This window comes from Ailuropoda melanoleuca, chromosome 2 (genome assembly GCF_002007445.2).
Source record: "Ailuropoda melanoleuca isolate Jingjing chromosome 2, ASM200744v2, whole genome shotgun sequence".
NCBI lineage: Eukaryota > Metazoa > Chordata > Mammalia > Carnivora > Ursidae > Ailuropoda > Ailuropoda melanoleuca.
This window is the reverse complement of record NC_048219.1, coordinates 185,248,293-185,312,074: the sequence shown is the minus strand read 5'-3', so window position 1 is coordinate 185,312,074 and position 63,782 is coordinate 185,248,293. Positions and strand designations below refer to the sequence as shown.

The 63,782-nt window shown below is 45.6% G+C and overlaps 1 protein-coding gene across 1 annotated transcript; it reads left to right on the top strand.

The window, feature by feature from the left end:
- The first annotated feature begins 35,455 nt into the window (after positions 1 to 35,455).
- On the top strand, positions 35,456 to 61,760 carry SERPINE2 (serpin family E member 2). The gene is made up of 8 exons (XM_011224090.3): positions 35,456 to 35,736; positions 38,219 to 38,446; positions 44,438 to 44,635; positions 52,168 to 52,366; positions 54,050 to 54,150; positions 56,262 to 56,348; positions 59,698 to 59,781; positions 60,996 to 61,760. The coding sequence occupies exons 1-8, from the start codon at positions 35,478 to 35,480 to the stop codon at positions 61,031 to 61,033; spliced, it is 1,194 nt and encodes a 397-aa protein (XP_011222392.1). The 5' UTR covers positions 35,456 to 35,477; the 3' UTR covers positions 61,034 to 61,760.
- Positions 61,761 to 63,782: the final 2,022 nt, after the last annotated feature.

Sequence of the window (63,782 nt, the reverse complement as noted above, 5' to 3'; positions counted from 1 at the left end):
GGCCGATCGCGGGCGCGGGGTCGGGAGGGGCGCGGCCGGCGTGCTCCCCTGCGCCGGCCACGGTCCCGGGGCTCCGCGAGCCGCCCGCTCCGCGACCTTGCGCCCGGCCCGGAGACTGCGATGCGTGCCGGGCTAACGGGGCCCCGGGGCGGCGACGTCGAGGCGGAGGAACTTTCTCAGCCTCCCTCGGGCTGCCTTGGCCGAGACTGCGTGCGCGCCCCGGCCCGGCGAGGAGCCCGAGAAGGACCCGGGCCGGGCGAGGAGGGGCCGCGACGGCTGCGGCGTCCAGGTGTGTCCGCAGCTGGGAGTCCCGGGGCCGGCGTGCTTTCTGGCGGCGCATCCTCGCTGGCGCCGGTGACCCTGAACCTCAGGTACCAGGTACTAGGCAGGCGTCCTCTACCCTGTACTTGGCGCGTGTGCTGCCCGATGGGGAAAGACAAGCCGACTCTTGTGGTTACCGCTGCCCCAGCAGGGTGGGGGTGACCAGTGGTTTGGGGGAGAGCCTTTAAATTGGCCTCTGACAATCAGTTCAACCCTATGGGGCCGATTTTTTCTATTTTCGTCATCTGTAGAAATGGGAATCGAGGCACTGATTAGTGGCTACAGGTAAGGTGAAAGTACTCAGAAATTCTGGGCGGAATTAGGTATTTAATTTGCCTACGAACTGAGCGGGCATAGAAGGCTTCTATTACATAAGACGGCCCTCCACCTTCAGGTATTATGGGAGATGCTATTGAAGGTTTTAGTGTTTTAATGAACGAAAAATAATCTTCATGTGTGTCTCTCTTGAGACACCTCAAATGCTGCTGTGTCTTGCTTTGACCACTTTGCAGAGAACGTTCTTATATTTAGCATCAACATAAAAAGGTGTTTGAAGGTTTGACTGCCTCTTTCAAGCCAGGAAGCAGTTTACTTCTCTGAACTGTTCAGGAACAATTTACGTGATAATTTTATACTTTGGAGATTTTATATCCAAAGTTGAACAGACATAACTGGAAGAAATGTAAGCATTGCTAATTTGTATATCTAAAGCACACTTCAAAAATTGAAGATACTTTCAATGCTGTCTGCGTATCTAAATCAGTGATTATTTCTGTTTGCAGTATTTCAACAAAAAATTCTCTTCAGCTGTGCAGACGAAGGTGTTAGCCTAAATAATCTAAGGATCCTTTCAACCCCCAAATTTTGATTCTAGATTAAAATGATGTTTGAAAATATTGTACGGTGTAGGGCAGTTACTGAAGGTCATAAAGATATCATCCATCCTTTATTCTAAACAAAAATGAATCTATGCAGAAAATCTCTGCTTCCTATGAACTTCACATATTAGTGTAATTTTAAAAGAACAAAAATGACTCAGTCTCCAAAGGACATTAGTTTTTAAGTTCCACACATGGGTGAATAAATACCATACCAGTGAGAGATTGAGGTATTAGAGTTGGAAATGAGCCATGGCCCACCTACCCCTCTGTGTGGCTGTCCTCTGTCAGCCAGTCATTCTCTTTCAGGGACTTTGACTCCTGGGTTTTTGCTCCCCCTCTGGTCCCAAAGTCCACATAAGGGATGCTCTCTCTTCCCACTTCCTTGACCATCTCACATCCAGTGACCTCCACCCACTCTAGCAACTGAGTCCTCTGACTACATCCAAGTCTTGCCCTTGCTCAGAGACACTCATCTTCTGAAATCAGAAACAACAGCATCCCAATATCTCGATCACAAGCTCCTGCCTTCCAGACTGCACACTGGTGCTCCCGCTGCAACTCTTCCTCAATACAAGAGACCTCTTCCCCTCCCTCTTTCCAGTTTCACAGGTGCTTCATGGCCCACTGTACCTGGAAAGTAGGGGCCACTGAATTGAATTCTCTCCATGTCCTACCCCGTTTCCCTCCTACAAACTTTTCCAAATTTACCCCCTCATCCAAGACATCTTCTTAAACACCTACTGTGTGCAGGCGTTTTGCTTGGCCCTGAAGTGTGATAAATACAGCAGATCCTTGCTGTCTTGGAACTGTCATTCTTGTGGGAGGAAACAGACGAAAAGCAAACATAATTATGCTGTGATAAAATGAATAGGGTAGAATAATAGAAGAAAAATCAAGTTGGGGCAGGGAATGCAGGGAAGATTAGAGAGAAGGTCTCCCTTTGGCACTGCCTAGTGTCTCCCCATGAACTCTTTTCTAATTTAACAGTATTTTCAGAATGCCATCCTCTCCCTTGTCCCTGCAACACCAACACCCCCACCCCCTCCCCAGCGACCACTGTTTCTCTCGGCTTCTCAAATGAGTTCACATTTCCTCCATTCTCTGCTTTCTTCTCAGCTCCCTGCGAGCTGGCCAGAGGCTCCCCCAAAGTAGGAGAAGACCCCACAATTCCTGAACAGTGATCCTACAAATTCTCTCTAGACTTCCCTGCAGCATTGGATATGGACCTTTCCTTCCTTTTTGATACTTTTTCTTTTTTCCCTAGTTGCCATGTCCCCCTGGTTTTCCCTCTGCCTATTGCCTCTCCAGTACCTCCTGGGGTTACCCAGGGCCCTGTCCTGATCTCTGGTTCTTCTCTACATAGAGTCATTGGGTGAAGCACATTCCCCAAGCTTCAACTGACGCCAATACAAAGTGAGTCCAGATTGGTGTCTCCAGCTAGTGACCTACAGTCCAGTGGGCTTATCCACCCATGCCTTGTAGGCAAAAAACCCACAATGAGTCCAAGACTGACTGATTTGAGTTCTCACCCTACACCCATTCCACCATTGATCAAAATTTGCCACTCTTTTTTTTTTTTTTTTTTGGTGGCGGTTCTGCCAGTCACCAGGATATTAAAGCAGAAACCTTCCGGTAAGGCTAGACTTCTCCAGCATTCCCCGCCTGCAGTCACCAAGTCCTCCTGCTTCTCCAGGCTATGAAATCCCCTAGCCGTCTGCTCTAGTCATGGTGGCCCAGCGCCGCGTCAGAGTCCAGAACCAGCAAAATGGTGGCCAGTGTGCCATTTCCATTTGGCAGATGTGTGGTTGGCCTGAACAAAGTACACATAAATTGAGTTAATATTAGAAATATTAAAATGCCACTTGGATATATAGCTTCTCTTAAAACTCAGAAGACCTGGAACTCAAGGCCTCCATTCCCATGTGGCAACACCTGGTTCGTGGGGAGTTTCCAGCGCCCAACTACACTGGTGGCTCCCTGGACCCGGGGTCCTCATTTCCGGTAGCTTCCTGGCTCCCACGGCTTCTGAGTTAGCACCCATAGGCCGGGAGGCCAGCGGCAGCCTGTGACTCCCTGGTGCCTAACTGTACAGCCTCCTGCCAGGTTTCTCACATCCTAGCGTTGCACCCCTTCGAACTGTCTCCCACATCAGTGCTGGGGTGACTTTCCTTGGTTGCTCCAAATCCAAATCTGCTGGTGTCCCTCCTGATAAAGACTCTGCTTCCCTCTTGCCTTTGGGGCAAACCCTGACTCTGAAGGAGCGGCCCCATTATATGACGGGTTAGGGAGCTCCAGCTGAAAGGGAAGCTATTGTCTTTATGAGGTATTGTTCCTCAGTTTCTCCACACAGCCTTGAACTTCTGTAAGGAGATTGGGGCCTACATAGTTCCAGTGTTACCTCACCTGTGTCGAGATGCGGTCTCTGCTGTTTGTAAACCCTTTCCATAGACCTCCCCAGCCTCCTGCTTCCTCACAACCGCCTTGGGAGCAGATGGGACAGGGGGGATTCCACAGTAGGGAGACAGTGAATACGGAGGCAGGAGCTGCCCCAGGAGCCCTCAGCCCTTGGAACATGGCAGGCTCTGTTTAACCCCTGGTGCCCACAGTCCTACTGTGTGCTCTCGAGGTCACTCTTTGGACCCTCATAACACGAACTCATTTGCATTCGGCCAGGGAACCTACCATGGCATTGCAGGGACTGCTGGCCCTTTGCAATGACCTGACAAAGTCTACGTTTTCTTCCACTCCTTCCCACCTCCCTGCCTCATGCCCTTCCCCAAACTTTATTTTCTTGCAAAACTGAACTTCCTGCAGACTCATACCTTGGGGCTGCCATGTCCCTTTGCCTGTGCTCCTACTGGACCTCGGCCTAGAATTCTCTTTCTCCATCTTCTGCGTTCATTGTCTGGCTAACTTCCCCCTTTTCAAGACTCCCCCCTTTTCAAGGTGCAGTGTCATCTGTTCCAAAAAGTCTTTCCTGAAAATCACTACCCCCAGCCCTCTGTGGCCTGTGTGGTCTGTGTGCCGTGTGCAAACACGTGTGCGCCCTACCCCGTGGAGGCCTCTCTGATGGCTATTACTATGTTATAGCTACATGCTTTCCCCACCAGACTCTAAGTGCAGTGAAGACAGGCCCATGTTTTAGCTTCATTTGCACTCGCAGTGGTGCCTGATCCAAAGGCATTTCATGGATATCTGAACTGAACCATGTCTTTTTCATAAGTTTACTACATACTTTCTTCAAGAGTTCTTGTCTTTTGAGCTTGGAAGGGACCTTTCCCACCCCCATCCACTGCAGGACCTCCATTCCTGTTCTGGTACTTCTGCATTAAATACATATATTTTCACAGTAAAAAAAATAAAAATAAATAAATATAATCTTTTTGATCAATCATGTCTTTTGAGGTAGAACATTACTTAGAAAAAGGCAGAAGTCTAACCCAGAAGTACTTCTGTCCCTATGTTCACTTCAGTTATCCTCATCTGAACCTCTTTTGGCTTGGTTCTGTCTTCTTTGAGATCCACTGGCTGTGCTGTAGTCCCTGTTTTGTGGTTTTTACAAGGTAGGAGAATTCTTTCTGGCTTACTTCCGTCAACCTTTTCAATGATGGTGATACATGCCCTCTTGCTGACTTTTTTTTTTTTTTGCCTTGGGAGTTTTTTTGGCTAGTATCTTCAGTCAAGTTCAATGGAAAGAGCCTAAGCCCTAGGTTTGGAGCGAGTCTTTGCTGTGCTGCGAATGGTTTGTATAGTTAATCATCTAGAACTAATTTTTTTTTGTCTATACAATGGGTGTGATGAATCAAAGATGTCCTTAAAAAAAAAACCCAAACAAACAAAACCCAGGACGCCTGGGTGACTCAGTCAATTAGGCGTCTGACTCTTGATTTCAGCTCAGGTCATGATCTCAGGGTCATGAGATCGAGCCCTGTGTCAAGCTCTGTGCTCACTGAAGAGTCTGCTTGTCCCTCTCCCTTTGCTCCCCCCACCCCGCTCACACTCACTCTCTCTCTCAAAAAAATAAATTAAAAAAAAAAAAACAAAAAACTCAGGGCACCTGGGTGGCTCAGTCAGTTAAGCGACGGCCTTTGGCTCAGGTCATGATCCCAGGGTCCCAGGATTGAGCCCCATGTCAGGCTCCCTACTCAGCGGGGAGCCTACTTCTCCCTCTGCCTGCAGCTCCCCCCTGTTTGTGTTCTCTCTGTCAGATACATAAATAAAATCTTAAAAAAAAAACAACAACCTATAACTTCTTGATTTATTTTCCCTTTTGGTCCAGCTTTCTCATATAGATCAGATCTAGGTGAAATTTTTTCTTAAATGTATTATTTTATGTTTATCTACATGAAATTCTTATCCCTCCCTTTCTCTCTCTTTAAAATCTATGAAATCATTCAGCTTGGCTCTTTAGTACTCAGAAATAGCGTTGAGGGCCAACATGAAGATTTAGTTTGTACCCCCACTTAAAGGCATTTATAAAAATGTTAAATAAATTGGGTTCCCTGTACTTGATCTTCTTTGTAAACCACTCTTTCTACCCATGAATGTGTCTTTCTTCTCTTTCCCAAACCATCATTCCTCATGAGTAGATAGCATGTCTGATCTGAAAATCCATGTTGGGTTAAAAAAAAAAAAAAATTACCCTTAGGTGTGGAGTAGAGTCAAACACAATAAACTACATCTTTAGGTTCTTTCTTATCTGTAAGTTCACAATTCGTCTAAGAGCACCGAAAGAGTGGGCGCCTGGGTAGCACAGTAGTTAAGCTTCTGCCTTCGGCTCAGGGCGTGATCCCGGCGTTCCAGGATCGAGTCCCACATCAGGCTCCTCCGCTATGAGCCTGCTTCTTCCTCTCCCACTTCCCCTGCTGTGTTCCCTCTCTCACTGGCTGTCGCTCTGTCACATAAATAAATAAAATCTTTAAGAAAAAAAAAAAGCGCACCGAAAGAGTAGTAGGATTTTATTTCTCTTTTGAGAAATGCTGCCTTTCACCCAACAGGGCAAGTCTATTGACACAGTCAATGATTCTCCCCTTATTCTGCTGTTGGGCTTCTAGGTCTGGATGTAAGCCCAGTCCAGAGAAGTTGGCGTTCCTTCTGGGGCTCTTTTTTTGTGCATGGGGACGTACACCGAGGCTAAGCAATCCTCTGTTTGCAGATCCATTCCTGCATTTGGACAAACATGTCCCGTGTTTCATCCTTGAATTCCTTCAAAGGTTGGGGTGGATGCCCCAGTTCAAGGTCAGCCTGGGAATGCCTCATGCTCTTGCTTCAGGTTGACCTCAGATGTAGCCCTTTGCTTCAGAAGGATAATTGCAGAATCAGAACTCACTGTGCCTTTCTATTTTTATTAGTTAATTATTGGGAGAAAGATAATGTGGAGGAGATTTTAATATAAAAGGGGAAAAATCCTATGAAAAGGCAGAAAGGATTTCTTGTAGCAACTGCAAATCTTGGTAAATGTACTTTGTTGTGTTGTTGTAATGTCCTCCCCCACTTGCTGCAGCGAGAACTCTGGTAACCTGGGGAATTTCTCTTAAGAGCATACCAAAAATAGCATCAGCGCTTTCTCCCCCTACTTTTCCTTTCTATTTAGTGCCAACAAATATAGCTACAGACAAAATAACCACTTGTTTTTGACTAAGTTTTTATGGACCAAATCTCGAAAGTGGGTGTGGGTATGTGAGAGAGCTGAACGCCAAATATGAAGCCCACTTGAAAATGACTAAGGTGACTGCACATGAAAACAGATTTTTCTTCCTTTCTTTTGAGAAAATGCTACATAAGTAATGGCACTGCTTGCTGCTTCTACTAAATTTATTTTTCATTCTTGCAATAAGGAACCCACTTAGGAAGAAACGATCTTGAGGGTTTGGGTCACTGTTGGGTTTATATGAGCTATTAACTACTGCAGTATCTTTCGGTTACAAGTGCAGAAACCCAAATCAGTGTAAGTGATGCAAAAAGATGGGGTGCAAGGTGGGGGGACCTAATGGCTTACATTGCAGACCCTGAGATGGTGGGGGTGCCTCTGGCCCTGGAGGTGACTGAAACCAAAGACTCGGGGCTTTAGGGCTGTCTTCTCTCCCTCTGTGTCTCTTTGCAGGTGGTCTTTATCCTCTCAGGGACCAGCCTAATGACCCAAGAGGAAAGAGGGGCTTCCTGCCAGTTCCAGTTGGAAAAATCCTTGGAGGCACTCTGATTGGCTCAGTTTGGGTCATGTGCCTTTCCCTGGACCAATGGCTATGGTGAGGGAAATGGGATACTGTGATTGGCCAGAGTCCAAGTCACATGTTCAAGCCTGTGGTCGGGAGGGGAAAGAGTATTGAGAGGGGTGTGCTGGACAGGCAAGTTACCTCCAACTGCCATTAGTATTTGTTTTCAGTTGACAGAGGCTCTCTGTGGTCTCCTGGAGCCTCATCCCTGTCTGTAAGACAGATAGTAGTATCCTCCACTCTCTGGGTTGGGAAAGAGGAGCGTGCAGCTGCTGAGGTATGCATGGTCCTACATACAGCCCGGATGTGTCAATGCCAGAGCCTGAACCCAGGTGTGTAAACGTGTGAACTGTGAGCTGATACCATGAATTTTCAAAGATAGATTCTATCTCACCAATATTTATAACTTTTCAAAAATAAGTTCTTGTCAAACAACATGCCTGCCTCCTTTCAAAAGACCCATCTTCTCACTTGGCTGCTTGATATCCTTCAGGAACACAACCAAAACTCATGGAAAGAGGCTAATATTTTTGCCTTCTATTGGAAGTAATATTTTTAGACCTGTTGCTGCCCCGCATCCTCACCCAGTTTATTCCTTAGACACTTGTTTTTTTTTTTTTTTTCCCTAGGACTCAAACTCTAAAATTAGTACTGACCTTTGGACTGAAAAGGTAGAGTGCATTTACCCAGAGTCAAGGGAATAACTTAGGCTGAGCTGGATAAAAGTCAACATAACCAAACAAGGACTGTGACATGACTTTTAAAAGGTGTCTAATTGAGGGTCCCCTGGGTGGCTCAGGTGGTTGAGTGGCCAACTCTTGATTTTGGCTCAGGTCATGGTCTTGGTCCTGGGATCAAGCCCCACGTGGAACTCCTTGCTCAGCATGGAGTCCGCTTGGGCGTCCTGTCCCTCTGCCCCTCTCCCCACTCGTGCTCTCTCAAATAAATAAATCTTTAAAGGAAATACCTAATTGAACTTCACAAATGTGTGGAGACTCAGAACACTGTTTGAGATATAACTTTTGTTTTTATAGAGACAGCAACAGAGAGAGAGAGAAAGCACATGTGCACGTGCTCAGGAGTGGGGATGAGGGGCAGAGGGAGAGAATCTTAAGCAGGCTCCATGCCCAGCGTATTAGGCTCCATCTTATGAACCTGAGATCATGACCTGACCCGAAATTAACGGGTGCTTAACCAGCTGAGCTACCCAGGCACCCCTTATAGTTTCTTTTTTAAATAGTTACTTTTTCCCCCCCCCAAATCTGTCCTATCTACATGGTGTCCTTTCCCCTCCCCTGGCCCCCCATCTCCTTTCTTAGTGTAATGTAGTACCTAAGTGTATGGAGGGTTTGGAGGCCAATAGACTGGTCCGAATCCAGATTCTGGCAGTTACTAGCTCAAGGTCATGAGGTCATAGATGATTTACTAAACTTCTTCCAGCCTCAGTTTGTTCATTCGGGAGTGGGACATGAAGGTAACTGTGTCTTAAGTTTGGGAGGATGAAGTGGAGTGCATGCTTTAGGTGCTGAGCACAGGGGCTGGAACGGAGCTGCCTTCCAGGGCATGGAGTGGCGGTGGGGCTCCGTTTGTCACAGTAATCCAGGTGAGCATTTCTCTCCTCGGGACTCATGTTTTCATTGTGTCCGTGATGCGGTGAATCAGGGACTTGCTCTGTGTGTTCGCATGCTTGGTTTCCAGACCTGTGACACTGTCAATAGGCAGTACTCCCAGTGGTCAGCTGGTCATCTGTCCTTTCCCCAGGCTTCCAGCTCTTCCGGTACTGGCTGTGGAGCAAAGGATGGCCAGCGCATGAAATAAACTTCTTCTTACACCTGTGTGAAGAAATGTAAACAGCTGTGTTACCAGGAGGTCTTTCTAGGGGCACATTGAAGGCTAGCCCTGTCAGGTTGGGTGCTTTTATGTGTGTGTGTGTATGTGTGTGTATATCTGCATAGATAGATATATCTTATGAAGAATTAATGTCTCTGCAGCAGAAAACTAATCTCTTTGGTTTAATATTTGGGTCTTTGCAAATGTGGTACCCAGAGTCTTCTCTTTTTGTTCTTGTTTTTCAAGCTGTGAAAAAGTCCTATATCCAGTGATATCCATTAATATCCAAATACCCAGACATAATCATTTTAAACACATACTGAATATATTTTAAACACATGGTCATTTAATTATGATTTGATTCCCTCAGTATACAGAAGAGTTCTATGAACGTTGGACTAGCCTCAGCAAACTTTCCCGGATAGGAAATGTATTTTCTGCCGCCATTCATAGAAGATTTTAGGATTTTACTGGCAAATAGCCCTTTGGGGATTTTATACAGCATTCAGTGTATGCCCACACCTGAACTGTTGCTCGGACAATGGGATTATGAGGTGCCAGGGAGATTGATTTAGTGTGATGACTTAATTATAAGGAGAGCTTCCTTTCCCTAAAGGTGTGGATTTTCTCTTTGAAATTAATTTACTGATAGACTCATATCATCTTATGCCAAACCTGTGTTCATTTCTTAATGACACTTAATTAAAATAGCAATTTAGAGGATTGGCCAGAGAGGCTGAAGTGTGCGTAGTCAACCTGTCCTTGTGCAGCGTGGTAGTAAATCATGAATATCTAAGTGCTGATCATAGTCACGGTGAATTGACTCTGCAAGTACTGAACACATAGTCGTTTCCATGCATGTATGTTACTCATTAGCCTACAGTTTTGGGGGGTAGGATAAGGACGTAGTTTTTACAGGTGCAATGGCAAAAATCATACTTTTCGTCTTCCTCTCTACCTTGGGATGTGGTTCTGTGTGTCTTATCCGCCCTGTTAGGAACCCTCGAGGAGTTTTTGGTCCATCTTATCCTCCCGGGTTCTTTCCATAGTACCTGACGCCGAGGAGCCCGAAAGGGAAGAAGGAAATGAAAGAGCGTGGATCATCAGTGGGTCAAGTACTGTTAGGCACATTTTAGACATGATCTTATTGAATCTCAACCACCCTTGGAAGGTCGAAATCAGTCCTAGCTGGCAGGCGAGAAAACGGAGATTGGGGTGTGTGGTGCACCCTGCTGAGCCTCTCACCAGTGGGATATTCACTCCAAGCCTGCGTGTCTCCGCAGTGGAGGTCTTTCATCCTGAAACATTGTGTTCAGGGAGTGACTGAGACTAGACAGTGGTGTCTGAGCACCAGCGCGGGGCCCCATACGTGAGAGGTCAGAGCATGCTGGACAGGGTGAACTTGGAAATTGGATGAACCTGGGTTTAAATCCCAGCTCTACAGTGAGTCGTTTGATGTCCACAAAATACTTTCTTCTCTGGGATTCATTTCCAGAGCTGGCAAATGGAGCTGGTGAGGATACTCCCTTCTTCGTAGAGAAAGCTAGCATTGTCCCTGCTTCACAGACAGAGAGATAGCAAACAGTGACTTAAATCACTTGGCAAGGTTGGGGCCGAGGCAGGTTGAGAACCCGGATCTCTGCTCCTGTCACTTGTCACCTCTCCAATCACCACGTCTGGATACAGCAGCCAAAACTGCCATCACCTGTCACCCGCCTTTGATTAGCCCCTAGAGTACTGCACTGACTTGGGGACACTCACCACCCATCCCTTAGAGCCACTTGGCTGATTCATGTCTCCTCTTCTCTATGTTGTTCACCCCCAGCTTCTTGAAGAAGATTATTCCCAGTAAGTAAAGAGATTCCCCTGAGACATTCCTGGTGCATCTGCCCCACACGAGACTTCAAAGTGGCAGCCCTGTTGTGTTTGGGTGCATTTGGTGTAAGAACTGGGTTTTCAGCCAGGTACTCTGGGGGTCCCAGAAGTCTCCAGGAAACAGGTGGACCTTTGAGGATCTTATTTATTTCCCTGGAAAGAGCATAGCTGTGGTACGTTAACAGTTCAAGATGAACAATTTCACAAATTGGTGACCCTTTACCAGTTCCAGAACCATGGTACACTGTTGTGGGCGGACACAGAAAGGGGGAACATTGTGTGTAGAGGGTTTCAGTGCAGTAGTAAAAATACCTCAAAATTGGTTATCTTTTTATTATCATCAAGTACCATGGTGATCAACTCTTCTTCCCCTGGAGCAGACCCATCAGGGTACTGACCCTCAGTACCGCACAAGGTCAGTAGTAATTCACTACCAAAATGAATGCTTTGCACGAGATGTCTGGGAGGCCAGACCAGAGGGGTTAGTGTGGACTCAGTCTCTGGGAAGGCTGCGCAGAAGCCCTCTCCCCTCCATCTTGGTGCGGAAGGACTCCAGGAGAGCAGTGTGTGACCCCAATGACTAGAGCAGTCGTGGTGCCAGCCGAGGTCATGGGCTGTGGAAGCTCTTTACGTGTGTGGCTCCCCCATGTTCTCTTGACAGGCTTGAAAGGCTGGTGGCCCAAGGTTGTTCTGTGGATGAGGAACCCGGAGGTTCCATGAGATTCGGGAATGGGGGTAAGAGATGGATAGTCTCTGGGTCTCCATTTCCTTATTCATGAAATAAAGGTAGGAATGCCCAGCTTTTTGGGAGTCTAGGAGGCTAGCAGTGCTAATGCTAAAGCCCTTTACTCCTAGAAGGTTCTTAAATTTGAGTTACTACCAATGGTCATGCATGGGAGAGCTAAGTCTATGCACAAAGTGAAACGTTACCAAGTAGCTAAAGAGCACAAACGTCTAGATAGCCCTCATGGGTAATGCAGTCCTATTTGTTTTTCTTTTGCATTACTCTCCACAAAACCCTTTTTGCTTTAAATTTTGTCAATTGCTACTTACTGATTTGTAATAATAATAAGAGTTGGCCATTTCGTCTTTTAAGTGTTCTCCACGAGTAAATACAAGGAGGTAACTCCTTCATGGAGGAGAGATCAGTTCTCTTTAGGAAAGATAAAAGAATTTTAGTGGGCAACTTTGAAAAGGTGTGAAACATTACAACTTTTCCTTTTATTGAATGCTCACGAGTACAAGACACTGGAGAATATAAAAGTGCATTAAGGGCTTGGTCGCTTCCAGGTCAGGCATGCAAGGCAAAAAGGGTGCCAAAGTGATGCCTTCATAAGTCATTAAAAGGCACTAAGATGTATAATTTTTCTCTGTGAACAAAGTGTTCTCTAATTTGAAAACTGTGTGAATACGAAAGGAAAAATTTCCCTAGAATTATTCCTCGGGGAAATTGGGGGTTGCTATATATTGGGGTCCTTTCAAAATCTCCCATTTGCAAAGATCATGATAAGTTCATTAGTCAGAGTTCACCAAAAGCCCTAGATGGATGAGACCTAGGAGTGAGTCTTGGGAACAAAGAGAGAAGGGCTCATAAGCCTGCCATCCCCTTAATCAGTATTTATTCTGAGTGTTCATAGAGGTTGCACCATACAAGAGAGTTTAAAAAAAAAAAAAGGCACAGAATTAGAATACAGATTTAGTAATTATTCCTGAGGTCATGACTTCACAATTGCCAAATTTTGAATACTGTGTTCATTAAGATAATGCTGATTGCTGTAATAAATAAACCAAATTATGTACCATGGCACAAACTTCCACTTGCATAATGCCCAAAATGGGCACGTCTGTTCCAAAACTGGTGATTCAGGGAATGAGCCTCTTTCCATCTTCTGGCTCCACTCGATTTAGCAGGCAGTTTCCAAGGTCGTGATGCTTCTCAGCATCAAGCTGGTGGAAGCAGAAAGATCATGGAGGATTGCATATGGCGGCTCTTGATGGGCCGGGGCTGAGAGTGGCATACATCACTCCTGTTCTCATTTCATTGAATATATTTCAGTCTCATGGACACTCCCGTGTACAACAGAGGCTGGGAAGTGCAGCCCTAGCTCTGTGTTTGGGAAGGAGAAGAAATGGGTTTGCTGAGGGGATAGCTACTCTCTGTTAAATGAAGTTTCATGAAGACTATAAGGCGCTTTAAAAAGTCATACAGTACCATGCTGCGGCAATCATGTATATATTTTCTTCTATGAAGGCAACTGTCCCAAAGGCCTATGAAGGGCTTCTTATGGGTTAGGAGAGATTTTTCAGTGACAGCGTGGCACGTAGATTTGAAAAGTGCTGTATCATAGGCAACTTGGACGAAAAGGAGATATGTGCTCAGGAAAGTTGTTAGACAAGTTGGAGTGATGACAGGCTTGGAGAAGATGTCTGGGAAAACTCCGAGTTAAATTGCTTCATGGAAGGGGAGACTGGAAAGAAAAGTACCATTTCTAAATCATAATATATGTGATTTCACATGTTCATCATGAAGTTTATTTAGTCAGGTTGACCAAAACTTGGGTGGGCGGGAGCGGGAGATGTTGGGGATCTTCTCATTGGGAAAAAGAGGAGGTCTGTCTTACGTGGGCGATAACCCTCTACTCAAGCACATATGGTAATTAGAACTTAATCAAAGAAATAAACACTTTCACCCTACAAGACGGGGTGTTTTTCCAGTGTGGAAGAGGGTCGCCAGATAACACTGGGAGTGCCATGTGGGAGCCAAAGGAAAGACAAAAGCTGGGGAATGGGATCAATGCCAATGCCGAGCTCTGACTGAGGAAACGAAAGGACCAGGGATTGGACAGGGAAGAGCAGGTGACAGGAGAAGCTCCGCCCTCCCTGGGAGAAGCCTCTGGCAGCATCTGACTTGTCGGCATATCCGTGTGGTTTCTTGCTGTGTGATGTGGGCAGATTAGTCAGCCTCCCTGCATCTCTCTTACCTCAGCTGTATCCGGAGGGGCTCATGTGAGAGTCAGTGAGATGACATGTTCACAGGGCTGTGGACGCAGTAGGCGCTCTATGAATGCCCTTCCCTCCACCCATCTCCTGTGCAGCTACTCCCCAGCTACATTGTTAGTGAACATCGTCTCTGTAGCTGGCTCTGAGAAATCGGGGAGACGGTTCTCCCCTGTAAAATGTGACTTCATGACAAAAAAGCAGCTCAGCCCCCCCATCCCTAGAGATTTCTCCATGCAATCAATATCTTAGAGCAGAAGTTAGAGATAAGGAGAACTTTCATTAAGTCATCGATTTTTAATTCCAGAATTCCTTGTTCTTCTGCCCTAGTGCTGGATGTGGGGAAGTGAAAAGCTGGTCTTGTGAGGGAAGGTTGTGTGGTGCCAAAGAGTTGTCATGTCATTGTGCAGGATGGTGGCTTATGTGATCCTCATAGCAACCTCCTGAGGTATGGGGGGGGGTGGTGACCATTGATTTAATAGATGAAGAAACCGAGTGACAGTTTGTGCAATTTGTCCGATGGAGGCAGGCCTGGGACTAGACTCTAGGCCTATCCCACAGTTGTGTTCATGTGGACACAGGTTCCTTCCATGAAATAGCTGAACACACCCCCCCGCCAAATCCCTTCAGAAGGCATTAGCAGGAAGCTCAGCAAGAGAAATAGGCTAAAGGAAGAACCTTGGTACTAGGATACCTAAAGCCAAGTTTGGAATCATGCTTCCCATCACTTCAGATGGCTTCTGAGCTTTGCAGAGCTTTGCTGGTTTGATAGTTGCTTGCCAGAAATAAACACGTAAATATAGAGGGGTTATCTTTTAAAATATTACTTCAGGATTTTGTTTACAAACCAATTGTGAGCAGAAGATCAGAGATCATAACAGAGGAGCCCTTCTTATAGTTATTATTTTGTCTTCCCCATCCCTCATTCCCTCTTCCTACTTCAGATGTATTTCTAAATCCTTTGCCTATAGGTACGTGTGTATTTATTTCAGATGTCTGCCTCATAGAATTTCCCCCCAGAAGTTAAAATGAGGGGACAAGGGAACCACTCCCTCTTATACCCGTTCCCAACCTCTTCTGCATGACTATTTCACTTGTAATAAATACCGAAAACTCACGCTGAGCGAGTCAGATGGGGTTAGCCTGTGTGGGTCTCTTGAGCCAAGCCTGGGTAAAAAGGGGCCTTAATCACCAGAACTGGATGGGAAACTGAGGAAGAAGAGAGGAAAGTGTGCCCAGGTGTCACAGGATCACTTCTGGGGCTGCCTCTAAGCAGCCCTGCAGCCATCTAATGAAAAATGGAACGTAATGGCTCTGTGTCCACAACAGGATCCAGTTTTAATACAACATCATTAGTCTATTTAGAGAGAGGGTAGGAAAGATGCTGTCTGCCCATTTGCTCTGAGCCTTTCGTTCCTGAACTGTGTCCGTGAACCTGCCAGGGGATGAAGGCGTCTTAGGAGGCTGATGGAGCCATGCTGCTCTCTTCCTTCCCCTTCTTCTTTCTCAGGCTCCCCAACACAAGTTCAGCCCTTCCCTACCTTCTTGTTTGCCTGGGGGAAAAAAAATTGTAAATAAGTACCCAGTGGTGCCAAAGGGAGAAGCAAAACACGGGATAGGTCACTGAATGTTGTTGTATTTTATTTCCCTGATGTCAGAGAAGCTGACCTCTCAGGTCAGCTTAGGGGGAGCCACAGCATGCAGCCCCGAAGAAGAACTCAGATTCCATCAGGAGCCCCAGGACTGTTGCAGATCAGAGAGGCTCACAGTTACCAGACTCGTAAAAGTTGGAAGAATGAGAAGAGGGTCCGTTGGCCAGTTAGCCTATTCCCCACTCTAACAAAGTCTTTTGGGCAGCCCACTTGCTGTGGGAAGGTTCATGGATAAGTACCTCATGAAAGCACATGGGGCGGTGGATGGCCCAAGTCCTAGAACTCAATCTGGGTCCGTTCCAAATGGCCTGTGGGGAAGTTCCTAGTCCATGGGTGCTGGAGGCTAAGTATTGTCAACACGGTTCCATATGGTAGATGCCTTCATTCTCAAGTGGCAGGGTTGCCTGTGTCTTCATTACAGGTAATATGAGACATTAGCCCTTGGTGACAGGTCATTAAAAGAGATCGTTTCTGAGTCCTTTCATTCTTTCTAAATTCTGTTTCTTAATTTGTAGAACAAAAGCTAGGGGTTAAAGGTTTGCACACCTGAGCAACAATACTGATTTGTAGGTGGAACTGTCATTTATTGAATAAATATATATTGAGTGTCCATTGTTGCTTTAAATTCCGGTGCTTTTAATTCTTTGCTAGTTTGGTTACCACTTGTCGGTTGCCACCATTGTTGGTCCCTCTCGGTTTGAGAGGGAACATTATGGCTGCCTTTCTGGTTTTCATCTCTTCTGACTAATTTTCTGTATAGAGAGACACTAATGGTCAAACGTGATGCAATTGCATGTAAAGTAGAGGCTAATGGACACTTTTCTCATTTGCTTGGAACTCCTAACACTATATATCAGGTCCACTTGCCTTCTTAGTCCCTTAAGTATTTCTGTCACCGATTCACCCATAGCTCTTAAGGTCGGGCTGTGCTTTCCCTTCATTTGGTCATTTCTACCATCATGCATTACTTAGGGCGCAGGACCAATGGAACTGTTCTGTTGACTGAGAAAGCACAGGAGTATTTGTGCAACCTCCAAAACTCTGTTAGAAATGGAAAAGGATCGTGAATTTTGTAGCTCCCTTTCCCCAGACCCCAACGGTCTGGGCACTCCTCCTTTGGCACCTGTTACTTTGACAGCCCCTTTCTTTTTGGCCACGTACTCGGCCCACCACCATTTGATCAACCATCCAGAATATTGACGCATCCTTTCTCCCTCCAGGGCAGTGCGGTGGGCGCTGAAGAGATCACAGCTCGAATTCCTTAGTGAAGGATATTACACACAGTCCCTTGCTCCTGGCAGGTGTCTCACTGCCGTTTTGGGAATTTTGTCTGGGCCGCAGAGATTTGAACCAGTCAAGTCTTAAGAGTATTCGTTTTCTCGGGAAACGCAGCCCTATTAAAGGCATTGTTTTAAAAGTCGCTGGGAGCATTAAAATCCTCAGTCATCCATTAGTAGTGTGAAAATTTAGAAGTGGCTGGGGCTCCAGGCAAGCAATATTGACTTAAATGTGTAGGGCACTTTAAGACAGCTCTTGATTGTACATTTTAAAATAGGGAATGCAAATTGAAATTCCTCCTGGGTGCTTTAAATCATGCATTATATGTGCAGTATTTTCAATTAGCTGCAGAAAAAATATGTTCCGTGTGGCTCTATTTTTACAGCTGGGAATTGCTGTGAGAACACAATTGACTATTTCATACATGTGAGATTTATTTAAATGACTCATGGGGCACTTGCAGTTTAACCAATAATTGACAATATTGTTGCAGTGTGGCAGGTAAACCTAGGATGTCATTTTGCATTCCTGAAGAGGTGCTCCAAGCTGAGTAGCGTTAATGTTAGTCAGAGGGGCAGGTGGTGGACAGGGAGTTCATGCGGTGTTGAGATTCAGTCCTTCACGTTTCATTCCTGGGCCGTGCCGCACCACGAAAAGACCAAGGGTGCTTGCCTGTCTCAGGGTTCTGTGGGTTGTGCTCTCATGAAAGACCCCAAGCATGAGGGCATTGCCTTCTCTTATTTCTCTCTCCTGTTTTCATGTACCAGACACAGACAAAAGATCAGGTCAGATATGGGGAACCCCATCCCTCCCCCAACTCTTCTCTTACCTCCCATTCCTTCCCCACCATGCTTTGCCAGCCATTTCACATCAGACATCACCTCTAGTACTGATGTAGAAAGCTAAGTGGACGCCCAAGTTGGACCAACCAGCCTCTCCATGGTCGTTCATAAATGTTACTGGAGATTTGGAATGCACGTGCTCACCGAAATGATGTTGTAAATGGTGGTTAGGTAATTATGAAAATGCATTGTTGCTCAATGTGATTCAAAGTATGGGTTAATTAGGTATTTTGTGGTCAGCATTGAAGTCCTAACCACCGATTTTTAATTTTTCTCTGGATCAGTGGTTCTCAACCAGGGTGATCCTCCCTTTCACCCCAGGGACATTTGTCAATGTCTCTGGACATTTGGTTGTTGCAGTTGGGCTGGGGGTGCTACTAATATATAGTATGGTAGGGATGCCGCCAAACGTCCTGCAATACCCAGGACAGTCCCTCCCAACAAGGAATTATCCAGCTGAAAATGTCAATAGTGCCCGAGTTGTGAAGCCTTGCTCTAGAATTTCTTTAGAAAAACAAAAACAAAAATGACTTCCCCAAATACTTTAGAATAAACTGGCTTAAAAGATGGTGTGGTTTCTGTAATTGACATTAGTACATGAAGGAGGTTAAGGTCATAGTTAAAAGCCTGGCTTTTTCATCAATGCCTTGATATATTGAGCACCTCAGTGTCCCCATGTGCTATGTTGGATGCTGGGGAAGAGTGGTGAACAGGACAGATATTGGTCCCCCCTCACAGGCACAAAGGAAAGGGGAGATGGCAAGTGTTCCGGTCACGGCAAGCATGAGCATGGAGGCCTGAGGCTGGAAAGAGCCTGGCAGCTCCTTGACTGCCAAGAGGAAAGGGTATCTCTAGAAGGAAGCCAAATCCTGACAAGGCAGGTCTGCTCATAGGCTGTGGGAGGGAGTTGTATTTCACCGGGAGAGTTAGAGGGTTTAACACTGGTCTTGGTGCCGAGGGTTGTGGTCAGCCTTCCTGGTCAACAAGGTCACTGGGGTAGTACAGGCAGTGAGCTGAGTATAAGAGACTGATGTTCTATTCCAGGAATGCTGGTGGCTTGACCCTGGGGACAAAGGAGGTGGAGAGAGTAGACCGTTCAGGAACTGTGTCAGAGGTAGAGTGGTAAAGTTTGTTGATGGGTCCGATGGGGAGGGGAAGGATGAAGGGTGACTCCCACACTTTCAGCTTAGATTCTTGGATGGCTGGGGTACCACACCAGTTGGGTTGTAGAACAGCAAGTGTAGGGATGAGTATGTACTTTTTCCTCCCATCTTAGAATTTCTATGAAAATGGGTAAGGAGGCTTCTATATGTCTTTCTACTTTTTTTTTTTTTTTAAGGCAACAGTTCGAGTTGGTTCTGCCTGCTAAAATGTAAGGTATTTCTCCTGTAGTACTTCTGTTCTCTGCTTACCATCATATCTGGCTTTCCACTGTAGCTCAGAATTATTTCTAAATGGCTTCTTTGGGAAATCGTCTGGCATTTTCTGTATTAGATATTTTTTCTATCTAAGCAAGTAGAACAGAAATGAGAGTCAGCTTATAGTCAGACTTGTACCATTGAGGCTTTCGACCACTAAGGCAGGTCTCATCTGGCTTCACCACACTAAAAAATTCTTAAATTGTTTTAATCTAATCACGCCCTATTTCAGTTTTAGCTGGGAGGAAAACATTTTATCTTATTCTTGAGCCTGGTAGGCTTGGAAAGAACACAAGGAAAGTCCCCAGAGCCTGAGCCCGTTTCCAAAGTCACCCAGTGAACATCAGTCATTTCCTGACCCCATCACCAGGGCCATTTTTGGAGGCTGCGTGGACCCTGGCTGCTGCCCCCTGGTGCACAAGGCCACTTTCCCTGAGGACTTGTGACCAGCTGTCAAGCTCTGATAAAGTCACATACTAGACCTTTGAATTCCTCCTACAGCAAAGAAATGAAGGAAATGGCCCACAACTGAAAAAAGACCACAAGTAAATAGAAAAGTCAGCTTTTAAAATTCATCCTGATTTTTAGGAATTGGAATTTGGGGATATTTTGCAGTTGAGAGAACTGTGAAGACAGGTTGGTGTGCGGGCCATACGAGGCTGAGGGAGACACCCAAGGACACTTGAGCCACCACAATGATGGTAGTAAGTGGCAGTAATGGCAAGGCTGGCGTTGGTTGAGCTCTTAGCATCTTCAAGAGCTGTCTAAAGAACCTGAGATGTGCTACCCTTTTTTATTCTCCACAACAGGTCATAAAGCAAGACTGCTATTATACATACCCATTTTACAGATGAAGAAACTGAGGCATGGTGATGTGAAGTACTTGTCAAAAGTCATATAGTTAACTGGTAATGACGCTGGAATTTGAACTTGGGTATTTTGTCTCAGGAGCCTGAAGAGGCCAAGAAGACTAATCGAAGAATTATGAAAAGGCATCATTATACAAAAACATATTTTTGACATCTTTTTTTTTTTTTTTAGAATATTGAGTTTTTTTACATGCTTGCAGTACTGGGAAAAGAATTAAAGTAAATTTTTAAAAGATCTGTCTTCAGGTGCATTTGTTTGCTGACAAAAATTTTTAGGGAAGATTTTTTGTTTTTTACTTTTTTTTTTTTTTTGGCTTTTTATTTTGATATAGTTGTAGATTCCTATGCAGTTGTAAAAAAAACGATGCAGCAAGATCCCTTGTACCCTTTCGCGAGTTCCCCTAGTGGTAACACGTTGCATAACTATGCACAACAGTAAATACCACGGCTGGGAAATTGACTTTGGCGCAGGTCATCCAGCTTACTCAGGGTTCTGCAGGCACTCACGTGTGCGTGTGTGCACTTACTTGTCTGCAGTCCTATCACATGTAGATGTGTGTGCCCACCACCCCAGGGAAGATAGCCAAGACCTCCATCGTAAGGATGTCACATCTGCCCCCTACTCCCAGCCTCCCTATCTCCTGGTAACCACTAATATGTTCTCCATCTCTGTAATTTTGTCCTTTTACGAATATTTTACAAATGGAATCATATGGTATATAACCTTTCAGGAATTGACTTTTTTCACTCAGCGTAATTCCCTGGAGATCCATCCAAATTGCAGAGTGTACTTTTAAGCTGAGTGGTGCCCCACGGTGTGGATGTGCCACCGTTTCTTTAAGCATCCACCCATTAAAGAACATGTGGGCTGTTTCCAGTTGGCAGCTGTTACAAATAAAGCTGCTGTCCACACTGGCGTACAGGATTTGGTGTGCATGTGGGTTTTCATGAATGTGCAAGATTGCTGGATTATATGATTAAATGCATGTTTAGTTTTGTAAGAAACTGCCAAACCATTTTCCAAAGTTGGCCATACCATTTTACATACCCACCAGCAGCGTGTGAGTTACCCAGTTTCTCTGCCTCTCCTCCAGTCCTTGGCGTTATCACTAGCTTTTATTTTGGCTCTTCTGACAGGTGTGTGGTGATGGCCCATGAAGGTTTTAATTTGCATTTCCCTAATGGCAAATGGTGTTGAACACTTTTCATGAGCTTATGGGCCATCTATATTCTCTTCATTGAAGTGTTTGTCCATGTCTTTGTCCATTTTCTTTTTTTTTTTTTTAAAGATTTTATTTATTTATTTGACAGAGATAGAGACAGCTAGCGAGAGAGGGAACACAAGCAGGGGGAGTGGGAGAGGAAGAAGCAGGCTCATAGCAGAGGAGCCTGATGTGGGGCTCAATCCCAGAACGCTGGGATCACGCCCTGAGCCAAAGGCAGACGCTTAACCGCTGTGCCACCCAGGCACCCCTGTCCATTTTCTGATTGGAGTGTTTGATTTTTCTTTTACTATGGCATATGAGAGTTCTTCATTTATTGTAGATACTAGTCCTTGGTCAGATACGCAGTTTGCAAATATTTTCTCCCAGTGTGTAGCTTTTCTTTTCATCATCTTTGCAGAGTCTAAGAGCAGATGTTTTTGATTTTGATGAGGTCTAGTTTATCAGTTTTTCATTTTTTGAGTCATCCTTTTAGTATCAAGTCTAAGAACAAATAAGATTTTGATTCCTGCCTCTGCTAATGCAGTGGTCTGATTGTTGAGAGAGAAAGCAGTGGGACAGGATGGACATCGGAGTGCGTATGGTTCTTCCAGCTCCTGTCTAGTTTGGCCTCTGGTGTGTGTCATGATGAGCTGGTTGTCACAGTTATGGCCCCAGAGTAGACCTCGTCTTAGACACACTGTAAGATGATGATGTTGTGAAAAGAATGATTATTTCCAGAGTCTCAGTTTCCAGAAGCATTTATGATGCCTCCTAACACAAGACCTTTTTGCACTTGAAATCTTCTGTCTGGAATACTCCTTCTTGCCCTCCTCTGTGTCCCGCTTTGTCCCATCATATCCAGCTCACCCTCCGATGTCCCCCCTATGCAGCCCTTCCTCAGAGCTCCCCCTTAGCCCTGTTGACATTTGGGGCAAACAACTCCTTGTTGTGCCAGGCTCTCCTGAGCCTTGTAGGATGTTGGGCGGGATCTCTGGCCTCTGCCTTCTAGAGGCCAGTAACACCCTCCCCCACACCCAGTTGTGACAACCAAAAATGTCTACAGACGTTCCCTGAGGGACACACCTGCCCAGGCTGAGAACCTTGGCTGCAGGCCCTCAGCTCTGGGAGAGTAGGTGCTGAGTCTCTCTTGCCCACGTTCTCACCTCGGCACCGTGCCTCTCACACTGGGGTCCATGAATGTTTGTGAAAAGTAAGTGGACGAAGCCACCATCGAACAGTTCTTTATATGGCAGCCTTGGAAATCCCACCCTGACTGCAAAAGAACCCAGTTGTGAATTTGAGCCCTAGAAATCTAGAGTCTTCTCTACACAGATGAATACGGGCTCCCCTTGTCCTTCTCCCCACTGGCTGAAATGAGGATGCATGAGTCTTCCAGTTCCTGCCTGATTAAAGCCCACATCCTCTCTTCACACTGCCAGGGCAGGGGCCCTCACAGCCACTCACTCTGGACCTCCTTCCGAGAAAAAGAGGGCATCCCTGCAGGCAAGATTGGCACTCCTGCAGGGGGCATTTTTGGGTAATGTGGCACAGGGCGCTATTGGAGACCCAATTCAGCGTTCACCTGCTGGGTCTCCTTTTGCTCTAGCTGGGCCCTGCTCCCTTTTCATGGGGGAAGGGAGGAAAAGAGGAGTTTGGGCTCCGTTTGGCTTAGCAAAGCTTGTAACCAGACATAATTAGTGCAGAAAGTTCCCAGGGAGTAAGCGCAGCGGCCATAAGAGTAATTTAGGGTATGTGTGAGTGAGTCAGGTTTTTCTCTGTCTGCCTGGTAGTTCTGTGCCCCGAGCCTGAATGATAGAGCTGGCTTTGGCTCAGCAAAAAAGACTGCTGTGAGGGTGGGTGGGGGGAAAGCAGGCAGCAGTTCGGGAGGACAAAGCCGGGTTATGTCAGCCCCGGCTCCCTGCTGCTGCTTCATGAGGGGGGCTGTCAGGGAGGCTGGGGACTCATCCTCTTCCTGCGGAGGAGAAAGGGCCTGGTGCCTGGGCCTGGTGCAAACGCCTTCCCCGACGCCCCTGGCCGGAAGCTCAGCGTAACACGGACGTCCCCACACCTCCAGCCGCAGAAATTCTTACAACGGGCTGGAGGCGAACATGACTTGATGAGGTGGACCCGCCACCCAGCGCTGTAGTTGCTGGTAAGGCAGACCGTCCCCCCTGGGATTCACAGAAGGGAAGCCGCTCGATTCCCTCCTCTCCCACATGGACGAGACACGGAGGGAGAATCCTAGGGAGAGCCACCATGACACTGGTGTCCACGCACTTGTTGCTGTGACAGGAAACGGTCTTTGACTTCAGGCTGAAGCCTGGATTCTAAGTTCAGGAAAGTCATCGGTGTCATGGTGTGACAGCGTGGGGGGATGCGTGGGAAGGCGTGCTTTCTCGTGCGCTAGCGAGGTTCTCACCCTTGACACTGACGCACGCGGCCGGATGACTCTCCGTGTGGGGGTTTGTCTCCCACGTGGTAGGATGTTTAGTAACATCCTTGACCTCAACCGCAGGATGCCAGTAGCACCCCTCCCGGCTATGACCACCCAAAATGTCTCCAGACATTGCCAAACGGCCCCTGGGGGGCAGCGTCACCGCCCTCCCCGTGGGGAACCACTGCATTAGAGTAACAAACATTCCGTTCGACTCTTGTGCCTCATAAAGCTGTGGTCACTTGTTTACTCCTAGTATTTGATGATTTACACACAGGACAGTGAGGTAGAAAGAAGGCAGTGTTTCTTCACTTTTTCCTTGGTTGACCCTTTAAACTCCATCACAGGAGGCAGCATGACATATTGGCTAAGAGTGTCCCTTTTCAGATGTCACGTACGATCTGAGCAGGCGATTTAAGTTTTCTGGGCTTCTGTTTTGTCATCTGTAAAGTATAAATGCTAATGCCTACTTAAGTTGAAGATTCAGCGAGATGTTGGATGTATAGAATTCTAGGTACAGTGTCTGGTGCATAGTAGACATTCAAAGAATGATGGCCATTATTCTTGAGTACTTAAGAATGTATTCCACAAGTTTGTTTTGTTTTGTTTTTGCTTTTTGTTTCTTTTTTTTTTTTAAGGTTTTATTTATTTGACAGAGAGAGACAGCGAGAGAGGGAACACAAGCAAGGGGAGTGGGAAAGGGAGAAGCAGGCTTCCCGCCAAGGAGGGAGCCCAATGTGGGGCTCCATCCCACAACCCTGGGATCATGACCTGAGCTGAAGGCAGACGCTTAACGGCTGAGCCACCCAGGCGCCCCTGTTTTGTTTTGTTTTGTTTTGTTTTGTTTTGTTTTAAGAGAGGAGGGGAGGGAATGGGGAGGTGGGGTGCAGAGTGAGAGGGAGAGAGAGAATTTTAAGCAGGCTCCATGTCCAGCGCAGAGCCCAACGTGGGGCTCAATCTCACCACCCCTGAGATCATGACCTGAGCTGAAATCAAGAGTGGAATGTTTAACGGACTGAGCCATCCAGGCACCCCTCTACTCTACAAGTTTTAAGGGAATTGGAATTTTTTTTTTTTAATTAGCGCTAACACTTGCTGCTGCTGCTGCTTAAAATAGTGATCGGAACAGTTCATCACCATTGAACTAAAATGTGTTTCATAAATACTGAGTTCCTACTCTATGCCGGGTACTATTTACCATAGTACAGGGAGTTAAAAAAAATGAATAAACTGATATCCCTGCCTTTAAATATCTAATAGGTAGATGTAGCTATAAATGCATCAAATCATGTTCATCAGTACAGAGCCATCACCGTGAAACAACTCACCCTCAAGTGGTCTGTGGGTTGGAATGGGGTGTGACGTGCATCTGAGTGATACAAAGGGATCCCACTGTATTTCCCAACTCTTTCTCCTTTTCCAGTAACTACAATTTTTTATTCAGGTCTGTATGATCCTGTGATTTAACCACTGTTCTTGTGCTCTGTACTCTTTTCTGCTCCCCCTTACTATGCACTTCAGCTGATCTAAGGTCCCTACTGCTGTGGCTTTATAAACAGAAAAAGGGATGCTTATTTTAAAGTGATATGTTCACTGTAGAAATTTTGAAAAGTACAGAACAGTATAAAGAATGATAAACTCCTCTTCCCACCATCAGAATTATTATATAGATAATATCTGGATATCCATCTTTCTAGTCTTTTTTTTTTCCTGTGCCATGTATTATTTTTACAGAGTTAATTATACCAGAGTTTCCCTTTTTCCATTAGGATATGTCCAGAATATATTACCATGTCTTTAAATTTTCTTCCAGTATAGTTTCTCAGCAGCTGGATGATCTCGTGTTGTGTGGATGTCATGAGCTGACCCTTATGCTTTCCCAGACGCAGTCCCTGAGCCAAGGAGAAAGTGCAAATGATTCATTGAGGAAGTGCTCTGGGGTGAAACAGTAAGGGGGTGGTGGAAGTGGGAATTACAAAGGAAACAGCCAGTTAGGGAGTGATAGCAGTGATGTTCCACAGCCCGATCCCATGGGGAGCTCCGGAGGGTCAACTCCTCCTTCAGGTGGTCTCTGCCACCTGGAGGCAAAGGAGCTAAGCTTTCCTACTCCTAGACCAGTAGTTAGTGGCTGTTGGCCTCCAGGGGGGCAAAGGAATGCTGTATGTCAACTCCCAGCCACTTAAGGCCCCCTAAGAAAATGAGCTCCAACTCCCAGAAGCAATCCTCCGAAGGTAACAGGTGCAAATATTAGTAACAAAGCACACAGAGCTGGTAAATGTCATCCACGGTGTCCCCGTCATTGAAAATTTAGGTTGCAGTGATCATTGTTACTCCAATAATTTATTGCAAAGAATATTGCAATGATTCTGCTCTTAGAAATAACTGTACAGTGAACATTTTTAGGCCCAAGTCTATTTGCTTATTACCTTAGGATTGATTAACAGAAAGGATATTACTGTTCTGATAGGTACCTATATTTTTAGGGTTATGCATACCCCAGATTGCCTTTCAGAAAGTTGTTTTGTTTTGTTTTATCAATTTACACTTCCAACACCTACTGGTCATTTTTTTTTTTTTTTTTTTTACTAGCAACAACCTAGACAGCATTGATTTCTCATGTGTGAATTGAGGACCTATAGACATCAGAGTTATTCTAAGGGGTCAGAAAAGTCGTGTTTGTAGTCCACCTTTGAGCAGAGACTAAATAAATAATACTTCAAAACATAACTTTCGGAAATGTATCCAGATGCTGTTATAGATAAAAAGGGTTTGCATTTTATTGAACTGTTTACGAATTCCTAGTAGTTTTTTTTTAAAGATTTTATTTATTTATTCGACAGAGATAGAGACAGCCAGCGAGAGAGGGAACACAAGCAGGGGGAGTGGGAGAGGAAGAAGCAGGCTCATAGCGGAAGAGCCTGATGTGGGGCTCGATCCCATAACGCCAGGATCACGCCCTGAGCCCAAGGCAGATGCTTAACCGCTGTGCCACCCAGGCGCCCCATGTATTCCTGGTAGTTTTTATCCTGTAGTTTCACAAGTACTTTTTTAAAGCATAATTAGTTGGGAAGTATCTGTATTACTTGTTTATGTCTAAACAAGGTGCTACCTTGTTTTAAAGATTGAGAACCACTGAAAATGCAGTCAATATCACTGTAACATCTTAGGTCATCTCTTGGCTGTCAGTTAGCAAACCATCCATTTGAACTGTTGCATCTTAAAATTTGTTAATAAGAAAGTCTATAGGACTTGATACCATAAATAAATCAGATTTAGCGACCTAAGACAAGAGACAGAAAAACTTATCTCAGAACAAGTAAACGTGTTTTGGAACATAGCCACCTCTATTCCCATCGTAATGGAACCCCTCCATTCTCTTATAGAGACACAGAAACACACTCGCATTATTATCTTGCTCTGTCTTAAAATATGTTATAAAGATACAGACAGGGCAATATCAAGGTAGAAGTATCGTGTTTGACCCATTTGCTTAGCTTGATTGTTGAGACTTTTTTTTTTAAAGATTTTATTTATTTGTTCGACAGAGATAGAGACAGCCAGCGAGAGAGGGAACACAAGCAGGGGGAGTGGGAGAGGAAGAAGCAGGCTCCCAGCGGAGGAGCCTGATGTGAGGCTCGATCCCATAACGCCGGGACCACGCCCTGAGCCGAAGGCAGACGCTTAACCGCTGTGCCACCCAGGCGCCCCTGTTGAGACTTTTTAAATAGCTATTGAAATAAAAATCAGATTATTTCAGGTCTTGAGCATTGAGGAAGACAAGGGGAAGGGAATGCACATCCATTGGCTACCACTCTGAGTGGACACTCTGCTAGTTGCTGTTTGTCTTTCTGTGCGTGCTTACAGAAGTCCCAGGACCAATATTGGAATTTGATTTCTAATATAGCACAGAGGAGAAAGCTAATAAAGATTGTGACTTGCCTTAGATGTCTTGGTTAGTGGATGGTAAAATTGGAATTTGAACCTTAGATGAATTTCCCCTGACACTTAGAGGAAAATAGAATAAATGTCCCATAATTTTGTATTCTAAAAGGTAGACAACTAACAAAGCCCCAATTGCCTTCTTCCTCCTAGCCTTCCCCTTTACCCCAGAAGACATTTCAGAACAAATGATCTGTAGATGAAAGCACTTGGATGTCAGAGAGTACTTAACAAAATGTGTCTTTTCGTAGGAACCATTTAAATGTTGTTGCCATATATTTCAGCGGCTGGAAATTTCGTTCCTGACTTTTTTAAGGCTCCTTTTGGCTAAATCATTACTGTCATAGATCAGTCATGCACTTTGAAGTCTGATAAAAATTTATGAAAAAAATCCTCAGCGGTCTCTGAGCGTCTCTCAGTAACGTGAAAGAACATTTTAGAACCACCAGGCTGCTGTCACTGTGATCAGTTGGCATTCCCAGTTTCTTAAGTTGTAAAGATGCTGACTCATTCTGCTAACACCCTGCACACTTCCCAAGGGTATCAAGACCCACTTCAGTGTTGTTGCTTGTTCATCTATCGTAAGAGAATGTGGTAGATACTAAGAAAATGAAGACAGGTTTCGATGGAATCCATTTCCATAACGTTAGCAAAAGTCTGAGAGACCAGAGTCGTCCTCTTACGTGTATAGGACCCTATTTGAGGTTTAACGTCAATTATTCATGCATAACAACCATTATGACTTTGCAGATCCAGCCTTAATCACCATGGATCAACTCCTGAAGTCTCTAGAAGGCCTCTTGCCAAAGACCCTTAAGAGTTAGACCTGTGAGGGCAGGCAGTATTTGGGCCCGACGGCTGGGAGGCACAATCCCCCCTAAGGCCCCTTGGACAGCTCTCTTTGGCAGCCCAGCACTTTTCCTTCATGTTTTTTTCTCTGGGAAAAACTGGCGGGAGATGTCATGATTCCATATAACCCGGTGTGCAGTTTTCCTCTGCCTCTTATAGTCCCTGTAGAAAAAGTGGTTGGTCCAAAGGCAGAACAACAGGGCCTTGGGTTCTAAGAATCAGGAGCCTACAAACAGAGACCAGAGGGATATCTGCACTCTCCTCGTCCAAGAGAAAGCGTCAGCTTTTGTTGAGGAGAGGGGCTGGTTGTCACCCCTTCCCACCTGAGATAAACCGGGGACTCTCCTTGTCATGTTGGATGCCAGCTGTTCAGTCCAGGCACCTCATTGTTTGATTCCCAAAAGCCATCAGGATGGGTTTGATCCAGGAGACTAACTGCCTTCACATGAGAATGATCCATTTTGATTATCCCAGCCCAGCTTTGAATGCCCGGCTCCCTCCCCCATCTTTTCCACATCTGTGGCCAGGTAAGCAGTCTCTCTTTCATAATTTGAACTTTTAACATTTGGCCCTAGTCCAGAGCGTGCTATCAGTGGATGTTGGATTTTCCACATTTCCCGGATTCCCACGGTTAATGTGGAGTTTATTTGGTGAGAATACTCAGATTGTCTCTAAATACTGTCTGCCACTGAGAGGAACCAGAGCTCCTTACGGAAGTGGCTGATTCTACCTAGGGCAGGAAGGGTGCAGAATGAGCCTGGAATATCTTGTCAAAGCAGAAAACAAGGAAGCGTTTGAGACTATGAGGTTATAGGAGAGCGCCGCCTGAAGAGACTCATTTTGAGCATCAGAAAAAATAATAAAATTTCAGTGGATCAGGACCCTTAAAATATCTTGAAAAACATGGGTTCCTAATTATACTAAGCAAACAGACAAGAAAAAAACCCCTCTGATCACTCTGAGATGCAGGGTAACCAATTCATCATTTTAAGAACAATCTAAGAAATGAATCATGCATTCATCCTGCCCTCGCTCTGCAAGCTGAACCTCAGGAAAACGGAATCGGTTGGTTATGGAAAGTGTCTTTTTATTGAAGTGTTCCAACTAATACAGTTAGAACCACAACGGCATCATTTGGCAACGCTAATAAATGCACCTAGGCAGTGATCAGGGGCAGCTTTAACGTCACAAAAAAGAGACATATGGTCACTTTCTCCTGCTTCCAGCACCCGCTACAACACCTCTGTGAATCATGTTTGCAGAAAAAGCAGTTCGAATGTGATCAGCCTCTAGAGCAGAGAAGGCAAACCTGTAAAGGGCCAGGTAGTAGATGGCTCTGGCTTTACTGGCCATACGGTCTCTGTTGCAACTGGGCCACTCTTTTCGACTCACTGTCGGAGCTCAGGGCAATCACAGCCCAAACCAAAAGTGTGGCCAGGTCTGGCCCAGGAGTTTGCAGACCCCTGCTCTAGGTCGAGCTACGAACTTACGGGAAGCGCAGAAGACAGAGGAACTTGTTAAGCTGCATCACGTGAATGCAGTTAGCAAAATCTAGACTGTGGGAAACTCCACAAGACAAATAACCTGGTTTCTTCAACAAAAGAGTTCAGAGGAAAAAGTTAAAAATAAAGCAACTGGGGTAAGACTTTTTAAAAGGCAAGAGACCTCTCAACCAGTTGCAGTGTGTGGAGCTTATTCAGATCCTGATTCGAATAAACTATTATTTTGGACACTGGCTAGATATTAATGTTGTAAAGAGTTACTAATTTTTGAGCGGGATGATGTTACTGTGTATATATGTGTGTTCGTGTATATATATATATATATTCCTTAGGTATAGAATATATGTTGAAGATATTTTGAATTATATGATGTCTAGAATTTGCTTCAAGACCATTGTTGATTTTAGAAGAAATAAAATAAGCCATGAGTTGATCATTATTTTATAGTGAATGTTGGGTACTGGGGATTTACGTTGTTTTTCATATGTTTAAAATCTTTCATGACATGAAGATTTTGATACATACATTTTATAAAAGATATCACTTGAAACCTATTTCAGAGAATGAGAAGGGATGGAATACTTGCCATTTATTAGACACTCCTGGGTCCTCCTAAAACAGATGGGAATCACCTGGCTAAGAGTTGGAGCCCGAAGAGTCTTCCAGTGTTTCCCCTCAAAACCGTTTACATACATCTTATTTGTTATACTAAATAGAGCTGACAGATATCCTACTATTTATCATTTGAGCTGACAGATACCATTTTATATATGTTTTGCTCATGTATTATATGTAAAATACATTTTACTTTGTAAAAAGACTATTAGGTAGAGAATAAGCATCATCTTTTGTGACCAGCTGGATTAATCTGCCATTGTTGAATCAGTTAACACTCATTCAGTGCAGGGGTCTGGCCATAAGTTTTCACAGCCTGGAGAGGTGATGTGAGCGGTGGCAAGCGGTGGACAAAGGCAGCTGGGAGCAGAGGGACCTCGTGCCCAGCCCCTCTCAGTGGTTGCTGTGCAAGATGTCTGCCCTGGGAATGAGGGCCCAGTGTTACCAGGGTCCCATTTATTTTCATTTTTCCTGAGAATAAATCTAGATGGTATGTGACATCTTCCAACGTGTAGTTGCTGAAAATATTTTTAGAGTGCCTTTTATTCCAAACCACACACTTGAGCATCTGGGTTAGTCCCATGAATCAACCTCTGATTCAGTGACTACCAATGATAAGGCCCTAAATAAGACCCCATGGCCACTGGGGTTCTAAAGTCCCATGCCCCTGCTTTCTTGAGCTTCCAATCTAATTGGGAGGGAGAAACACACTTGAAAACCAAGATGAAAGGTACAGATAGGAAATACTGTGGAAATTCAGAGAAGGGAGTAAATAGACCCACTTGGGACAATGTTGGGAAGCCTCCCACAGGCCACGGATGGAGTTGAGGGAGCACTGACTGTCACCAGGTGGAGAGTAAGGGAGAGAAGCAAAGACATGAGTACCGGGGGCGCCTGGGTGGCACAGCGGTTAAGCGTCTGCCTTCAGCTCAGGGCGTGATCCCAGCGTTGTGGGATCGAGCCCCCACATCAGGCTCTTCTGCTATGAGCCTGCTTCTTCCTCTCCCACTCCCCCTGCTTGTGTTCCCTCTCTCTCTGGCTGTCTCTATCTCTGTCAAATAAATAAATAAAATCTTAAAAAAAAAAAAAAGACATGAGTACCAGGCAAGACCCAGGCCTAGACCCTTTAAGAGGAAAGTTGACAGGTGGCCCTCCACCTATGAAAGATTTTTTTCAGGCCAAGATAATGTTCTGAACAGTCAGGTGAACATAGACAGCAAATAGGTGAAAGTATGACACTGAAATTCAGCAGAGGGTTTGAGGATTTGAGCCGCATATCTGAGCATCGCCGGTGAGGACGTGGTGGTTGAAGGGACAGTGTCCGTGGAGGGCGTGTTTCTCTAATGTCTGCTGCTGGGAAGGGAGACGTTGCTAAATGTAAGGACATGCTCTGAACCTGGCATTTGTAAAACCCCCAACTCTGTTATTTACTACACTAAATCTCACTTGAAGCTCAGAGCAGTACCCAGTTACTGCCCAGACATCCCCCACACTGGAAAGGAGAGGTTTGGAGTATGAGACTCTAGAAGTACGTGGGGAAAGAGAATCCCACATTTGAAAGGTTATGCCTGTGTTGATGGCTTTATTTAGAGGTTTATGATCTCCCTCCAGTGATCGCCTAAACCACACTCTTGGGGGGGGGTGTGTGTATGTATGTGTTTTACTGTTATGAAAAGATTATTCAGGAAATGGAAACATTTAAACAGATTGATGATCTTCCATACTGATACTCTGCAATACATTCGGGCAGCAGCTTTATTCCTTCTCTCTTACTTGAAAGTTTCAAGTGTAATTTCTCCTAAAAATAAACAGGAGGCTACTATGTTCTTCCCATAATGAGAATCCGCTTGTTGTAGAGAGTGAGCATTTTAGAGCTCGATTAACTCCAGCAGCGACTTCATGTAAAAGATTGTCTATTTGGATGTGAATATGTATCAGTTAAGAATTTTATAAGCCAAAGTAATTTATGGATCAGCGCTCATTCTCCTGGCTACTGAACTGTGGAGAGGGGTGAAAGCTTAGTCTCAGACCTGTACATAAGCCAGGTGAGCTTAAACGAGGGAGCGTTTAGCCTAGGAAACTGAGGCCAAGAAGAAGTAATGCCCAGAACATCAATCAAAAATAGCTCCGATTCCAAGTTCTGCACAGCTCCGACACTGTCCCGGTGCACTGTTATGAAACCGCCCATAGACATCTCTCAAAAACTTCCCAAATCCAAGGAACCAAGAAAAACACCCATGGCAGCCTTCCCCCACTTCATAATGAAACTGTTCTTTTAGCAAAAAGTCATAACCAAGCAAAATTCTGCTAAATAAGATGGCTATTTATTTGGGAGACTATCTTTGCTGACTCTGAGACATTGGAGCTATTAAATTTTTCTCTTGCTGATCCCTTCTACCTGTTTATAGTCATCTACACAAATCTATAGCATGTGGGTGAATCTACTTTATGCTCTCAGAGGCAAAACCAATTTGATGTCCTTTCTGAGTGTGCAGATTCAAATATTTTATTCAAATAGTTGCTAATCCAGGAGGATTTCTTTGGGAGGCTTGGGGAGGAGAGAGTAGGCATACAGGAGGTAATGTCGGAATGGACTATAATGCCAGAGTCAACAATTCACATTGATGAAGTTGGCACTAGTGACCGGACTTGACCATTTGTAACAAAGATTGTGCAGATTGTTTTATGCTTGTAATGACTTTGTGACATATTAAGTTTTGAAGAGGAGATTTATTTCCAGAAAGAAGGGAGAGAGGGAGGGAGGCTAGGAGGACACAGTGTCTAATTTTGAGATGAAACAAGTGAAGCCTCCATAGTCAGCATTTGGAAGCTCTCCAACGTCCAACAGGCTGAAAGAAACTCAGGGCATTGTCATGGTATTAGAGCCAGCCCTAGGTGCCAAAGTCAAAATAGGCCACGCTGGCCATAGGAAAGCCCCAAGTAGGAGCGTATGTAGGTCACTTGCATGTTTTGAATTTAGACAGGCTGTCTTAACACAATTATTTTACAGTTAAGCCCTGAAGAAGCTCTCTGTGTTCTAAATTTTTAAAAATGTTTCACAACATATGAGAAAATTGCAACATCACCTTGAATGATGGTCTTAGTGCTTTGCCTTGTGGCCCTGGGTTGGGGGTTGCAGGTGGGGAACTCTGCACCCAGTGAATTTCACTCTCTTCGGAAAATGTTGGGGGCTCACTGTGAGGCTAAGGACTGAGCGTAATCGCTTTCTCAGTCACGCTCAATAAACATTATTTTGATGCAGTAAAAAATAATTAAAAAAAACCAAAATATATAAGCCATCAGGTTTAATCCCACATGTATCTATTGAACATCTACAATGACCTGGAGTGGGAAGCAGAAAAGATGCATAGAAAGGAAGACAAGGAAACCCCAAATGCCAGTTTTGCCTAACACTCCCGATATCAATTTGTCTGGAGCACAGAGCCTTCCCTCCCTGCACTCTGGGTCCCCCGTTTCCTAAAAGGGCTCCCCTCTTCCTTATTCTTTGCTGACATTCCCAGTCTCCCATAAGTAAATGCACGTGCCAGGAGGACACATTGGCTCCTCTGGAAACTTGTGCTTCATGGAAGTTTGGGTCTCCAAGGGAGGAACCAAATTAGCCACATCATGAATTCTGCTTTTGTTTTGCAGACTGCCTCTTTTAAGTTCTTATTTAATGGAAGTATTTGCTTTTCCACAAATACAAGTAAATTTCCTTCCTCTTACTTGTCACAGCCAAAGGAAGCTCTCACTAAGTGGTAATCAAGGAAGAAAGCGTATTTCAGACAAATCACTGTAATTGAGAATATCTGTGTAAACAACGCCATTCTCACAATTGACAAATTAGCCAATTGTTCTGCCCTATTGTAGATTTAAGGGTATCACTTAAGTTTATTTTAATTAACAATCCCTACATTAAGAAAGTAACATGTTCATGGTAAAAAAAAAAAAAAATGACACGGTTATAAGGTAATCCTAGCAACCCGAGGGGCTCACTGCCTTTTTTAAAAACCCTCCTGTGATTTCTTGTGACCCTTAGAAGGAAATCCAGGAGCCACACATACTGGGGTCTCTGGGCCTTAGGGATCTGGGCCCTTCCTCCTCTTCACGTCCTCCCCCAACTCCCTCCTTGGTGGCCACATGCTGGGGGCAGATGCAGGGGTGGGGGGTGCACAGGGGGCTTCTTTCTCATTCAGGACTCATCATGCGTGTTCCCACAGCAAAGGTGCTTTCCCCGACCTGCTGTACCTCATGTTGGCCCCGCCTCGTCCTTTATTTGCAGGCACAGTGTTTTATCGCCATGGCCCTGATCCCTCTCTGCGGGATCCCTCTGCTTACTGGCTGATTTTCTGTCTCCCCTCCACAATGTAACCTCCAGGAAGGCGGGGGTCTTGCCCATCTATTTATAGTTGTATGCCCAGCGCTTCGAAAAGGGTCTGGCACACCCAGTAGTTCTCAGTAAATACTGCTTCGAGCGGATGAAGGGTAGTTGTAAGATTGAATGGCGTCTGGCATGTAGTTGGGAGCCTCCCGGGGGGAGGCTGCCTTCCTCTTCCTCCCCAGCCCCCTAACAAAATAAGGCAAAAACCGATTTAATCTACGCTATTCTATTTTAAATAAATTAACAAAGCACTCAATTGTACTGAGTACGGTGAATCATAGCCAATTGAATATAAAGTAGTCCCCCCAAAGGTGTTCATTTAAGAATTCACTTATTTTTTAATCTGATTTTTCAGGTCGTCCTTGCCGAAAGGAACCATGAATTGGCATTTTCCCTTCTTCCTTGTGGCCACAGTGACGTTGCCCTGCGTGTGCTCCCAGTTCAACCCCCTGTCTCTGGAGGAACTAGGCTCCAACACAGGAATCCAGGTTTTCAATCAGATCGTCCGATCCCGGCCTCATGACAACGTGGTCGTGTCTCCCCATGGGATCGCGTCTGCGCTGGGTATGCTTCAGCTGGGAGCCGATGGCAGGACCAAGAAGCAGCTCACCACGGTGATGAGATACAGCGTGAACGGTGCGTGCCCTGTGGGCTCTGGCCGGTGGGGCCTCGAGCGAGTCCTGCATCCGGAGGGTTTGGGATCAGTCCCGTGATCTTGCCGCACCCCCGCTTACTTATCTCTAAAAAGAAAGCTTCCCGTCTGCCTCACCTCCGTGGTGCATCATGGTTGTGAACGTACTTTTAAAGCTTGTGAGCTGGGGAAGTGGGGAGCTGGGTGGGTGGGTGGGCGTGGCCATGGACGGCAGCACAGGGGCGCCTCCGTCCTGTGTCTTGACTGTTGGTGACCGCATGAATCCATGTGGGTGAGAAGAGTGCAGAGAGCCACACACACACACACACACACACACACACACACACGCCTGTAAAAGGCATGCAGTGTGCATGGGCTCTGTGAGCCCTACCAGAGGCGACCTCTAGGTCGTGATGCTGTGCTGTGGTCCCACAAGGTGTTACCTCTGGGGGAAACTGAGTAAAAGGCACAGGGGACCACCCTGTATGTTGTTTTGCAACTTCCCGTGACTCTATCATTATTTCAAAATAAAAAGCTAAAAAAACATTTTTTTTTGAAGTCAGGCCCAGTGGAAAAGGTTTGAATTGTTGTTTTGAATTATCTGTGTCCGCTTAAGAGTCTCTGGCTCCTAGCACTGGTGACTCCAGCTCAGGTTTCGGCCCCGAGTACACCTTCCACCTGCTCAGGGCCACGTGAGAGGGAGCAGAACGGACCCCGCAGCTGTCCTCTGGGGCCGCTGGGCACCGTGGCCCTGAGCGAGTCACTGCACATCCCAGTGTTCGCTGCTTGATCAGAAAATGAGGGAGTTGCCCTTTCCATGTTCTCCCCCTCCTGTTAGCCTCATAAAGTTCTAGGAATCTTGACTAACAGCATTGATGCCTTCAGCTGGGAGAGGAAGGCGAGAAGGGTGGGCGGGGGTTTGAGGACTCCGTGCCTCGCTCCATGCCCCTCGGTGACCGTGTTCAGTGTCGCCTCCCGAGCTGCCCGCCCCAAATGCCTGAACGCCCCGCTCTGTGTACACGGCCTTCGGTTTCGCAAGAGTCTGCAGCTGGGGCACCTGTCAGAAGCGTGGAAGGACTCAGCACTTGGAACACACCGTTCTGCCCCTTGCTTGGACGCTCGGACAGTCTTGGTGATTTATAGCTTTCCAGCGAATGTCTGCTAGGATTTATAGCCTTCACAGTGCCACCCAGACCCTGGCGGCCAGTACAGTCCCAAGGCAGTGTCTGGACTTCTGGTTTCGCACTGAGCCACATTCATTGGAAGCAATATTTCTGAAGTTTGGACAGTGTTGCCTGTGGGTGGCTTCCTTCCCCCGCCCTTGCTTTCTCCCGAATCACTGGCTGTTATGTCGTGGAATGAGGCTCCAGTCACAGGACAGACGCTTTCAGGGGAGCCCGCGTGGTTTTTCAGGCCCGACTTTGGGCTCCGCCTCTGAAAACTCAGGATAGCGTTGCTCTTACCACGGACAGAGGCAGAACGTTTGGGGCAGGGAAGGAAGGCCTACACCAGTCTCTTCCCGGCAGGAGACCAAGGTGTGTGGAGGAGGCGGTGTGGCCAAAAGGGGCAGGTGCTGGGTCTTGGCCTCTGCTGTTCCCTTACCAATAAAGTGGGCCTGCCCCACAGAACAGCCTGAAAGGTGGAGTCATGAGAGGCCAAACAAAGGACCAAAGGGTCACCTTCCTGGGCCGCATGGCAGGTCAGCTCTCCAGGAGACCATCACTGTGACCCTGCAGGCTGTTTTAGGACAGTGTCACGTTGAAAGGACCCCAAGCGAGTAACCCGAGAATCTATAATTCGAGCTCACTACAGAAACACATTTCATCCTTATAATTTATTTTCTTCTTTTCCATGTTCTAAAAGCAAATGGAGCTTGTATGAATGGCTCGTGTAAAATAAAGCTTACGTTGCCATAAAATTAATCCCCGTACTTTTTGAGCTTGAGATCAGGTAAAAATCACACCATTCTTGGATGGTGGCACATGGCAATTTTTTATGGTCTTTCTAATGCTTATTTTATTCATTTTTTTTCCAAAATAGAAAAAAAGAAATCACAGTGTTTAATCTTTGGCAGGAAAGAGCACTAAAGGTTGTTAAGAAAGAAAAAGAATGAATTAGGAAGATTCCTTGGATTTATTCCCCCGTGGCGATGTAAGGAAGGACTTCAGTCTTCCTGTTGACCTGGCACCAAGAAAGTCTCCCAGGAGGACGTCTATGTGGGGAAGGTGTTGAGATGCCTCGAATATGCTGTTTTGGTGTTAAAAGCGCCACTGATTTTTAAGAACTATTAATAATTTTACTTAATTTTACCACCCCCCCTTCCTTGACACAAGGCCACTGAGGACGCACAGGACGTAGTCTCTTGCTACTCAGGCTTCTCTTGTCTATACTGCTCTTGTTTGCCATCCTAAGAAAGCTATTTTTTTAAAAAACAGCTTTTCTGAATTCTCACAGAAATATTGCTGCATCTTTCCATTTTTCCTCCAGGAGTCGGTAAAGTGTTAAAGAAGATCAACAAGGCCATCAGCTCCAAGAAGAACAAAGACATTGTCACCGTGGCCAATGCAGTGTTCGTGAATAACGGCCTCAAGATGGAGGTGCCTTTTGTCACCCGGAACAAAGACATGTTTCAGTGTGAAGTCCAGAATGTGAGCTTTGAGGATCCAGCCTCCGCCTGCGATTCCATCAATGTGTGGGTAAAGAACGAAACCAGGGGTGAGTGGCCGCAGTTCCCTGGGAACTGTTTTGTACAATCTTACACTTTGTGAATGCAAGCGTGAGGGGGACTCTGAGGTTCTAACGGGTCCCGTGGCCCTTTCGTTGTGAAACTCCTGGACCCAGCTGGCTGGTCTGTCTGTGCTCTCTTAGCAGGTTCTGTGACTCAGTCTACCGTCCTTCCCTTTTCTTGCTGCCACCACTCACTGTGCTGTTTGGGACATTTCTCCCTGGGGCCTGGGCAGAGGAGAGGAGTTCAGCCCCATTGACTCTCCCCTTTCCTTGCTACATCTCCTCCCCGGAGGCCTTGCCCGCAGGCCCCGGCCTGGTCTGAAGGTTCAGTTGCTCAGTCCTTCCCGCGTTTGTATCTGTGACTGCCCCTCTCCGCCTGCGAGATTCGGGATTGATCTCTCTCCTTGCTTTCCTTCCCTCTTGCTGTCGTCCGCTCCACGAAGTAGGTGTCTCCTCTTGGCTTACAGTCAGCATGCGATGATGCGTTGTCTCTGCCCCTTTATTATAGCACTTTCCACGCCGCGTCATGATTACGTGTTTACACGCATTTCTGCTCTCGTTAGACTGAGGAAATGTCTAACGTGGGTGTTTTAAACCCATTAATTTGTAACCTGGAGGTCTAGGTGGAAATGTTCTGGACTAGAGATGGGTTCAGAACAACAGAGAAAAGTGAAGACTGCAGATATAGATTGGGGCAGGTTTTTTCATAGGAGGTAGAGTTAGGGTCACAAGAAGGGACCCAGGGACAGAATGTGAGGAAACTGGCTTTTCGTGTCATGTTTCTCCAAGCACGGTTCCGGGGGCGCCTGCATCAGAATTCCCCAGGGCTTTTGTTTTGAATGCAGGTCCCTGGACCCCAACCTTCTGTATCCGAATCTCTGAGGGAAGGGCCTAGCATTCTGCATTGAAAAGAGTGCTCCCCCAGTTTGCCCCCACCAACTTGTATACGTGAATGTCCGAGAGCATATGACAGACTAGTGCAGAGATGGACCAGGAGGGCCCGGGAGGGTGGAGGAGAGCCAGAGTGGTTTTGGTCAGTCTGCGGCATTCCTTCTCCACAGGGTCCTGGACAGTGCGATCCGGGCTCCCTTCCCAAAACCCCGGAACGATCAGGAGACCTGCAAATGTGAAGGGTTTAGTGGTTCTTTCTGGGCTTAGAGGCCTAAGAACAGTGGGTCGCTGGCACTCGGAGCTGGATGGCTGGGTGACTATGGCATGTCAGTGCCCCCTGCCAGCCTTCTTTACCAGTGTGCTGGTAATAGTGTGCCACGTGACAGTGTTCAGACTACCTGGGCACACACTGACTCAGCTGCTTACTGCATCTGGGGGCGGGGAGTGTGGTAAGACTCAGCTGTGTTTTTCAACCCTACAGACCCACTCCCTCTTTATAAACAAAGATTTTTACTATTTATTTACTCTACCATCCTCAAATGAAATTCACAGGTCATGTAACCTATGCACAAGTACACAACATTTTTATTCTTTTTTTTACAATTTTTTCAATTTTTAAAGATTATATTTATTAGAGAGCACGTGCACACACGAGTCGGGGGAGGGGCAGAGGGACAAGCAGACTCCCCGCTGGACAGGGAGCCCCACGCAGGACTCGATCCCAGGACCCTGGGATCATGACCTGAGCCAAAGGCAGACATTTAATTGACTGAGCCACCCAGGAGCCGCACAAGTACACAGAATTTTTAAAAATTAGTAGAATGCCGAACTGTAATACAAGGAAAAACAAAACTCATTTGTGTGTGTAGTTCAGTAGGTAAACCCTTGGGTACCAGCAACACCTGAGAATGTAACAAAGCAGTCATGCTCTTAGAATAATTGTGAACGGACAGCTACAAAAACAGACCGAGACAGGTATGTCATACCAGTGACATGAAAACCACAAGCTGCCTTCCAGTTTTTCCGAAGCAGTTTTTTCTAAAATGGTGCAACATTCTTGGTAAATCTCACAACAAAATAAGAAAAGTCTCTGCCAGTCTGTGCATGGGCAGTCACATATGTAGAAAATTCAGTGTACATTAGGAACATGCCCCAAACAGATAACTTTGTGGTTCCGTGGAAAAAAGAGTGAGGTTCTGGGCTCAGAGGATGATAAACCAGTTTGTCGCTAGTGTGAATATCCAGCGGGGCATTTGGAAGCTACACAGCAAGCAGGACACTTATTTACCGTGTGGGACCGTGGTGCAACATTCTTGGTAAATCTCACAACAAAATAAGAAAAGTCTCTGCCAGTCTGTGCATGGGCAGTCACATATGTAGAAAATTCAGTGTACATTAGGAACATGCCCCAAACAGATAACTTTGTGGTTCCGTGGAAAAAAGAGTGAGGTTCTGGGCTCAGAGGATGATAAACCAGTTTGTCGCTAGTGTGAATATCCAGCGGGGCATTTGGAAGCTACACAGCAAGCAGGACACTTATTTACCGTGTGGGACCGTTTGGAACATCGCAGGACAAGTAGCATCTCTGGCCACCTGCCACTCAACTGAAAACTCTCCCGCAAGTTCCCATGTTGCCCCCTTGGGGTGATCTGCCCCACTGAGAGGCACTTACCTACCAGGCAAAGCCCACAAGGACCCTGGAGATCGAATAGTCCACATTTGGAGGACTCCCCAGTCTGGCCCGTGGAGATGACCATTCGTGCCCCCTGCAGAGGGTCAGAGCCAGACACGAAGGTTCTTTCCGGGGGAATGGGGTGATGGCCCAGCCAGGGCTGCCCTGCCTGCGTCTCCAGGCTCAGCGTCTCCTTCACCTACTCTGCGCTCCCGCCATGCGAGCTTCTTCCGTCCCTCCAACTCACCAGGCTTTCTCCTGTCACAGCCGGCTACCCAGCTAGTGGAGATGCTTTTCTTCCCCCTCCCCCCTTGCTAATAGCTATTCATTTTCGCAGGAATGGCATCACAGTTCAAAGTACAGGCGCTAAGTTTGGATCTCACTTCTGCCACTTCCCAGCTGTGTAACCTGGGGCAAATTACTTAACCTCCCTGTGCCTCAGAGTCCTCATCTGTAAAATGGAGATACGATAGTGATGTCTACTAAAATAGTTAGAACAGCGTTAAGGTTTCTGTGGGAATGTAAATAATACGCATAAAGCATTTAGCGACGTGCTTAGCACTTGACAAATGTTCAACAAGCGTGAGCTGTTTTTATAGCTATTAGGTCAAGTGATACTTCAGGGAACCCATCTCTGACCCCACTGACCAGATCAGGTCCCCCTCTTATTTGCCCTCCCATCTTTGGGTACTTCGGCTTCAAGGTATTTATTACTATTGCATACACTTTCCTGAGTCATTTATGCCAACCTCCCCCTCTCTCTTCTCCATAGCTTTCTGAGGGTGGGCTTCATTTTTCGTATGTTCATTTTCTTACCTAGAAGAGTACTTGGCACATGGTAGGTAGGTATCCAAGAATGGATGATGGGGTGATGGGTGGGTGGATGGATGGATGGATGGATGGATGGATGGTGGCTGGCTGGATGGATGGATGGTTGGATGGATAGATGAGTGGATGGATGGATGGATGGATGGATGGATGGATGCGTGGGTGGCTGGCTGGGTGGCTGGCTGGATGGGTGGATGGATGGGTGGATGGATGGTGGGTGGCTGGCTGGGTGGCTGGCTGGATGGGTGGATGGATGGTGGGTGGATGGATGGGTGGGTGGATGAATGGATGGATGGATGGATGGATGGTGGATGGATGGATGGATGGATGGTTGGATGGATAGATGAGTGGATGGATGGATGGATGGTTGGATGGATAGATGAGTGGATGGATGGATGGATGGATGGATGGATGGATGGATGCGTGGGTGGATGGATGGGTGGATGGTTGGATGGATGGGTGGATGGATGGATGGTGGGTGGCTGGCTGGGTGTCTAGCCAGATACATGTTTACTGCACATAGTTCTTGATGGCAGGTCCTCCAAGTGCTTCCTTGCTTCTTAACCATGCATTTCTTACCTTTTTATCATTTCTTGTTATTTCTTCATTCCCCCTTATTGGATCTTAGTCCTGACCAGGTCAATCAGAGGCTTTATTTACCACAACAAAAAAGGGTCTGGGAAGATTTCTTTATAGACACTTAATGAGCACTGACTGTGTGCTGAACACAGAGATAGGCTTGGTTTTTAAAAAGTGAATGACAGGGTCCTTGCTCTTGTGCAGTTTATGGTCCAGCTGGGGGAGACAGACACATTAAATTTGGCCAGAACCAAATCCCACAGGTATAATGCTGGCGCTGAGTGCTGAGCTTTATGGAAACTCCTGGGAGTTTGGGAGGAGGGTCTGAGGCGGCTCACTATAGATACAGGGCAGAGCTGGGTCTGAAAGGCACCTAGGGGTTGGACTGGGTGATGTTTCCAGAAAAGGCAAGATACAACGTTCGCTGTTGGGAGCCAACTCTGAGGAGTTCGCTGTGGCTGGAGCACAGAGCTGTAACTCCCTCCCACAGCACAGAGGCTGCCCTTGCTAGAATGATGGCCATTTAGAGCTTGAGGATTTTCCTTCAGCTCCTGACTTATGGTGGTGTTGGTGCCCCCTTGTGTGGGTAAGGAGTAGTCGTGAAGCTCTTACTGAGGACCTGGAGTCTGGGCCACCTCCGGATGTGCCTCTCGACCAGGACTTACACAAACGTTTGTTTATGGGACATCCGAATCTTCTTGAACATCATCTGAAGGGACTTAAGGCTCTCTCACCTGAAATAGACATCCTTGCTTCTTCAGAAACTATTGGCTGTACTCTAACCGTTTAAAGAATTATAACTTGCATTTATATTACAGCACTACATTTTTTTTAATGCTGGGGCCAAAAGCTACAGTCAACTAATTTTCAGTTTTAAGCTAATTAGTAAACTAATTTTTAATCACTCTGGGTATTAGTAATCCCTCGTAAACACATACACAGCTGAATCTTCAAAGACCGAGCAAAAGGAGCCTTAATGAAAACCCAAACCTTCAGGCACAGATGGGATTTGACAAGGATCTTCGTGGCCTCAAAGAATGTTCTGAAACTATCACAGTCGTTTGCTCCTTCACTCATGACGCAAGCAAAATGGACCATCCTTGACATTTTGTGGAGCGAATTTCCCCTCAAAAGCGGGAGGCCTTCTAGGACAGACCCCGTTTCTTTTTATCTATAATATTACCACCTAGCTGGATCCTTAACTCATAAATGTAGACACTAATTTTCCATTCCAGCCCTCTTTAAGTAGCTGGAGGCCTTGTGGTACCAGGGATTCCAAACGAATGCCTGACATTTCTAAAACCTTCAGAGAAATTAAACAGTTACCCTTGATAAACTGGCACGGGCCGAAGAGCTTCATTTTTGACTGGGGTTAAATCCCCGCAGTGGCTGAAGCGCAGCTTCGTGTCTTGTGCTGATGGCAAACCCTCCTTGGCAGTCGCACGGGTCAGTTATTAGCAAAGATAGGAAAATTCATCATTAATTCAGTATAGCTTATTTAAATGACTAACAGTTTCTAAAACATGGAGTTCATAGGGAATTAATTATAAAATTTCTTTTTTAAAAAAAATTAGCGTGCACATAAGTGGGGGGGAGGGGCAGAGGGCAAGGGAATAGCAGACTCCCCACTGAGCAGGGAGCCCGATGTGGGGCTCGATCCCAGGACCCTGAGATCATAACCTGAGCCGAAGGCAGACACGTAATCAGCAGTGCCACCCCAGGTGCCCCAGTTATAAAAGAATTTCTTGATGAAAAGTCTGATAACCCCCAAATAGAGAATCTCTGAAGTCTTTTCGGATTCTCTGATTTTAACTTTAATTTTGCAGCTTTCATTTTTAGTGAGAAAAAAAAATGAGAAAGTACCAAAAGGGTGTTGTAAAGAGTTCCTTTTTAAAGTCTTTTAAAAATTCCTTTGATTTTTTTCACTCTCCGTGCTCCAGCACTGCCTCTTGCCCTCAAAGGGACCGCCAGTCCTGAATTTTTCCCTTGCTTGTTCCGCGACCTTCCAGGTATGATCGACAGCCTGCTCTCCCCCAGTCTCATCAACGGTGAGCTCACCAGACTGGTCCTCGTCAATGCCGTGTATTTTAAGGGTTTGTGGAAATCACGGTTCCAACCCGAGAACACAAAGAAACGTACATTTGTGGCAGCCGATGGGAAGTCCTATCAAGTGCCCATGCTAGCCCAGCTCTCCGTGTTCCGATGCGGTAAGTGTCTGCGTGACCGCGTCCTACAGCCCCTTCACTTAGTCCAAGAGCAAATCTGACTGGGATTTTTTATAAAGGGCAGGGCAGAGGAGGGCAGGGTTGTTTTAAAGTTCAGGGTAAAGTTTTGTATTCTTTACAAAGGTTATGTATTAATATATAACATATAAGCTTTTAGGTTGAAAGTTTAAAGAGAGAAGACAGCTCACAAAAAATGAAATATAAACAGGCATTAAGCATATGAAAGCATTATCAAGTCCTCATTAGCTACCTTCCCTTACCAAATTAAAAATAAAAGTAAAAATTTGATTTCCACTTACCAGAGTTGCAAAAATTACAAAGATTGACAAAGCCCAGTCGTGGCTCCGGTGGCTGGGGGACGTGGGCGCCCGGATCATGGTGGGGGGAAGGAGCTGTGGGATGGGGGATTTGCTAGGAGCCCTGTAGTGATCCCACGCCAAGGAACGTAAACTCTAAGATCATCTCACCCTGGCAAATAAATAAAAGCCAGATACGTACGTAGAGCAGAACATATGTGATAAATAGATTTGGATTTACATAAGTAGAAAGATGATAAAATATATGGTTGATTTCAGAAAACAAGTTCTAGAACAGCAGATGCTAATTCATCTCATTTACGTAAAATACTTTCTATATATTCCTCCATCTGTAGAGACATGTCTTGGAGGATGTTCACTAAAATGCAAACGGTGGTAGTATTTCAAATGATTATTTTTCTTCCTTTGAATCTGCAAATTTCTAAAACAAGCATGTGTCAATTTGACGATCCAGAAAACAATGACCAACTCCTGCCATCATTACCACAGCACGGATAAATGAAATCTGGTGATTCTTTTTTAAGCCTGGTTTCATTGAAGCACTTGTCCTCCAATTCAGGTTGATCTTTTTCCTCTATAAGTTAGCCTTTGCATCTCCGATCTGTACCTGAACACACGGGCCCTGAATATTACCTTTGCATGTTCAGTCTCGGAGTATCCAGTGCTGCTCAGTGTTTCGCCAGCTGCGTAATTCTCTAAATGAAGGAATGGCTCGGACGAGCGATGCAATAAACAGTCACTTTCCTTCTTGCTTATTGTTCATCAAGCTTCTTGGTAAAATTTTGTCATTCACTCAAATGTTCTTTTATTTTTTATTATTTTTTTAAAGATTTTATTTATCTGAGAGAGAGAGATCGAGAGAGAGCACAAGCAGGCAGAGAAGCAGGCACAGAGAGAGGGAGAAGCAGGCTCCCCACTGAGCAGGGAGCCCGATGCAGGACTCTATCCCAGGGTCCCAGGGATCATGACCTGAGCTGAAAGCAGATGTTAACTAGTCCCTACTCCCCGCTTATGTTGCCAGGAAGACCTCATTGGAACGTCAGCAGGGCCACCAGCTCGCATCTGAAGCAAAGCCATTTTATTTTAGGTCAATCCTTATACATTTCTCTATTCTAATAAAACAACTAAAAGTGAAGGGCCTTCAATGATCGTATGTTTCTGTTGCTGAAAAATAAATGTCAGCAGTGAAAGATTAAAATGCAAGGATCCTGTAGACATGCCTATGAAACATCAATATGTTTGTTTTTACAGGAACGGAACATGTTTTCTGGATTACACAGCATGTTCCTAGAGAGGGAGTTACATATCCGGGTAGCTTTGCCATTAAGAACTGATTTGTCTAAGAGTGTATGTGTGTGTGTTACAGAAAGTAATGCACAAATGTGTTCTTATTGTCAAAGATTCTAACCGTATAGAACCACAGTAAGCTGGATACCTTCCTCCACCTTCCCTGAGTCACTCCCTCCCCTATCCATCCTCTTCCACCCTGTTCTGAGGCCCCAGGAGGCTGCATCGGGACTCCCTCGCCTTCCGTTGAGTTGGCTATGGGTGACCTAGCAGGTGACAGGGCTGCGGGAGGAGAAGGTTTGGGGCATTGACTTCCAGGCCCTCCCTACAGTCACCAGGGCTGCTGCACCCCTTCAAGAAAGGTCTCCACTCCTGTCAGCAGATGTGGCCAAGAGCCCTTTCTCTCTGGGTCACCCGCTTTTCTCCCCCCCTCCCAGCCTACGTTCGGTAATGTTTGTAGCCTAAGGTACTATCCTGAATGGCTTCTCTGTTCTCTACCCGTGCTTTCTAAGTACTCCCGTCATTAAACTCCTTTTCAGTGACCCAGTGATCCTGTCTCTTACTATCGGACCCGTACTAGTAGGCACTGAATTCAGAACAGAAGGAAACCCCCTTCTCTCCCCTGTTCTTGTTCCCTCACAGTAAACACTGGACAGCCGCCGTCCTTCTTGCCCTCCTCCCTGTGCCTATCAACAGTTTACTGAGTCACCGGGAATTGGAACCTGCTCTCTTCCTGGGCCATGCCATGGAGCACACGGGGCTCCTGCGTTCCCTGGCCTCCCTCCTGGGCCAGCACAGCAGCTTCCTGAAATAACACAGGGCAGATTTGTCTTGTCGCATCTGTGAAGACAGCACAGCAGATACTTGTTTTCATGATGACAGACCGCTTGGCTGGTCACCCCTGTGCTGCCTGTCGCCAGTCTGGCCAGCACGACCAGCCAGTGCTCAGAGATGGGCTGTTGCTGCTGAGCTCAGAGGCCGCCCTGGCCACTCACATGACCCCTGCAGCCCCCGTCTCACGTGTCCTAGGCCTCACCACGTCCCCTCAGTCACTGTGGAAACGGTGCTATTCCATGTATCTGTCTTCCTGACCACCCCCCCCACCAAGAAGCCATCAAGATCTCTGAGAAGGTTCACTTAGTAACGTTAAGAAGAGAGGGTGGAAAATGAAAGAGGAGGGGAAAACCCTTCTGATTATGTCCCACAAAGTAGGAGCACTTTGAGGATAGAAGTTCTTCTATTCAAAAAAAAAAAAGCCTTTGAAATCTCTTTTTTTTAGAAGAAGTATATTTCACGCTTATTGCAAAATTTACAAATAAAACATTGCAATATTGCAATGAAGCAGCAAGTAAATGTTCTCCTATAATCCCATTTCCCAGCATAAAAACCCCTATTTAGTGGTAGGTATGTTGTTTGAGACCGTTTCTATGGATATAGAAAATGTCTATGAAACTTTTGCATACATAGGATTACACTGTAATATCTATTCTGTAATCTGCTTTATACATTAGATAGTATATCATGGAAAACTTAATGTTAATTCATATGGATTTACTTGATCCTTTTATCAGCTGTATAATATTCCGTGGCATAAATGTATTATAATATCCTATGGATATTATTATTATACATATTATTACATTTTTCCTGTAATAAACACTTCAGTGAGCATTCTTATACATAAATCTTTAGAAACCGAGTCAGAATTTATGAAGGTACTCTCTTTGGGTAAGAATTGCTGAGTCAAAAGTTGTTATAATTTTTGATTTTATGGTTATGAGTTTAGGCATCAAAGACTTTATTTTGAAAAAGACCACTAAGAATTCCAAATAGATATGTATATATGTGTGTATATATAAATATATATATGAATATATAGTATATTTCCAGCTTCCATTCTCCTCTGAGCTTCCAACTCCTACCAACCTGTCCAAATTACCCCTCTACTTGGTTGTCTATTAAGTTTTAATTCCACTGATGAAATATATTATCGTCCTCACCCATCTGGTTCTCCCGCCATGTTCCGTAGCTCAACGGATGGCACCTACACTCACCCAGTTGCTTCAACCACACCTCCTTCCCCATCAGCTCTCCATAGACCCCCTTTGCATTTCGGCTGGAATATGGGCCACTACAGGCAGTGGATCTCTTTTTTGTTTTCAAATCTGTATTTCAATTTCTTCTGAAATATAGCTGAAAATTCCCCCAAGAGCTCAGCAAATCCATTAGGCTACTTGTAGTAGAAGATAATTGGAGGGATTTTCATCTATAAAGTTTTCCCGATAGTCAATATTTAAAAATAGTCTCTCTGATTTTAGAGGCCAACAAGAGTTCGTAACATTTCGGGGAGCCTAGTTACTTCCTCCCTTGTAGGATTTTTAAAGAAGGGATCAGAGTCTTTAGGGGGCTTTCCAGAAAATCTAGATCATCCCCAAAGTACCACTTACAGGAAGTTCTAAATCTTCTCCATGTTTTTAATACTTAGTTCTTTGCCTGTTACTTCTCATTAAAGGTTTTGTTGATCCCCATTCATCTAAGAGGAAAGATTTCTCTTCCCTTCTAATCTACTTCCTCCTTTCCAGCATGAATGAACCTGCTTCATTCACATTTTTCTATACTCCAGCATCAATCCTCATAAAAGAACACTCCATCTACTCTCCGGATGTTAAGCCCAGAGAGCCCGGGTGGGACCTTTTAACAGAAAGGTATCTGGGACAAAGACAGGCTCTCTGCTCTGACACAAGGCTCCAGACCCCCTTCCTTGCTTGATTCATTCTGCCCTGGGGCTGTGCCCACTGCCGCAGCCATGGTTTCTCATGGTGGACGGAGGCTGTGTTTCAACCGTTTGAGCAGTGACCGAGCACTCAAGAAGAAATGCATTTTACAAAGCTTCTTTCTTCAGTAGATGAAAGTTTTTACTGTGTGCAGGCCTCTGTGCTGAGCACCGTGCTGCCTGGATAGCCTCGTCCAGTTTTCATAGCAACCCTGTAAGTCAGGCCGTTATCCCATTTTGCAGATAAAGAAACTAAGACTTGGAGTTAAGCCACTTGCCCAAGACCCAGAGCTAGTGCGTCAGAAGAGGCAGGATTTGAACCCAGATCTCGTGTGTTTGACCTCAGCCCTTCTCCTCTGTGAGACGATGCTGGGAAAGCAATCCTTTAGTAATCAGGTTAGGAGACGAGAGGTGTTATTTTGCCCCCTACCTCCTCAAGCCAGCAAGCAAAGATAAGCACGGAAGCGGTGTATACAGAGGCATCCTAGCCAGCATTTGCCATCAGCGCCTGTGATCAGAAGCAGAAATAGGGCCAGGGAGAAACGAATCATCGGGCAGATGTGAGTGACTGGGTACGAAATGCTTCATGGTTATTCATATTCCTGATCCGTTAATGGTCCAGTGGAGGGCGCCTGGATGGCTCAGTCCATTAAGTATCTGCCTTCTGCTCAGGTCATGATCCTGGGGTCCTGGGATCGAGTCCCGCATTAGGATCCCTGCTCAGTGGGGAGTCTGCTTCTTCCTCTCCCCCCCCACCCCGCTCGTGATCACTGTCTCTCTCTCACTCTCTCTCAAATAAATAAATAAAATCTTTAAAAAAGAAAAAAAAAAGATGTATCCAGTAGAGGCTGGATTCACTGGTGAAGGTAGAAGGTGTCTCCCCCAATGGAAAACACACCCCAGCTCGTAATTTTTCATTATTCGTGACCCCAGTTCTTCTTATCAGAGCAGTAGACGTTTCTCGAAGTGAGTAACGGATGCCTCCAGGTCCTTATTTCATGCCCTGGAGCAGTCATTTATTAACTGCTTCCCAAACCGCACAGTTTCTAGAACAGCTCTGTCAGAGTCCGGGCCTCCTATTTTCTTTGAAGATTAAAGGGCTCATTAGGAAGTGCTGTTTTTTCTGACTCTCCCACTGATTTTCCAGTTTCGGCTGAGACCATTTTATTACACAAGGTAAAAGGAAAGTTAAAGAATCCCGTCTTTGATTCTTCGGCTGCCCTGAGACAGAACCGGCCTTGAGTGACAGTCCCCGGGCAGCTGGAGCCGGGCCTGGCCGCGCAGGGGTACTGGACAGCCCCGCCGGCAAATGCAACAGGATGGGAACGGGATATACTGAGCACCCCCCCGAATTGCCCACAGTTTTCTTCCTGAAGGAGAAACTCAAATGTCATCCTGTCATGTCACGTATTCTAATGGCGTTGCTATTCTTTATCCTATTTTATAGCTAAAAGTGTTCGTTATGTAACAAAGACAAAGAAAGTTCATGGTCTCTCTCCCTTTCTCTCTCCCTCCCGACCCCCACCCGTGGAGAAGTGGCTTATTGAAGTTCCCTGTCTCGCACGCGGTGACTGGCAGAGGTCGTCCCCAGAGAGAAGACAAGTGAAAATCATGAGAGAAACTCGCTTTCTCTTTTCGCTTTTTCTTAAACACGTTATTCTTCTGGGTCATCTAGAGAAGGGGGAGGCCGCGGAGGGGGCCAGCGTCCAGCGGGCACCGGCCTGGGCCAGGCCCTGCCAAGCGCCTTACATATTTTTATCTCATTTAATCAGCACAGCGACCCTGTGAGGGACGTACTTTTCATGTCCCTGATAGCTCCATTCTCCATAGGAAGAGGCCCACGGAGGTTAAGTGCCTCACCAAGGTCACTGCGTTCTTAGAAAAGCCTAAGTCCTTAACAAACCATTTCAGAGATCCGCTGGAAATCTAGAAATGCTGGCTTTCCATTCACGTAGGTAATTTTAATGTGTCTCTCATTACGGGCCTGATGTAAAGGTTTCACGGGATCCTACGGCACACTCCACGGAAGATTCTTTCCCAGGGAGTCAGTGGCCTCCGGGGGCCCCGTACCCCTAGCTGGGCTTCCAGCTGGCACCTTCGGGAGCCCGCCTGGAGTGACAGCTCCAAGCAGTCAACACACAGCTGTCCTGCTCAGCTGCTGAATGTTTTGAATGTTTGACATGAGACAAGAGGGTTCTAGGATCAAGTGAGTTCAGGAAACCTGGGGACAGCTCAGCAGCTTTCCCTCAGAACATCTCAGAGCCTTTACAGACTGGTGTATACTACGAATCTGCAAGAAGAATAAGTCCAGTGCTTCCTAAACTTACTGGGGTGTGGAATCTGTCTACTGGGCCGCAAGCAGGGCGTGTGTTCTCCAGACAACCGCCATTTTGAGAAGTGCTGGTCTAAATTGTTTTCAGGTTTTTATTAGTAAGTGCCAATACCAGAAGGTGTCTAAAAGCCATAAGGACAGTTCCTGGAGTGGGTGAAGAGTGAGGAGGGAGGCGGGGTAGTGGAGTCGGGAGGTCATCAATGGCGTTAGGCATACTGAGTCTCAGTCCTAGCGTTCCACTTTGTAACCCACGTGTCCCTTGGCAAGTTACTTAATCTCTCTAACTGTAGCCTCCCCGGCTGAGAAATAGGACTGCTGTGCTACCCCGTGGGGCACTGTACATTCTAAATGTGTTGAACCGGTTGGCGTGGGCCCTGCACAATGGAGCTGTTCATCCTTTCTCCTTTCTCTTCACATGCTTACATAGGCTCAGCCAAAAACCCACTCTCAGGCAGCTCCAATTCATTCCTTTATTCACATGATAAGGGTCAGCTTCTTGCAAAGCTCTGTATTCTAAGTGCCTCATGATCTAGTTCAATTCTACTCAACAGAATTAACGTTATTCTAGTGACGCCCAAAGGCGTTTTGTTAGGACATGTCTAAATGGAAAAAAGAGAATTCTTTGCCAGGGAAAGAAGAAATAACTGTCTGTATCTTGTCCTTCTAAGGAAACTATATTTGGAAAAGAGAAGTTTTCAAACTGAATCACCCTCTTCCCTCTGAAGCTACCCATGTGATCCTCAAACACTCGTGCCACTTCTAGAAGTCATCAGGGTTACACTGAACCTGCCTCTGATTTCTTTAGGGTCCACGAGCACCCCCAACGATTTATGGTACAACTTCATTGAACTGCCCTACCACGGGGAAAGCATCAGCATGCTGATCGCCTTGCCAACTGAGAGCTCCACCCCGTTGTCGGCCATCATCCCTCACATCAGCACCAAGACCATAGACAGCTGGATGAGCACCATGGTGCCCAAGAGGGTGCAGGTCATCTTGCCCAAGTAAGTGGTCCCTCTCCCTGAAGAGCAAATAATGGGAGTGCTCAGTCCCTGGTAGCAGTTGTGTTAGATCCCAGCATGAGGCTTAGAAATGGTACCGCCTAGATCCTAAAGCCTGATTTAGGCCATCTGGAGAACACACAAACTGCGAGATGCCCAGTAGACAGATTCTGTACTCCAGAAATTGCGTGATGGGAATACAAGGCTCTGCTTTTGTAGAAGCTCCCCCCCCCCGATTCCTGTGCCTCTCATGTGGCAGGATCACGATACTGGGGAGGGAAGGAAAGGAGGCAGCCTGGCCTCTGAGTCACCACAAGACCTCAGGCTCCCTAATAACATTTTCAGGGCTTTTAATGTATGTAATTTTGTTCAAAAGACTGAAAAACACATGTAGAGCCAGCCGTACAGTAAAGGTTAGTAGTGTTTCCGGTGTTTTGATAAGGAGTTTCATTTTAGTCTTCTTAAGTTTTAGCTGGAGGTTCTTGAAGACCAAGGTCCAAAAGCTAGGTGGTAAGGAAATACTGTGAAACCGTCCAGGCGGAATTCTTACGTTAGTATCCTATTATGGCGGTTCCTTATTACACCCTAAAAGTACAATATTGGTGAAATTTGAACTGTTATGACTTGAAACCAAGGGGAAAGTAATCCCCAATTCTGCCTGAATCCATAATTTCTAACAGGTCAGAGAATGCTGTATACCCAGACCTGTGAAAGAGGTAGTGAACGTCCCCCGTCTGTGATCGTGCCGCCAGTGCCCAGAGCTTTTAACCAGCCACGACTCAGGGAGGGAAAGATACCTTCCAGTTCTAACAGCTTTTAATTCGCCAGTCACTGAGTTAAATATAATCCGAGGAGTCCATTTGTAAGGAGTATTAGTAATCCTCCCAAGATTTTTTTGTATTGTGAAGTGAGCCTTCCTGTAGGTGGTGCTTGATATAAATGAATGAGATGATAGGTCACCATTCTAGGTAAAGCACGATTGTAATGGTAAATAATCATTAGAGCCCATCCATCATGAAAATCTGCTCGCCTACCCATCACTCTTCCAGCAAACGGGAGAAAGCCTGGTAAAACATCCTCTAATGATAGGTTTAAGAGCTGACATTTACATAGTAAGTGTGGCTCTAAGGCCAGATGGGCCACAAGTATCCAGGAAGCTCTTGTGACACCCAAATAGAAGGCACTGTCAACAATTCCTGATGTTGATTCCTATTTTCATAGTAAAATCCTTTCAAAATCCCAACAAGAAGGAGCAGGAAATGTGTCTCCTCTCTTTTGACCAACCCCAGGACCAATAAGGATGGTTCTTCCGGCAGCCAGGCTGATAGCTGTTTGGTTGGAAATGGGGAAAACCTGTAGCTATTGCAGTCACTGTTGCAGATATTCCCCCATCGGCGTGAGGGAAAGGGCTTCTGCAGCTCTCCCTAAGAACTGGAATGGGGGAGCCTATAGCATGTGAGGGTGAGCCACCCTTGTTTGCGGCTATGCTGTGCTGCTCATTTTGCCAGAGATGAGATGTTCTCTGCTTAAATCTTGGAACTACAATTTCAGATACAATTTAGATTGGTGTTCAGAGCATCCTTAAAAAGGAATCCATTGATCAACGCTTCCCCACCAGCGCTGATTATATCAGTTTACATCGTTTATGGTATAATGAATTTCCCTTATTTTCTCCTTTCCTGCTAGGTTCACAGCCGTTGCACAAACAGACCTGAAGGAGCCGCTGAAAGCTCTTGGCATCACTGAGATGTTTGATCCATCAAAAGCAAATTTTGCAAAAATAACAAGTATGTTCAATTTAAAACTTAGTCTTAAACTTGAAGACTGTGTTACAAACTGGGTCTCTGATTTGTTCAGAAAGAAAAGATCAGGGGCACCTGCGTGGCTCAGTCCGTCAAGCATCCAGCTCTTGATTTCGACTCAGGTCGTGATCTCAGGGTCGTGGGATCGAGCCCCACATCAGGCTCTGCACTTAGCAGGGAGTCTGCTTAAGATTCTCTCTCTCCCCCTCTGCTTTTCCCCCTGCTCTCTCTTTCTCTCTCTCAACTAAATAAATCAATCATTAAAGTTAAAAAAAGAAAGAAAAGATCAAAATTAGGAGCATATTGCCCTGAAACTCTCCAAGATTTAATCTGATTTATCGCCAAATGCCGTTCATCCTCAGTCATCTAAATCAGCAGAAATCATTCATCCCTACATTTCCCGTGTACATTTCCCGTGAGGCCCAAGTGACTCTACAGTTAGAGAAGACCTTCGTGTATCGTCTTTATCACTTACAAGTTTAGCTCTTAATTAGATATTAGTCTTTCTTTTTCAAACACAGACTATTCCCATGTTTGAAAAATCAACATTTTTTAAACTCTCAGACACCTGCTTCCATCAAGCAATAGCAGGCATGCACTATAACCAGATACGTATTTTGGCATTTAATGACCATTAATCGGAAATAGTATAAATTCAGAGGGGGCTGATTGGAACCTTTCTTCGCCAAAGCATCTAGGGTGCAGCTGGTATTATATCGCTTCATGTGCCCATATATGCACCTTTTCCTAGAGTTATATTCCTATTGACTGTAACTCAGTTCTTGGTCCTTTTAATTTGGAGCACAGCGACCTCCTTCCAAAGAAAATCATGACTTAGACATTATTTGTATTCCTTTTGTGTTTTTCCCCTTGAAGTTCATTGCTGACCTCGATGGCCTGCAGGTGAGCACCTGTGTGCCCATCCTAGGGCTACACACGACATCCCTGGTGAACTTGCAGCTGTAGCGATATTCTAATGCTCTTTCATCCTCGGCTAACCAAACTCATTCCTGTCCAGCAGCCTGAGCATCACCTGGGAGCTCGTTTGAAGGGCACAATCTTGGGTCTCACCCAGACCTACTGATTCAGAATCATTTTAGCAGGATTCCTCAGCCCAGTGACGTTAGCATTGTTTCAGCCTACATGTTCCCCTCCAGGGTTCTCTTCTGTGGCCCACCTTCTACGCCATGGCAACGGTGTGTGGGGGCAGGTCACAGGTGCTCGAAGGGAGGACCAGGTGCCTGCAATTATCCCGAGATCTTATGTTTAACCTGCCAGTGACTTGGTGCCCTGCAGACATCCCTCTCATTCTCTGTTGGTCATATTAGCGCCCAGCATCTGTGCAGATGGTTGAAAACCAGGTGACGCAGAAAGCACTTTTTCCCTTTGCTTCCAGACCTATGTCCCATCAAGGCTAGCATTAATTTGTGTTTGCATTGTCCTCGAAAGCTGTGGCCAGTGGGTATTGCTGGAGTGATAAGGCTTTGCTGAGAAGGAAAGTGAATTCACTGGAAGGTTCCAGAGGCACAATTGCCATTCTGAGTCTGATTCTAAACCCTTCTTATGCTCAACACTCTTCTCACGAGTATGGCCGCGAGACAAGTGGATTTTGTTGTGAAAAGCCAGCACTTTGCCACTCACCAGCCATCTGATCTGAGGCAGATTTCTTTACCCTCTGGGCCTCAGTTTCCCCATCTGTAAATGCCATCTGAAATCCTTTCCTGATCTGACATTTTGTCATTTACAAATAATATTATTGCCTTGCTTCTTCTGGACAACTGGACATCCTTTTTAAAGCTCTGCCTTTTTTATTCTTTTATGCAATGCTGAGTGACCAGGGTTGAATTGATAGACGTACTAACACATTCAGGGTCGGGGAATCCCTCCTTAGAAGTGATATCGCAGTTCGCTTAGCAGACACTGAAATTCATGGCAGGTGACCGTCACCTGCCTTCAATCACCAGACTGTAAGAGGTTACTTCTCCTGCTACCTTTTAAGAACTGGAATTTGCCATGGGTTTGAAGTTACTTCCCCAGCTGAACAGATGGCCTACGTATCACATAAATGCTGTGTTTGTTTTATTTTCTGGAAACAGGGTCAGAAAACCTGCACGTTTCTCACATCTTGCAGAAAGCAAAAATTGAAGTCAGCGAAGATGGAACCAAAGCTTCAGCAGCAACAAGTAAGAACTGGGTCAGGAGAGCCGGACTGTCACTCTCCCGGCCACTTAGCAAATATGTAGTGAACCTGGTCCCCCCCCTCCCCAGGCACTGTAGGTTGCCCCCTAGGTGACAGGAGTGAATTTAATGAGGACCTGCCTGCTCACGGCTCAGAGTCTGTGTCATTAAAGAAAGCCCCTCAGGGCGAGACATTCCTCCAGGACAAGAGTCGGCAAGCTAGAGCTCAGTAGTCTGTATTTTCTGCTTTGTGGGCCGTCCAGTCTCCACCCCCAGCTTCTCAACTCCCAGTAGCTGATAGGAGCCAAGGGGCGTGGCTGTGTTCCAATAAACCTTTATTTATAAAAGCAGGACCTGACCCCTCAGACTCGGCCCGAGGGCAGGGGTTTGCTGATTCCTGCCCTAGGAAGGTCAAAGCATATTCTGAATTCTTATCGGCAGAAAAGCCCAATCTTCATATTGAAACCTAAAAGAATAGCAAGTATAGGATTGGAACTAGGCAGTCAGGTCTAGCGGACGAAGAAGGAGCAAGCAACTGTTGAATTAGGGCAGGACCGCTGTGCCGCCTTCTTCGATAACTAGAACATCCGCGTCTGCTTTCTCCTCGTGGTTTGCATAACGAAGGAGAAAAGAGAACAATCTTAGGTTGGTTTTCATACCCCCTAATTAGCCATCTGAGATTGGGTGGGTAGATGTGGCCAAGCCCTGAACTCATAAAGGGAATATCCCAGCTCTGCTTGTAACTGGGTCACATATTTCTGGTCATTAAAGGGTACCATTTATGCTCCAAACCGACACTTTATTGCCTTTCTAGAATAAACATTGAATTTGTAATCCTTTAAAATAGCATCAAAAAAACAAAGACCTAGAGTATGAGTACTTAGAATTTTTCAGATGCCTTTGTCTCTTCTAGGTAATTATAAGTGAGAGCTGAATTTTGCCGGTTATTGACCAATTTTGCCAATTAGTGTAACTGTCGGGACTGGCTCCATAATTTGCAGGGCCCCTGTGCTAAATGTAGAGATGCAGCCCTTGTTGAACACTTATTAAGAATCTGAAGTCATCGGGGTGCCTGGGTGGCAGAGCGGTTGAGCGTCTGCCTTCGGCTCAGGGCGTGATCCCGGTGTTACGGGATCGAGCCCCACGTCAGGCTTCTCTGCTATGAGCCTGCTTCTTCCTCTCCCACTCCCCCTGCTTGTGTTCCCTCTCTCGCTGGCTGTCTCTATCTCTGTCTTATAAATAAATAAAAAATCTTTAAAAAAAAAAAAAACAAAAACAAAAAACAAAAAAAAGAATCTGAAGTCAGCAGCAGCAGAGCACTGAACCGAGTGTGGGGTTCCCGTGAGTGGGACTGCCAGGCCACATGCCCAGGAAGCCGGCCCTGCTGGCTCAGTCACCAGGGCTGCTCCAGCAGTGGGCCACAGACGGGGGTGCTTAGGNCTGCTTGTGTTCCCTCTCTCGCTGGCTGTCTCTATCTCTGTCTTATAAATAAATAAAAAATCTTTAAAAAAAAAAAAAAACAAAAACAAAAAACAAAAAANACAGACGGGGGTGCTTAGGCAGCAGAAGTTCATGTCCAACAGCTCTGGAGGCTGGACAGCCAAGTTCAAGGGCTGCTTTCTCCCTGTGCCTTCACGTGGCCTTTGCCGTGTGCACCCACATCCCTCGTGTCTCCTTCTCTTAAGGACACCAGTCCTATTGGATCAGGGCTCTGCCTTCGCGACCCNGTGGGGTTCCCGTGAGTGGGACTGCCAGGCCACATGCCCAGGAAGCCGGCCCTGCTGGCTCAGTCACCAGGGATGCTCCAGCAGTGGGCCACAGACGGGGGTGCTTAGCCAGCAGAAGTTCATGTCCAACAGCTCTGGAGGCTGGACAGCCAAGTTCAAGGGCTGCTTTCTCCCTGTGCCTTTGCCGTGTGCACCCACATCCCTCGTGTCTCCTTCTCTTAAGGACACCAGTCCTATTGGATCAGGGCCCTGCCTTCGCGACCTCATTCAGACTTAAATACCTTGGGGATCAGGGCTTCAGCATAGGGATTTTGAGGGGGTACAGTGCAGTCCAGAAGACCTGCTAACACTTGACTGCTTTTCAATAACCCTGGGTTGAGTGCTTTACCCCATCGTAGCTGCAGATGGTTCCTTCGTGACATCAAGCCAGTCATTAGTGCTTCCTGGGGTTTGAGGAAGAGCCCTAGGCCATCAAGGAAAGACTGGTGCANCATTCAGACTTAAATACCTTGGGGATCAGGGCTTCAGCATAGGGATTTTGAGGGGGTACAGTGCAGTCCAGAAGACCTGCTAACACTTGACTGCTTTTCAATAACCCTGGGTTGAGTGCTTTACCCCAACGTAGCTGCAGATGGTTCCTTTGTGACATCAAGCCCAGTCATTAGTGCTTCCTGGGGTTTGAGGAAGAGCCCTAGGCCATCAAGGAAAGACTGGTGCAGTTTTATCCCCAGCACCTACCTTCCCGCAGGGCCCTGTCTCAAGCTTCTGAAATCGAAGCCGCCATGGGTAAGCCCTGGCAGAGCGAGCGTGTCTAGGACTGTGGGCTAAGGAAGTTTGCTTTCTGAGTCCAGCGTCTACACCAGCTAGGTTGAACAGCCCCATGGGGTAGTGGGTCCCAGATGAGAGGTCTCCGTTACCACGCAGAGGGGACCTACCAGAGTAAAAGGCACAGACAAAATGATTGAAAACTAAGGTGGGCCTTGATATTCCAGGAGGGATTTGGCAAGGCTAAAAGGACCAGGGGGCCTTCATCAGCAAGCAGATGGTGTGAATAAAAAACAGCTAATAATAACAGTGAATACGCATTAGGTGTTTAAGTGACAGACACTGTTCTCAGAGCTTATAATATGTTTTATGTCTTTTAATCCTCATAAAACCCTATGGAGTGAGTATATTTATTAGAGAAGCTGGTACCTNCAAAATGATTGAAAACTAAGGTGGGCCTTGATATTCCAGGAGGGATTTGGCAAGGCTAAAAGGACCAGGGGGCCTTCATCAGCAAGCAGATGGTGTGAATAAAAAACAGCTAATAATAACAGTGAATACGCATTAGGTGTTTAAGTGACAGACACTGTTCTCAGAGCTTATAATATGTTTTATGTCTTTTAATCCTCATAAAACCCTATGGAGAGTATAGTTATTAGAGAAGCTGGTACCCGTGTAGACTGAAGGAGACACTGAATGCAAAGGGCCTGGCCAATGGTAGGGGTTCAGTAAGTGGTGACCAGTGGGTCTCGTCTCACCTGGCCAGCCTATGGGATGGGCACTGTGTCCTCCAACTCCAGCATCGAAGATCCCTGCTGGCCTCACACTGCGAGTACAACACATTTTCTTTTTCTTCCTGTAGCTGCGATCCTAATTGCAAGGTCGTCACCTCCGTGGTTTATAGTAGACAGACCTTTTCTATTTTTCATCCGACATAATCCTACAGGTAAGCCGCTCTTCCTTTCTGTTGTCCGCTAGCCATTAGAATTCAGAGAGGTATATGGAATCATGGTTAAATCCAGCCTTGCTTCTCTTAATTCGTCTCCCTTGTGTCAACAATTGCAAACACTTTGAATAATAACACCGCCCACCTCGAAGAGGTAAGACAACCAGGGCTGGCTGTGTTTAGAGTGTGATGGAATCTTCTGAACACTGATTTTAGGCTTGTTGGTTTTGGGGAATTTTGACAGCTATTGATTTTTTGTCCACATTTTTGTAAATGCAGTAGTTAAATTTTATAAGAAACTGCACGTCCTCAAGCTGTGTAAGCCCCCTCTATTGTTAACGGCCTGAGAATTGTTAATTCGATAGATCTTGGCTCCCTAAGTCATGGGTTCAAAGTTGCTCTGCCCTTTAACTTCATCTTTAAAATGTGAAGAACACTAGTTCTTACCTCTTAGTACAGTTATGAAGAATAAGTAAGATTGTCCTTAGACTCCAGGAAACAAACTGAGGGTTTCAGAGGGGAAGGGGGGTGGGGGGATGGGTTAGCCGGGTGATGGGTATTAAGGAGGGCGCGTATTGCATGGAGCACTGGGTGTTATACACAGACAGTGTATCATGGAACTTTACATCAAAAGCTAATGATGTACTGTAGGGTGACTAACATAACATAATAATAATAATAATTTAAAAAAACAGCAACATAAAAAAATAATAAAATGTATTGCTGGATTCAGTTAAAAAAAAAAAAAAAGATTGTCTTTATGGAGAGGTTGGCCTCACATTGGTCCAGAGTAGAAACTCATATTTCAGCATCTACTCTTTTTTTTAATCAATAACACAAGCTAGTTCCTTATCCTTTTGTCTCATCGCATCTTTAATGTCATAATTCGTGTGCTCCTGCACCAAAGTCCAATATGGGAGTCTCAAGCCACACGTGGCTAACTTTAAGTTTTAATAATTAAAATGAAATATAATTTAAAATCCAGTTTCGTAGACTAGCCATGTTTCAAGGGCTCAATGGCCACATGCGACTAGTGGCTACCATATTGGACAATGAAAAGATAGACCGTTTCCATCACTGCAGAAAGTTCTAAGGGACAGCTCTGCTTGATCACAGGTTAATCACAGCCTAGGGACTATCTCTTAAATACGCCTTCTGTCTTATTTTAAGAACCGGTTTTTAGAGTTATGCCTTGTTTCCTTCTGATTATGTAGGTGCTGTCTTATTCATGGGGCAGATATACAAACCCTGAAGAGTGTACAAGAGAAACCATGCAGAGCAAAGGCTCCTTTGCGACGAAAACAAGACTCCTTTCCTACATCTTTCATAGTTCTGTTAAATATTTTTGTACATTACCTTCTTTTTCAAAACTAGTTCTTAGGAACAGAGACTCAATAATGCAAGCATTTCTGTTCTGGGATATATATTAAAGGGAAAAAGGGGCAGGATGGCTGGAACACTGTACTGACAAATGAATAGAAAGGCTTCAAAATGTCTAAAAAATCCTTTAAACTACTGAGCTAACCCTCTTATTTACTGTCCAGTTCAGGGGTTTTGTTTTGTTTTGTTTACACGTGTGGCATTTCAGAAGAAATTGAATCAGTGTGACGGGGAAAAATTTTTAAAAATGTTAAAAAAATGCAACAACACATTTTATGGTAGCTTTTACTTTTTTATGAAAAAAATATTATTGGCCTTTTTAATTCTTTTGTTTTGGTCCCATCCAAAGTCTTGATAGTAAGCATTATTTCGGGGGTAGAAATAGTGAAATCTCTAGCCTCTTTGGGTGTTTTTGTTGTTGTCGTTGTTTTCTATAATGCATGTATTCACTAAAATAAAGTCTAAAAAATGAATGTCTTGCTAGACAAGGTTTGCTGTTGTGCAGTGTGCCTGTCACTACTGGTCTGTACTCTTTGGATTTGCATTTTTGTATTTTGTACAAAGTAAAAAATAAAGTGTTATGAGTAGTAAAAAAAAAATATGCCATTTCTCTCTGATTGAAAATACAACAAAAGAAACAGAGCCTTTTAAAAATACTTTAACTTCTTCTACGAAACCTTTGCCCTTGGGCCTGCAGCAGAAAAGCCACGGCCCCTGGCCGTCTCCTCTTTTCCTGTAACACTGGCAATCAAACACTGTCCCTTGCTTCACCACCTCTCTGCTTATAAGTCACTGCCAAGGAGTAGAGGAGGGCACCCCAGGGCAATCCCAGCCCTCGTCTCAGCAGGGGCTCGCTCGTGGCAGGATTCAGAGTGTTCCCAGCAAAGAGTAGGGTTTTACAGCAAGTGCACATGGAAGGTGCTGGGTCCTGAGATAGTTTGAACTTGGCGTGAACAGTGCCTGTTTCATTTTCAGTGATCAGCCAGAGTGTTTGTTTCCTGCTAGGACAAGATTGTTTTTGGAGAACTGCTCACAATTTTTTCTTTGCCTGGTTTGTTGTCATTGTTGCTTTACTAATTTCCTAAAGGTCTGAGTCATCTAAATCAGAATGGTTGAAAATACATATCAAAACTTAAAAACATTTTTTTTAAAACCCATGAGCTCTACTCATCACTCTTTATACATTAAAACTTTACATCCAACACTCCAACAATTTGCCATTTGTGATTCTTATTTGTCAAGTGGGCTGAGCTTTGCTGTTTGCAACTATCTAAGTACGGATGCTTTGGTTAGCCAAGAGAGAAAGGAAGAGGGGGTAATTGCTTTCCCTAATTAAGAGTAAATGCCAAAAATGTATTTTGAAGGGCTAACACAGACTACTTGTACTCCAGCAAACATGCTAGCATAGTTACTAATGCCTTTCAGAGCCAGTTTTGCTCCTTTTCTGATGTTTTGGTCCCATTCTGTTGTATTATTTTGAGTAGTTTAAGATAGAAATAGTGTTAGCACCTGATCCAAGAATTATACACTCCATTTATTCATTTGGGTACCTACTGGGTACCAAGTATTAGAGGGTACAGAGTTTATAAATATGTCCTTTCCCTAAATAAGTTAATCATGGAAGGGAGAGCATGAATTCTAGCTAGGCCAAATACCTAACGTGTAAATGTATTTACAAGATATGCAAGTAGGACCAAGTAGGAATTAATCCAAGAGAGAAGCCGAAAAGTGGCTACAGGGCCAAGACTAGATCCCTGAGCTCTTGGCTCCAGCAGTGCTCATTCCAGAAAAGACCAGGACAGTTTGCTTTGCTTTTTTTTTTCCCCCAAGTAAGCTCCACACCCAGCGTAGAGCCCAGCACAGTGCTATAAACCCACAACCCCGAGATCAAGACCTGAGCTGTGAGATCCAAGAATCAGATGCCCAACTGACTGAGCCACCCAGGTGCCCCAAGAGTTTGCTTTTCTAATATGACCTAGTAGAGTGGCCCTGTTATGTGTTACAGATATTTTGCTCCCCCAAAATAGAAATTGGTCACATTTTACTGAGCACATTAAATTTCGAAGTATCTGGTCCCATTTCTGAATGCCTCTTCAGTATATTAGATAGTAAAGTTTCAAATTTATGACCTATAGAACTTGGAAGAATCGTAATATCAAGATTCCTGGACTACATTTCTTCTCTCTGTTTCACTTGAACTTCCCAGCTTATCTTTAGCCCTTTCTTACCTGTCAGCACCCAGATTCTGCCCTGACCCTGGCGGCTTCTAGAACTTGTTGAGAATCTCTGGACTGGGGGAAATTTCTTCTCAAATTATTACTTTTATATAAGTCAACTTTTATCTTTGAATACACTTCAGTCAATTAGTCTATAGGCCTTGTCTTCAAAAAGATAAAATTTAGAAAAACTCCTTTACTTGAGGGAAACTGAAATAAACTTAAGATATGGAGATTGCCACAAAAAATCGCAGACCTGGGGGCGCCTGGGTGGCGCAGTCGTTGAGCGTCTGCCTTCGGCTCAGGGCGTGATCCCGGCATTCCGGGATCAAGTCCCACATTGGGTTCCTCCGCTGGGGGCCTGCTTCTTCCTCTCCCACTGCCCTGCTGTGTTCCCTCTCTCAC

Coding starts and splice junctions, on each gene's coding strand:
- SERPINE2 (XM_011224090.3), top strand. CDS start 35,478: ATGAATTGGCATTTTCCCTTCTTCCTTGTGGCCACAGTGACGTTGCCC. Junction 44,636..52,167: donor GCTCTCCGTGTTCCGATGCG/GTAAGTGTCTGC, acceptor TGATTTCTTTAG/GGTCCACGAGCACCCCCAAC. Junction 52,367..54,049: donor GTGCAGGTCATCTTGCCCAA/GTAAGTGGTCCC, acceptor CTTTCCTGCTAG/GTTCACAGCCGTTGCACAAA.